This window comes from Dendrobates tinctorius, unplaced genomic scaffold (genome assembly GCF_039654945.1).
Source record: "Dendrobates tinctorius isolate UK_male_01 unplaced genomic scaffold, ASM3965494v1 ptg000066l, whole genome shotgun sequence".
Lineage (NCBI taxonomy): Eukaryota > Metazoa > Chordata > Amphibia > Anura > Dendrobatidae > Dendrobates > Dendrobates tinctorius.
This window is the reverse complement of record NW_027361734.1, coordinates 1-72,089: the sequence shown is the minus strand read 5'-3', so window position 1 is coordinate 72,089 and position 72,089 is coordinate 1. Positions and strand designations below refer to the sequence as shown.

General features: G+C 46.7%; 1 protein-coding gene across 1 annotated transcript; it reads left to right on the top strand.

Annotated features, from left to right (window-relative positions):
- Positions 1-34,375: 34,375 nt before the first annotated feature.
- On the top strand, positions 34,376-72,002 carry TMEM209 (transmembrane protein 209; the record flags this gene model as incomplete). The annotated part of the gene is made up of 5 exons (XM_073580974.1): positions 34,376-34,669; positions 38,043-38,184; positions 45,445-45,503; positions 54,702-54,833; positions 71,761-72,002. Coding segments are annotated over exons 1-5 (621 nt in total), but the record flags the coding sequence as incomplete, so codon positions are not given.
- Positions 72,003-72,089: the final 87 nt, after the last annotated feature.

Below are 72,089 nucleotides of genomic sequence, written 5' to 3'. Positions count from 1 at the left end.
CTGCCGACATCCATTCCCTCCCGGGAATCGCCAGGCACGTGCAGCCATTACACACAGCCTCTCCACATGCTGTTAGCCAGGAGACACATCTCCCAGCGGGACCTTTCACAACGGACCAACCAGGTCCCTGCATTCACCACCTGTGACCTACCCTGGCCACCTTATATGGTCCGTAGCCACGCCCACCGGATCACATGGCTATGACCTCATCACAGGTCCTTGAACCCCTCGCACACACTTTGCAACAGCGTTCTTAAACACACCCCCTGGGTGGGTTTGTAGGTAACTTGCACCGCCCGTCTCCCCAGCTACCTGGAGACTTCTCCCGGACACATTGACACAACACGTCAGCAGTATCACTGCTGATCAAACACACACATCAGTCTCCATGTCAAGGCCATCCACCTTGAGATACATAATGGTTATTCATGGCTCTGCCATTTATCCTCTCTCCTCGGAAATCCACACAGCACCCCCTAGCGGACACAGTGGTCACTACACCATATACCTCCCCCCTCTGTTCAAACCTGTGGGGTTGAACACACAGAATAACCCCAGGATCTCGAGACCGGGCACTCACTACACCTTGCCCCCCAGGTCGAGAGAACTGTCCCCGTCTGTCATACGGCCTCATTCCTACGTTAGACCTCCCCCGCCCCCAGCGGTCAAAATATCGGCCCTGATCTTTGGCCCTCCAATCACAGTCTGTCTGCATCATCAGACACTGTGTAGTCACCACAGTCCTCTCCCTGTCTGTTCTGTTCCCCGACCAGCTCCCTCGGTTGGTGCGGTCATAAGTCTTAGTCAAGCCTACTGTCTGACTTGAGTCTGACTCATTCAGCGTCTCACAGGAACTTTGGTCTCTCAACATCATCCTGCCAATCGAACTACCACTTGCTGACATTTTTCGGCCATCAGCCATGTCACTTCTTGGAGGAACCGTTCGGGTCCTTACATCTTGGGTTGAAGGTGGCCGCCACCTGGTGTTCCGTACCTCTTTACTGATTCGCCGACGGTCCCGCCTCAACTGCTCAATCTCTTGCAGGTACCACACTCGATACTCCACGAGCATCCAAAAGTCTCTCAGGCTCTCCATGGAGCCAACCACCATGATGGAATCCTACCCACTTCACTGGATACCTGGTCTTCATCAGCAGGAGGGATCCTCACCCTCACCACACCGGAGATATTGACAAGGTCTTGCATTACCTTCCCGAATGTTAGGCATCAGGTTCCTGCCACTGCACAGCAGGAATCCAGAGCCTTGCACCCAGCGGTCTCCCATTCTTCTTCAGCCGCAGTGGAGCCTGCTCAGCAGATTCGTCGGTCTCGGTGCTCTGCCCAGGCCAACTCCGTGGGTTTGCTTGCTGCTGCCACCTCTGGCACAGCTATGACAATGCGTGCTGCTCAGCAGCGAGATTCTCCAGGGACTAAGTCCTCATGTCAGGCCACTGAGCATGCCCGTGGAGTGATCTCCCATTGGAGATCGAGGGTCACGTGCTCAGGTCCTGCTCGTGTTCGGATTGGCCCATCCGAGAAGCCAGGAAGGTCCCGGACGCCCGTGGCTATAAAAGGTTCGCATGGCCGCTCGCCCATGCGCTAGGATAGACTATTTACAGACTATGAGGTGTGAGAGATGTATGCATGTATGAATGTATCTGGTGATTGACTCACTATGAAACCCCTACCATTGGTACGCATGTGTTGTGCAGCCTAGCCTGCTAGCACCCAGGCTTAGGTGTTGGTAGGTCAGGGTTTGAGTCAGACTTTGGTGCTCACAGTGATCCAGCACGCCTCAGTGCACGTGCTCCACACTCCACTGACAGCGTCTTTAGCGGCGCTCGTGGCAGCAACGCTGCGCGCTCAGTGGGCCTAGAGGGACTCTGACCCCGTGTCCTTGGGGTAGCATTCTGTGGCCGTACACTGTGCGCTCTTTTAGCCGAGCTCTGTGAGCACAAACAGGCTCCGGCGTTTATGTTCAGCGGTAGTGTGGCTCTGTGAAGCAACAGAGTCCACCCCTGTACACTCCGGGTGACGATAACCCGGGTGTGTTCTTATAGTATACCGCCATATAGCATCTGCCATTACTGAGCAGCAGGTTACCACCCCTGCACGGTGGACCCCGGGCTGCGAACGCAACTTATTACCATCTTTATTATTTGGTGCGTTCCGCCAACCCTAACACCGAGTCTTCCAACGATTCTCCCAATCAGAGCTTCGGGTACCGGAACCACATCTTTCCGCAAACCCAGCCGATCCATAGCCTCTTTCGCTAACTCTAGGCGTCGAACAGCTTTCATATTACTCTGCCTGACCAGCTGTTTGGCGTGGAGACATTGTAAATGCATCTCTTTCAGGACAGCTACCCGGTTTGCTGTATCTTCCCTGGCTGATATTATCACCAATTGCCGAGTCTCAGGTGCCCAGTGCACCTTACATGCCTTGACCGCCACTTTGAAAGCCTCATGTACACCTTCCTCCACACAGGCTTCTTGCATGTCTTCGGGTACCTCGAATACAGATTTGAAGGTCGTGGTCTTGCTCTCTTCCTGGACAGAAGACTCTGGCTTTACCACGGACACTTCCCTCACTACAGTTGACCCGACAGGGTCCTCAGTCCTTAGCTCACAAACTTCACCAGAATTTACCTCTTCATGACCCTTTGCCACGATTGGTACTGGCAGTTCCGTCTAGTTGTCACTCACGCTCACCCGCGGTAAGTCTTCGTCCAACTTCCTCTCCTGCCGAAGATCTCTAAGGCCTCTTTCACACATCAGTTTTTTGCCGTCAGGCGTGATCCGGCTTTTTTTTGTAAAACCGGATCCGGCGAAATGCAATGCCGGATCCAGTTTTGCCCCATTGACTTGCATTAGCGCCGGATCGCGCCGGATGGCATTGCGTTTCATCCGTTTTTTGCCGGATCCGGCTACTTGTCTCATTCCGGTGTCTGGAAAAAACGGCTACTGTAACGTTTTTTGTCTCCGGCGAAAAAGCCGGAAGCGCCGGATCCGACGCTTCCGGCTTTTTGCTACAATGAAAGTCTATGGGCGCCGGAATGCGCCGGATCCAGAAAAAGACGGATCCAGCCACCGGATCCGTTTTTTTAAGTCTGCGCATGCTCAGATCCAATTGGCCAACCCCCAGGAAACAGATATAACCTGCTAGACGGATCCAGCAGAGAAACGGATCCGTTTCTACAGTTCTCCAAAATTTATGCCGGATCCGTTTTTTCTAAAAATAGCCGGATCCTGCCTGACGACAAAAAACTGATGTGTGAAAGTAGCCTTACAGTTTCTTTGAGCTCTTCCATCTCTTCCCTAAGGGTCTTGTTCATGTCATGATCCAGAATGGGGTTTATCTTTGGCCCGTCCTGGTCAGACAGGGGTTAATCGATTCTGCCTCTCTCTGGCAGAGGGCAGCTATTTAATGCTCACTCGACCTAGGTCCGGTGTCAGTTATACTCCTGCCCTCGGCTGAGTTAGTTGACCTCGTGCGTACGTGTGCCTTGTGCCTGATAACTTGTTGCTTGTTTGGTTTTGATCCGGTTCTGTCCCTGTTACGAGTTCTGCCTGTCCCTCTTGTACTGCGCTATCTCTCTGTGTAAGACTCTCTGCCTGTGACCTGACTATTCTCTGCTCGTCCCTCTAGTACCGCACAGCCCTCTCCGTGTACGATCCTCGCTTGTCTGACCTGCGTTTTCCTCTCCTCTACAACAGTTGCCCTGCAGTAGGTACATTACATAATCTGCAGCAGTAGGACGCTAAGCCCCGCCCCCTGCAGTCACATGATCGTAGGTCCTGGGACTCCTTACTATTTTCTGTGCTGCAGATCCTGTCTGCTTGAACCATCACTACAGTGTTGGACCCCGTGCTCTCCCATAGTGTGGGTAAGTCACCCTGCCCTGCGTGGCAGTTTGCCGACGCTGACAGGGCCCTGACATTAGAGTCCTGACATTATAACTGAGCGTTACCATTTTTTTTTCTCCGCTCCCCTTCTCCTGTGTGTGTGATGGATCCTATGCACGCTCTTTCTGAGCAGGTAAAGCACCTGACTCAGATGCAGGGCCGTTTTTAGGGGGGGGACGGGGGGTGCGATCGCCCGGAGCGCCACCCAGTGGCGTAGCATGAGGGGGCGCGGCAGCAGCAGCAATTCCTAGATTTCCCTCATGTGTAGCGGTGGGGCCAGGGAGCGATCCAAGCAGCTCCACTGCCTGTAAGAGGGAATAGCAGGAGCGGAGCTGCAAGGACCCGTCCTGCTTCCTACCCGCCGCCCGCGCTTCCTGTCTCTGACTGACACAGAGAGGAGCGCGCCGCTGAATGATTTCATCATTCAGCGGCTGCTGCTGTGTCAGAGCGAGGAAGCGTGGGTGATGCTGCGGACAGGTAAGAGGAGAGAGGTGGTGTCTGTGTGTCTGTGTGTGTGTATATATATAATGTGTGTATGTATGTCTGTGTGCATGTGTGTGTATGTATGTCTCTGTGTGTGTGTGTATGTATGTATGTCTGTGTGTGTGTATGTATGCATGTGTGTTTGTCTGTGTGTGTGTGTAGGTTAGCCTGGCCCTGGAGGAGATGGGGAGAGAAGGCCATGATGACTGGGGTGATGGGAGAAGGCCATGAGGGGGTGATGGGAGAAGGCCATGAGGGGGTAATGAGAGAAGGCCATGATGGGGGTGATGGAGAGAAGGCATTGATGGGATCATGGGAGTGATGGGGAGAAGGCAATGATGGGAGTGATGGAGAGACGGCAGTGATGGGGTGATCGAGAAGGCAGTGATGGGGAGAAGGGAGTGATGGGGTGAAGGCAATGATGGGAGTGATGGGGTGATGGAGCAAGCAATGATGGGAGTGATGGGGAGAAGGCAATGATTGGGTGATGGAGCAGGCAATGATGGGAGTGATGGGGAAAAGGCAATGATGGGAGTGATGGGGAGAAGGCAGTGATGGGGTGATGGAGAGACGGCAGTGATGGGGTGATCGAGAAGGCAATGATGGGGAGAAGGGAGTGATGCGGTGAAGGCAATGATGGGAGTGATGAGGTGATGGAGCAAGCAAGGATGGGGGTGATGGAGCAGGCAATGATGGGAGTGATGGGGAGAAGGCAATGATGGGGTGATGGAGCAGGCAATGATGGGAGTGATGGGGAGAAGGCAATGATGGGGTGATGGAGCAGGCAATGATGGGAATGATGGGGAGAAGGCAATGATGGGAGTGATGGGGAGAAGGCAGTGATGGGGTGATGGAGCAGGCAATGATAGGAGTGATGGGGTGAAAGATTATCGGCCCTGGCTATTTTATCGATCGAGAGCGAGTTGGCAGAGGAAGCAGACTATTCTGCTGCAATAGACCTTTTTGCAGCAGCAAAGTCAAGGAAAGTGAGCCTTTGAACTTTGATGCCTTCGAGGATTGGATCGATGCAAAGGTAAGACACATTCATCTAAGTTTATCTAAAGCAGGGGTCCCCAACCACCGGTCCGCGGCCCAGCACCGGGCCGTTGCAGTGCCCTTGCCGGTCCGCGGACAGAAGGGGAGCCGGCGGCGGTGCAGCAGCTGATACTCACCCTGCATCCCGCGGCGGCTTCATCCAGCGCTGAGCGGTCACGTGTACCACTCATTTAAGGTCATGAATATGGATGCCACTCATCTCCCATAGGCGTGGCATCCATATTCATAGACCTTAATGAGCGGTAGCACGTGACCGCTCCGCACAGGAGCTGAAGCGCCGCGAAATGCAGGGAGGGAAGTTCAGCGACGGGAAGGAAGGTCAGCGATGTGAGGGTAAGTATGATGGGGAGCCGAGTGGAGCCATATATACAAGGGAGGGAGAGTGGGAGCGGAGCCATATATGCAAGTGAGGCCGGGAGAGTGGGAGCGGAGCCATATATACAAGCGAGGCCGGGACAGTGGGAGCGGAGCCATAAATACAAGGGAGGCCGGGAGAGTGGGAGCAGAGCCATATATACAGGGGAGGGAGAGTGGGAGCAGAGCCATATATACAAGGGAGGCCGGGAGAGTGGGAGTGGAGCCATATATACAAGGGAGGCCGGGAAAGTGGGAGCGGAGTCATATATACAAGGGAGGCCGGGAGAGTGGGAGCGGAGCCATATATACAGGGGAGGGAGAGTGGGAGCAGAGCCATATATACAAGGGAGGCCAGGAGAGTGGGAGCAGAGCCATATATACAGGGAAGGGAGAGTGGGAGCAGAGCCATATATACAAGGGAGGCCGGGAGAGTGGGAGCGGAGCCATAAATACAAGGGAGGCCGGGAGAGTGGGAGCGGAGCCATAAATACAAGGGAGGCCGGGAGAGTGGGAGTGGAGCCATACAGTATATACAAGGGAGGCCGGGAAAGTGGGAGCGGAGCCATATATACAGGGGAGGCCGGGAGAGTGGGAGCAGAGCCATATATACAAGGGAGGCTGGGAGAGTGGGAGCGGAGCCATGTATACAAGGGAGGGAGGGTGGGAGCGGAGCCATATATAAGGGAGAGTGGAAGCGGAGCCATATATATATACTGTATATATATATAAGGGAGGGATAATGGGAGCGGAGCCATATATACAGGGGAGCAGAGGCGTATCTAGGCTTTCTGGCACCCGGGGCAAGATTTGGTTCGGCGCCCCCCCCCCCCCCAAGTACATATGCGACTTGCACACTTAGTCATGTACCCACGAGCTGCTCTCCCTAATGCTCTCAATGTTCAGTAAAAAACTGAAAGCAGGAAGAGAAGCTCGTTGTCACAGGACCATAAGTATGAAAATCGCATATGAGTGAAGTGTCCATGTGATGGCACTGGAACCTGCAGAGCTGAATCCTGACATTGCAGCTTCTGAATTCTCACAACGAATGCACTGCACACTTTTAGGATTCTCCCTTGTCGATGTACAGTCATGTCAGCACAAGTATGTGATTTATATACTTCTGGCCACATTCCGACTAGACGTGTCCGGCCTCGCTCCGTTCATTTTCATGGAGTGAGGCCACACATGTCTAGTCAGCATGTGACCGCATGTATGTAAATTACCGGCATGAGAGAATCCTGACAGCGTTCAGTGAGCACTGTGAGAATTCAGAAGTCTGCAGTCACATAGAATGACTGCAGACTCAGCGCAAACCTGGACAACCCCTATAATGCTCCTAACAAATAAAAACATGAGAATTAGTCAGTGTCACAAATAACATTTACACCCAGGTACCTTATAGATGACGTCGTCTCTGCAGTCGTTCTCCTTTTCTTCTTCTTGTCCAGAACCCATGATGAGTTTTCTCATCCACAGCCATCTCTGTAGACTTCCATCTTCTCCGGTCTTCTGCAGCAAATCTCCACACGACGCCCTTAAAGATAGAAGTGTCATTATAATGCTCCTGAATAAAAATATCTGCAATATACTGTCTCCTCACACTATTCCCCTCCCTCCTCATACTGTCTCCTCATATATTTACCCCCTCACTCTCTATACTCTCTGCTCACACATATCCCCGACTCCCCATACTGTGTCCACATACATTCACCCGTTCGCACCCCTTACTGTCTGCACCCAACCCCCATACTGTTTCCTCATACTCTTCATTTTGTGTCCTCAAATCTCCCCACACACATTAAATACCATCCCCACTCCAAATCCCCCATCACTAATCCTCCACACACATTAAGTACCCCCCATCCCCACTCAATAACCCCTCATCCCTACTCCCAAATCCCCCCACACATTATGTACCCCCACTCCAAATCTCCCCACACATTATGTACCCCACTCCAAATCCCCCCACACATTAACCCCCATCCCCACTCATTAACCCCCATCCCCACTCATTAATCCCCCCACTCATTAACCCCCATCTCCACTCATTAACCCCCACAGTCATTAACCCCATCTCCACTCATTAACCCCCCAATCATTAACCCCCATCCCCACATTAACCCCCATCTCCACTCATTAACCACCCACATTAACCCCCATCACATTAATCCCATCTCCACTCATTAACCCCCATCCCCACATTAATCCCATCTCCACACATTAACCCCCATCCCCACATTAATCCCATCTCCACTCATTAACCCCCATCCCCACATTAATCCCATCTCCACACATTAACCCCCATCCCCACATTAATCTCATCTCCACTCATTAACCCCCACACATTAACCCCCATCTCCACTCATTAACCCCCCACTCATTAACCCCCATCCCCACATTAACCCCCATCTCCACTCATTAACCCCCACACATTAACCCCCATCTCCACTCATTAACCCCCATCCCCACATTAACCCCCTTCCCCACATTAAGCCCCATATCCACTCATTAACCCCCATCCCCACATTAAGCCCCATCTCCACCCATTAACCCCCCACTCATTAACCCCCATCTCCACTCATTAACCCCCATCCCCACATTAAGCCCCATCTCCACTCATGAACACCCCCATCTCCACCCATTAACTCCCCACTCATTAACCCCCATCTCCACTCATTAACCCCCATCCCCACATTAACCCCCTTCCCCACATTAAGCCCCATATCCACTCATTAACCCCCATCTCCCATCTTCGGTGGTTCTTCAGCTCCACAGAGGAGCACACTTACCACCAGCGTTCGCTCTGGGCGCCGGGGAGTGACGTCAGCAGCGTGATCACATGACCTGATCACTCTGCTGACGTCGCTCTGGCCCGGCGGTCAGAGCTTCAATTGTACTGGCGTCTGTATAGACGCCAGTACAATTGCTGCCTGGGAGTCGGCGCGGCCTCCTTCTCTGTGTCGGCTGTCAGCTTGACAGCCGACACAGAGAACCGCCGACACACAGGACGGGGGGCGGCAGAACGCAGCCGCAGGGGGAGAAACACTGCCGACCGCTGCATTAGGCGGCCGGGCGGCCCGACTGCGCCCCCCTGCTGCCTGCGCCCGGGGAAACTGCCCCGGCTGCCCCCCCCTGGATACGCCACTGCAGGGGAGGGAGAGTGGGAGTGGAGCCATGCATACAGGGGAGAAAGAGTGGGAGCGGAGCCATGTATACAGGATGGGACAGGGGAGCCATGCATACAGGATGGGAGGGTGGGAGCAGAGCCATGTATACAAGGATGGGACAGGGGAGCCATGCATACAACAGGGGGAGCCACACAGAGCTGGACAGGACGGGGGGAACCACACATACATTTTCTGATGATTAGAAAATAATCAGCATGTACAGAACTCCAGTACAATTTTTTCTAAGTGCTCAATGCTCCATTTCCTTGTAGGTTCCAATCATCATTAGCAGTGACGGCCATCAGTAGAAGTAGCCAGTGCTCCCACTGAAACAGAGAAACAAGCCAGGTGCTCCCACTCATTTAAAATCTATGGTGAGTTGAGTCACATTATAAATGTTATAATTAAATGATAAGTATGCACTGCTAAACTACAACCGTGTCCATAGCCCCGCCCCCCTTATGACCAAAGCCCCGCCCCTGTCACACCTCCATCCCCGCCCTGCCGGGCCATGGAAGAATGGTCTTGCTTCAAGCCGGTCCCTGGTGCAAAAAAGGTTGGGGACCACTGATCTAAAGTATTCAGCATGTTAATGTTCGGGGGGGGCGCTTTTTCGATGTTCGCCCTGTTGGCAAAATTCCCTAGAAACTGCCCTGCCCAGATGTCTCAGAAACTCCTGGGGGAACAACGAGTCCTGGCTCAGTCTCAGCAGCTGATCGCTGACACTGTGCAGGGGGATTTATCATCAGGGGCTCGGGATGTTACATTAGTTTCCCCTGAGTCTCCGGTTAAGTTACTGGATACCTTTTCTGGAGATAAAAAGGAATTCAAAGTTTTCAAGGAGGGCTGTAAGCTTTTTTTTCATTGAGACCACACTCTTCTGGGGATGAAAGTCAGAGAGTGGGGGTCATTATGTCTCTGTTAAGGGGAGCCCCCCAGGCTTGGGCTTTCTCCCATGCGACCACTGCCCCTGAGCGTATGACTGTGGATGCATTTTTTGAGGCCCTGGGGCATATTTATGATGAGCCTGATCGGGTGCGTATGGCTGAGGACATGGTGATGAGTGTGTGCCAGGGGAAGCACTCAGCCGAGTGGTTTTGCTCAGAGTTCAGACGCTGGGCTGCTGAGGTCTGCTGGGATGATGCCGCCCTCCGGGGTATGTTCCGTGGAGGCCTGTCTGAACATCTGAAATATACCTTGGCTCTCCACCCTGCGCCTGATTCCCTGGAGGAGGCTATGACACAGGCTGTCCGAATGGATCGCAGGCTACGGGCGAGGGGAGTGATGCAGATTGACATCCCGTTATTCTCCCAAGGAAGGGGAGCCAGTCCTACATTGGAAACCATGGAGATGGGAACCATCGACCTCAAGGAGAAAGAAAGGAGACAACGGCGCTTGGGAAAATGCTGTTTTCACTGTGGCGATTCTGGACATTGGAAAAAGGACTGCCCCTCCTGTCCCCTAACCAACAAGCGGCTGAACCCGGGTGATTGTCATGGAGGTCACCCAGGCTCTCAGGTACCTTTTTCTCCATTTTCAAAAATGTTGTTGCAAGTGGAACTTTGTTGTGGGAGTGTCTCCACATCCACTTCTGCCTTCATGGATTGCGGATCGTCATTGAACTTTATTGACTCTGACCTGGTGTCCAGGTGTAAGTTAGGGACAGTTAAGCTGGAGACTCCTATCCATGTTGTTGCCATTAACAAAACTCCACTGGCTAAGAATTACATCATATTTCTTACAGAGGAGTTTCTCCTTAAAGTGAGTTCCTTGCACCAGGAACATATTTCATGCTTTGTTATGGACAACCTGCCTGCGGGACTGGTGTTGGGGTTCCCCTGGTTACAATTACATAATCCTGTGATTAATTGGGAATCTCGGGACATTGTTAAATGGGGTCTCTATTGTTCTGAAAGATGTCTTGCTACTGTGCCTGTGTCGTCCGTTGGTCTGGAAGGTATTCCGGAGTACCTAAAGGACTATAAGGACGTTTTCTCCGAAAAAGAGGCTGAAGTTTTACCACCACACCGCCCATTTGATTGTGCCATTGACCTGGTTCCAGGTGCTAAATCGCCCAAGGCATGCTTGTATAACCTTTCGGGTCCCGAGCGGGCTGCTATGAAGGAATACATTTCCGACAGTCTCCGTAAGGGACACATTCGTCCTTCTGTCTCTCCCGTGGCGGCGGGGTTCTTTTTCGTAAAGAAAAAAGACGGTGGTTTGCGCCCCTGCCTCGATTTTTGAGAGTTAAATAAGATAACTGTGAGAAACACGTATCCCCTCCCACTTATTCCTGATTTGTACAACCAGTTGTCCTGAGCTAAGTGGTTTTCGAAATTAGATCTACGGGAAGCGTATAACCTTATCCGAGTCCGGGAAGGAGATGAGTGGAAAACTGCTTTTCTCACTACTGAAAGGTTGTTTGAGAATTTGGTCATGCCTTTCGGTCTGACCAATGCTCCTGTGGTCTTCTAAAATTTCATCAATCACGTGTTCTCTGATTTTATTGGACGTTTTATGGTTGTGTATTTGGATGACATACTGATCTACTCATCTGGTAAACAGACTCACATTGGTCATGTTCGGGCAGTTCTCCAAAGGCTTCGGGAGAACTGTTTCTTTGCTAAACTAGAGAAATGTTTATTTTTTGTTCAGGAACTGTCTTTTCTGGGATTCATTGTGTCTGCTGAGGGGTATCGCATAGATCCTAATAAGGTGCAGGCCATTGTCGATTGGGTTCATCCTTGTGATTTGAAGGCTCTGCAGCGTTTCCTAGGATTCGCCAATTATTATCGCAAATTTATAAGGGGGTTCTCAAAGGTGGTTAAACCACTCACAGACATGACTCAAAAGGGGGCCGATATCAAGAATTGGTCAGCCGCAGCGACAGCGGCGTTTCAGTTTTTTAAAAAAAGTTTCATGTCTGCTCCGGTTCTTATTCAACCGGACTCGTCTGAACCATTTATTGTTGAGTTCGACCCCTCAGAGGTGGGGGTGGGGGCGGTATTGTCCCAGGGACCCGCCACTTTGACTAATTTGAGACCCTGCGCCTTTTTCTCGAAGAAATTCTCCCCTGCGGAGAGAAACTATGATGTTGGGAATCGAGAACTTCTGGCCTTAAAGTTGGCCTTTGAAGAATGGAGGCACTTTTTGGAGGGGGCTGTCCATCCTATAACCGTAATTATGGACCACAAGAACCTGCTTACATTGAGGCAGCTAAAAGGTTGACTCCTAGACAGGCTAGATGGTCACTTTTTTTTCACGATTCCATTTCTCTATCACTTTTCGGCCAGGATCCAAAAATGTCAGAGCTGATGCCTTGTCACGCAGTCTAGATCCGGTGTCCCCTCCCGAACCTCCATCCTACATTCTTCAGCCCGGGGTGGTGGTGGCAGGTATTTCTAATGTGTTGGAACGGGAGTTTCAGGAAGCCCAGTCTCTTGCACCTCCGGCTAAGCCGGTGGATAAACTTTTCGTACCAGCTCAATTTCGTCTCAAGGTCCTCTGGGAGTTCCACGACTCAGTTCTGGGTGGACATCCAGGGATCTCAGCTACCCGGAAGGCCATTGCTAGAATATTCTGGTGGTCTTCTTTAGCCTCTGATGTTGGGGAATATGTGTCTGCTTGTGATGTTTGTGCCCATGCGAAAACCCCCCATAACCGGCCAGCTGGGGAATTGGTATGTAAATGTGGTGTCTGATAGGGGAGTACAATTTGTTTCCAGATTTTGGAGGGCATTTTGTAAGAGGTTGGGTATTGGTCTGTCCTTTTCATCCGCTTACCATCCAGAGACTAATGGGCAGACTGAGCGGACCAATCAGTCTCTGGAGCAAATTCTGCGTTGCTTGACCTCAGCCCGACAGGATGATTGGTGTACTGCGTTACCTTTGGCCGAGTTTGCGTTTAACACCCGCATTAACCAGTCTACGGGTACATCTCCCTTTTTCTGCAACTATAGGTTTCATCCACATTTTGGAGAGTTTTCCCGTTTGGACTCTGGGTGTCCTGGGGCGGATGAGACTATCCAGCCGTTGGGGGAGGTATGGCGGGAGGTCCAGAGTAACATTAGGAAGGCCCAGGATAAATATAAGTTTTTAGCAGACAAAAAACGGTCCGTGGGGCCGGTGTTCCAGGTTGGGGATAAGGTATGGTTATCGACCAAGAATATAAGGCTCAAGGTCCTCTCTGCGAAGCTTGGACCTAAATTTATTGGTCCCTATGAAATTACGGAAGCAGTGAACCCGATGGCTTTTCAGTTGCGTCTCCCGCCATCTCTACGGATCCCCAATGTTTTCCATAGGGCCCTTTTGAAACCTGTGGGGACCTGTGGGTAGGGATCAGTGTCTTCCCCGCCACCGATTTTGGTAGACGGGCAGTCTGAGTACAAGGTGGAACGAATTGTTGACTCTAGGTTGGTACGTCGTGCTCTTCAATATCTTGTACATTGGAAAGGCTACAGTCCTGAAGACCGGTCGTGGGTTCCTGCTTGATCGGTTCATGCGGATCGGTTGGTCCGGGCCTTTCACGCCAAGTATCCTGAGAGACCCGGGGGTCCAGTGGCCCCCCGTTGAGAGGAGGGTACTGTCATGATCCAGGATGGGGTTTGTCTTTGGCCCGTTCTGGTCAGACAGGGGTTAATTGTTTCTGCCTCTCTCTGGCAGAGGGCGGCTATTTAATGCTCACTCGACCTAGGTTCGGTGTCAGTTATACTCCTGCCCTCGGCTGAGTTAGTTGACCTCGTGCGTACATGTGCCTTGTGCCTGATAACTTGTTGCTTGTTTGGTTTTGATCCGGTTCTGTCCCTGTCATGAGTTCTGCCTGTCCCTCTTGCACTGCGCTATCTCTCTGTGTATGACCCTCTGCCTGTGACCTGACTATTCTCTGCTCGTCCCTCTGGTACCGCACAGCCCTCTCCGTGTACGACCCTCGCTTGTCTGACCTGCGTTTTCCTCTCCTCTACAACAGTTGCCCTGCAGTAGGTACATTACATTATCTGCAGCAGTAGGACGCTAAGCCCCGCCCCCTGCAGTCACATGATCGTAGGTCCTGGGACTCCTTACTATTTTCGGTGCTGCAGGTCCTGTCTGCTTGAACCATCACTACAGTGTTGGACCTCGTGCTCTCCCATAGTGTGGGTAAGTCACCCTGCCCTGCGTGGCAGTTTGCCAACGCTGACAGGGCCCTCACATTAGAGTCCTGACAGTTCACACTTTGCCAGGTGACCTCTGAGCTCCAAAACTTCTTTCTTGAGCTCCTCGACCCTGTGCTCGGCCGTTTGTCTCAAGACTCTTTCTCATTTAACATGTTCTTCTACCTCTTCTCTGAGGGCCTTATTCAGTCCTTGCCACGTTACCATGTGACCTTTGAGCTCAGAGACTTCTTTTTCTAGCTCCTCTAGTCTGTGCTCCCTGTCTCTCTCAAAGCCATAGTCACCCCCAGAGTCTGAGTCACCCCGACCTGCCGAGCAATCTCACCAGTTACCCATTAACCGTGCGAATACTCCAGCTGTCTTATCGACTAGGTCAACGTCAGTCCTGTCACGAGATATGAGGTCCGTCCGTTGGGCCGACGTACCCCTTTTCCTGGTTACTTCTACCTCTGACCTCCCAACGTCAGGAGCCGTCACAGTCTTAGTGTCGGTTAGCCCAACCGTAGGAACGTCTCCACCCTCCAGGGATATGTCATCAAACCTGACAAAGTCCCGGCCCCACTTCAAGGCATACACTAAGTAGGGTGGTATACTGCCCCCTTGGCACTCACTGCCTCTGATCCCCTCAAACATTACTCTGTCTACCGCACGGTTCACCGTGACCCCATATTTACAGCGAACCTGGACCATTTTCTCGGTCAGACAGAAAGTGAGAGTAGTTCCTACCAGAGTCACCTGACTCTTTGAGTCCAACCGTCCCGAGATTCCTTCCCGTTGCAGCATCACAGTACACACTTGCGGCCAGTCATCATCAGGAAAGAATATCCCACATTCTGGAGACAACATACAGGAACACTGCGATTCCTCTTTTGCCACACCGACCCCTTTCTGGACCACCACCCCAATTTGGGTCACCGCGCACCTCAGGGACTCCACCTCTTTTTGGGCTACCACCCCAATTTGGGACTCTACCCCCTTTTGGGCTACCACCCTGATTTGGGACTCCACCCCCTTTTGGGCTACCACCCCGATTTGGGCCACCGTCCCCTTTCGGGATTTCCCCATGTCCGATCTACCGGTCTTCTCAGACCACAGTTCACACCACACAGTTTATGTCTCTTATGATACCACACAAGTCCTTGTTGGCACCACCACAGCTCCTGCTGTCACCGATCTTCGACACCACCGGCTGCCGTTCACACACAGCTGCTGGTGTCACCTTCGTAACCCCGCCAAGTTACCGAAAACCGCTTGTCCCCTTCGCAACCCAGCCGAGTTACAGGAAGCCGCTTGTCACCTTCTTGACTCCCACTGAGCCACCACAGGCTGAGTGGAGAAAAGAAAAAAAAAACACACCGCACAAAACTCATGTGTCCTGTCTGTGTGCTATTCAGGACGTTCTGTCTCCGCCTGAGACCGTCCAACACACAGGGTGCACCGGGCGCGAATCAGGGAGCGACCCTACTCCCAGTGTCTCCCCACACACTGGCCTCACCAGGTCCAGGGGCTCGGCGGGTGCTCTTCAGGACATACGTCTCCGCCTGAGACTGCCCAACACTCGCGCCTCACCAGGTCCAAGGTCATACCACGTGCTCCCGGGATCTGATTCTTTCTCCTAGAATCTCCCAACACTGACCCTCCAGGACCTTTCCTCACTGAACCGTCCAGGTACGCAGTCTTAATCACTGACCCAGGTCAGTACCACATGAACACCTGTCCGTTACCTGTGTCGGCCACACAGGTCCTCGGGTACCTCTTCTCCGCAGAGGCACCCTAGCAATCACCAGTCTCTTTCTCCTGGGGAAGCGGCCGCACTGGGCTCACCGATCCGGACAGTGCCTTACTCACTAGGCCGCCCCATGGTTCCAGAACCACAGCCGGGCAGTGGCTTCCCCAAATGCAGGCCGTCACAGGCTCTGCTCACACACGTGGCCGGTCAGCATATTACACGGCTTTCTCGACCGTCAGCCCTGGTTCAGCGTTGCCCTTAGCAACCGAATTTTGCAGTCCTCTTCCGTTGCTCCCAGCAACAAGGCTACAATATTGCCCTTTGCAATCTCCACTAATTGTGAGGTAGTGCTGTCATTCACATAGGGGATCACTCGCTTAGCCGCCACAAACCACATCCGGCATGGGTTTTCCATAAAACCATTATAGTCCATGCGGTTTATTTATGCAGCATAAACCAAAGCAAGCAACATAAAGTTCATATCAGCATAGCGTCCTTGACAGAGCTTCTCTCTGTCCTCCCTGTGGTCACACAGGTTGGCATACACAGGCTCTTCAGCCTCATAGTTATCTCACCCACGTCCGGGTTTCCTCATGGCTGTTTCTCCATGCTGCAGACATCCATTCCCTCCCGGGAATCACCAGGCACGTGCAGCCATTACACACAGCCACTCCACATGCTGTTAGCCAGGAGACACATCTCCTAGCGGAACCTTTCACAATGGACCAACCAGGTCCCTGCATTCACCACCTGTGACCTACCCTGGCCACCTTATATGGTCCGTAGCCACGCCCACCGGGTCACATGGCTATGACCTCATCACAGGTCCTTGAACCCCTCGCACACACTTTGCAACAGCGTTCCTAAACACCCCCCCGTCTCCCCAGCTCCCTGGAGACTTCTCCCGGACACATTGACACAACACGTCAGTAGTATCACTGCTGATCAAACATACACTTCAGTCTCCATGTCAAGGCCACCCACCTTGAGATACATAATGGTCATTCATGACTCTCCCATTCATCCTCTCTCCTCGGACATCCACACAGCGCCCCCTAGCGGACACAGTGGTCACTACACCACACCCCTTTAAAGCTCTCCTCTACACAATATGATGCTTTCTTATACAGTCTAATACTCCCTCACTGTATATATACTGACCCCTTAGTATCCCCCAAACTGTTTGATAACTCCAACACTAATCTCCACACTGTATGATGGCCCCCTAAATAGCCTCCATATAGTATAACAGACCAGACAATCCTCAATATAGTATAATGCACTTCCCATAGGCTCCAAATATAGTATAATGCACTCCCAATAGACCTCCATATAGTATAATGCACACCCCATAGGCCTCCATATAGTATAATGCACTCCCCACAGGCCCCAAATATAGTATAATGCACTCCCCATAGTCCTCCATATAGTATATTGCACTCCCCATAGGCAGCCTGTATAGTATAATGCACCCCCATAGGCAGCCTGTATAGTATTATGCATCCCCATAGGCATCCTGTATAGTATAGTGCACCCCCATAGGCAGCCTAAATAATATAGTGCACCCCCATAGGCAGCCTGTATAGTATACTGCATCCCCATAGGCAGCCTGTATAGTATAGTGCACCCCCATAGGCAGCTTGTATAGTATAGTGCACCCCTATAGGAAGCCTGTATAATATAGTGCACCCCATAGGCAGCCTGTATAATATAGTGCACCCCCTTAGGCAGCCTGTATAGTATAGGGCACCCCCATAGGCAGCCTGTATAATATAGTGCACCCCCATAGGCAGCCTGTATAGTATAGTGCACCCCCATAGGCAGCCTGTATAATATAGTGCACCCCCACAGGCAGCCTGTACAGTATAGTGCACCCCCATAGGCAGCTTGTATAATATAGTGCACCCCCATAGGCAGCCTGTATAGTATAATGCACCCCTATAGGCAGCCTGTATAGTATAATGCAACCCTATAGGCAGCCAGTACAGTATAATGAACCCCCATTGGCAGCCTGTATAGTGCACCCCCATAGGAAGTCTGTATAATATAGTGCAACCCCATAGGCAGCCTGTATAGTATAATGCACCTCAATAAGCAGCCAGTACAGTGTAATGAACCCCCATAGGCAGCCTGTATAGTATAGTGCACCCCCATAGGCAGCCTGTATAATATAGTGCAACCACATCGGCAGCCTGTATAGTATAATGCACCCCCATAGGCAGCCTGTATAATATAATGCACCCCCATAGGCAGCCTGTATAGTATAATGCACCCCCATAGGCAGCCTGTATAGTATAATGCACCCCCATAGGCAGCCTGTATAATATAGTGCACCTCCATAGGCAGCCTGTTTAGTATAATGCAAACCCATAAGCAGCCTGTATAGTATAATGCACCCCCATAGGCAGTCTGTGTAATATAATACACCCCCATAGGCAGCCTGTATAGTATAATGCACCCCCATGGGCAGCCTGTATAATATAGTGCACCCCCAAAGGCAGCCTGTATAGTATAATGCAGCCCCATAAAAAAACAAATCCAATACTCACCTCTCTTCCTCCTGGCTCTTCCGCTGCTCTGAGCTCCCGCTCATCTCCTGACAGCGGGCACCTGGTAGTGACGTCATTGCGCCTGCTGTCAGTGTCTGAGTCAAAAGCTGAGAGGGGGATGATGGGAGAGGGAGCGTAACGCTCCTTCTCTCATCACTGCGATGACAGGCGAGGGGCGCACTCCTGGCACCGGGGCCCCCCCGCCTGCTCAGGGGCCCCATAGCGGCCAGGCGGCAGTGCAGGGAGATTGATTCTCCCTGCTCTGCTGCCGTAGCGTAGCTGCGGGTGTGCCCCCTCAGAGCGCAGGGCCGGGGGCCATGGCCCCCTCTGCCCCCCGGTAGCTACGCTACTGCGAGTGAAGCAGAATTATACTAGCTCTATTAAAAAGTTTTTAGTGGTGGAATTCTGCTTCACTCGACAGTGCTCATTACAACCACAGGTTCTTCTTCCACTCTCATGTGCGTAGCCCTAAATCGACTCTGCACAGTTGAAACCAAGCACAGGCGCTAAATGCAGCACCCTTGGTGCAGCCAAACATTTAAAGGGAACCTGTCAGCATGATTGTGCATTGTAACCTACACACAGAGTCAGGTCGGCGCCGTTATACTGATTAAAATGATACCTTGGTTGATGAAATTCGTCTTATGGTTGTTCTTTAATCTTTATTATCAGTTTGTAGTTAATGAGATACAAAACGTCTACAACAGGTATAGCAGTAATCAGATAGGGATGAAAAGTTGCAGTGGTTAAAGTGCAAGTACGTTTCGCGTTAGCTTCTGGACCACTACACCCCATCAGAAGAAGGTAACGCGAAACGTACGTCGGGACGCTCCCTGCTAACCAGGTCATGTATGCCCCTTGTATCTAGTTGATTTGCTTCCTCCTTCATGTCTAGCTGACTATTGTAATCCGCTAGTTACTTGCTTGCACTTTAACCACTGCACCTTTTCATCCCTATCTGATTACTGCTATAACTGGTAGCTTATTTTGCACCTTATTATATGGTTTTGTCTCTGCAAGTAATCTAAGTATATTTTTGCACAAGTATTGAACATTATTTAGCACTATCCACTTTAATGTTCTTTATTTATTGCCTTTGGATGTAGAGATAGCAAGCAATTTGAGAGAGAATATATATGTAGACAATCTGTTGTGAGGAGCCATATAGGTTTTTATATAGAGCCATAAGTTATATGGGAATTTAAATAGAGCTGCAAGTGAACTTTTTTCCTTATTTATGTATCTATGCTTCATGAATGTTATATTGAATGCTAAATTTGGCTGACATATAAGTCCAAAAGCACTGTTTGCAAAGAGAAATATATTGAATTATATTACATTAATTAACATTCAAGAAAGCTTTGCTTCGTACATAAGGTAGCCTTTTCTGAGGAACCCTATTTAGATATAAAAATGTTTTATATTTTTTTTTACATTTTTTTCATATGCTCTAGAAATGTATCCATTTTTTTAATATGCTTATGGCGTGGGTATATTAATTCCTGTGTTTTCAGGTCCATATAAGTGTGCATTTATCCACTGAATCCTTTTTAAAAATTGTGTGTCAACATCTGTTAAATAAAAAACCTTTGAATGTTTACTTGGCATATGCTTCAGTTCATTTGTAGGTAGTATGTTATTTTGGAAGCGCCTTTTATAACTAGGTAATTTCTATTTTTGGTCATATGTACAGGAGGAGTGCATGCGCAGTTTTAATGTAACCGCCGCTATCTGTCTGCACAAAGATGGCGGTGGTCTGATTTACTGCGCCTGCGCAAATTCTGCACAGGCTCAGTGAATCATTCGGCTAATTCCGGCGGCAGATGCACAACGTGTCTACAGGCAGAGGAAGCCGGACACATCAATGCTGTTTTCCCACGAACGAAAGTTCATTTTAAAAATTGTCTGTGTCTGACCGTGTATGGAGCATGCCACATCTCCTGGGCAGGGGAGGAAGCAAAAGACAATACTGACATTACAAGAGGGGATCATAGGGGATTCATTTTGTGAGGTAAAATATTTTACTGTTTTTAAACAATATTTTACCTCACAAATTGTATCTTCTGCGATCTCCTGCTGTAATGTCAGTATTGTATTTTGCTTCCTCCCCTGCCAAGGAGCTGTGGTATGTTATGTACACGGTCAGACACAGGGGTGAGAGAGACAGTGCACAGGGGGGAGACAGTTCAAACAGGACAGCACATGAGGGGAGAACACAGCACAGGAAGGAGAGAGACAGCAGGCAAGGGGGATAGCACATGGGATAGACAGGTCAAAGAAGAGAGCACAGATGGGAGAAGTCAGCATATGTGTAAAGAGGGAGTGGATAGGTGGGTGAGCACATGGGGGGAGAGATTCTCAACGCTGCAAAGCCTGCCCCGATCAGACATTACCGCCCTCCCGATAGGATCGGGCCTCTATCTAGTTCCAATATAATTCTCTATGACAGCCCATAAGTCTTCTTTTTTTTTAACTATGTGTTGACAATTAGTGCTTTCTTTCAGAAATTATGCATATTCACTATGGGCCGAAAGTTTTTTCCTTATTCCCCGCCCTCTTCTGTATAGTGGGTGTGCACTTTTTTCGCTGTCCGGAGCGGTCTGTCTGCACAGGACCTTAAGCGCGCCAGAGATCATGTGGAGTCCGCCCGGAAGTGACATCTAATCCTGCAGTGACGTGTGCGTGTCACTGCCGGCAAATGCGCTTCATCGACCGGAAGCTTGACACAGTGCTTCTGATTAAGTTGTTGGAAATGTTATTTAAGCATGATAGTGCTTTATCCTACAGTGTTATGCCACACTGTTTTGTGGGTTCTTTTTATACCGTACCAGCGCGCAATCGTGGCGATGTTGGTGGTATGTCATAGAATCATAGAATCGTAGAGTTGGAAGGGACCTCCTGGGCCATCTGGTCCAACCCCCTGCTCAAAGCAGGATTCGCTAAATCATCCCAGTCAGATGTCTGTCCAGCCTCTGTTTGAAGACTTCCATTGAAGGAGAACTCACCACTTCTCGTGGCAGCCTGTTCCACTCATTGATCACTCTAACTGTCAAAAAGTTTTTTCTAATATCTAATCTGTGTCTCCTCCCATTCAGTTTCTCCACTGAATGTCTCCACTGAAGAACTCTGGATGGGAAATGCGTTTGAAGCAGCGCACCCTTGTAAAGTATACACCTCCCTGGTTTTCACTATTTGGACCTACTCCGGTTGCCATACAACTGAATGGGTGAGAGGATTCCATTTTTATGTGTGATGCCTTTTGTGGGACCATTCATGCAATCTAGTTATTTGAAATTACCAGGACTTCATCTAGACGTATACCATGGATGACTGATTGATTGTAACTGGGTCCCCTGTGTATCTATGCACTTTGTTGCTAATTGTATACTTCCAGGACATTTGTCCTATTTGATGGCCAGTATTACTGATATTCTCTATGTGTATTCATAGCTCTTTTGTAAGGTTTTTGCACTATTTGTTCTTTAATGGGTTTTTTTGGTCATTTTTATAATAGTTACGTTAAAAGCTAAGTTTTAATACTACTTATTTTAGGTGGTTTATTCAATTCCTTACCCGTTGCTAATTTGCTGACGCCGATAGGGTTGACTCCTCCATTATATACTGGGACACCGGTAGTTGCCTCCTTCACCATATAGTAGGACGCCGTTAGGGTTGCTTCCTCGACCATATATTGGGACGTAGGTAGGGTTGCCTCCTCCACTATATATATTGGGATACCGCTAGGGTTGCCTCCTCCACCATATATTGGGTCGGCGGTAAGGTTGCCTCCTCCATTATATATAATAACGATACCAGGTAACATGTTAGTCAATGGAAAAAACAGCACTAAATAGTGCAAAAGAACCAAAAGACACACCACCTCCATATTAAATACCAAAGAAAGAGAATAGAGGAGTGTATAGATGTAAAAAAATATATATATATTATTCACAAGTAATAAAACATGACAGCAAAATACAAATCTACAATAGTAAAGTGCACAAGGATGGAATAAAAGGAGGAACCCCTGGTGTGAGTGGCCGGCTCAATCAATAAGTATATAGGCAGAGAGCTTGTTCCATGTAATATCCATACCAACTAGCCAAGTGAGAGTCACACCAAATCCCATTGGGCATTAGGGAGCAGCCCTTACCAGTATGTAACAGGCAAAAGACACCAGGTAGGATCCAAAAATATCCGGTGTCTTTTGCCTGCTACATACTGGTAAGCGCTGCTCCCTCATGCCCAATGGGTTTTTGGTGTGACTCTCACTTGGCATGGATATTACATGGAGCAAGCTCTCTGCCTATATACTTATTGATTGAGCCAGCCACTCACACCGAGGGTTCCTCCTTTTATTCCATCCTTGTGCACTTTACCATTGTAGTTTTGTATTTTGCTGTCATGTTTTACTACTTGTTGTGAATAAAATATATATATTTTTTACACGTATACACTCCTCTATTCTCCTTCTTTGGTCCATTATATATTAGGACGCCACTAGGGTTGCCTCCTCCCCTATATATTGGGACTCCCTAAGGTTGCTTCCTTCCCAATATATCGGGACACCAGTAGGGTTGCCAACTTGACTTTTTTTTTTTTTTCGGGACAGCCAATTAAAAAAAAACTTTTTTTTTTATGGACACATTGAAAAATAATTATGTCTGTAAATGGTACATATCTGCAATCCATAATTCTGACATGAAGACAGTAGATGCATTAACTATAAGGCTATGTGCCCACGTAGCGTTTTAAAACGCTCACTAAAAACCGGACTCCTTCCCAGAAATCGCGCGGTTTTTTCCGTGCGATTTCACCGCGATTTTCGCGTGCGATATTCAAGCACTTTCCAAGCGATTTGAAGCATCGCTTGGAAAGTGATTGACAGGTTGGTCACACTCGTCAAACATAGTGTTTGACAAGTGTGACCAGGTTTTTACTATTGAGGCCGCCTATGCGGCATCAATAGTAAAAGATAGAATGTTAAAATGCTAAAAAAATATAAAAAAAAAAAAAATCGGGGTATATTTACCTTCCGGCGTTCCGCGCTGCCATCCCGGGCCTCAGCTTTCCCAGTAATGCCTTGCGAGACCTGTGATGACGTAGTCTCGCGTTGCTTTAGCGATCTCGCAAGACCGCTAGAGTCACGCGAGACTACGTCATTACAGGGCCTTGCCGCAAGGCATTACTGGGAACGCTTAGACCGGGAATGCAGCGCGTGACGCCGGAAGGTAAATATACCCCGATTTTTAATTTTTTTTTCTTTTTTTTACAGGGGTATGGTACCCAGGGCCTGGAGGACAGTCTCCTCTCCTCCACACCGTGGGTACCAACCGCACATGAGACGCTTAACTTCCCGCATGGTGGGCATAGCCACATGCGGGAAGTAAGCGATTCTCATGCATTCCTATGGGTGCGCAATCGCGGCAATTGTTTGCGATTCCGCACAAAAGAATGAGCATGCTGCGATTTTTTCCGCGATGCGTTTCCGCCGCGGAAAAAAGCGCAGCATTAGCACAGCATGTGCGGAATGCCATAGGAATGCATGGGGGGCGTTCTGTACACGATTTTTAAATGTTTTCGCGCCGAAAATCACGGCAAAAATGCTTAAAAATCGCTATGTGGGCACACAGCCTAAATGTATGAGAATTAGTCAAAATTATCTGCTTAAGTTTCTCCATCTTAAAAAAAAAAAAAAAAATATATGGCTACCTTAAATTTCTTTTACAGACCGGGCAAAAAATTGCCATGTTTTCATCAGACTATCCTAGAATTTCTTGACAGTTGGCAACCTTCGTCGCCGAGAGGGCAATCACACGATGCAGCCTGTGGGCCACAATTTTCAGGCCCTTTGGCTGCCTCAGTCCACATGCCAGACAGGAACAGGTAGAGGGCCAGATGTGTCCTATGTGCTGCACTATGCCCAGACCCGGACCGTCCCTGGGTGAGTATAATCTAACTTGTTTTTCTTCTCTTTCAGGTTCCATCGGGGGCTTAGCTACAGCATTACAGAATGCTGTAGGTAAGCCCCTGATGGCGGTGGCCGCAGGTGATAGGCGAAAAATAGGGTGACAGATTCCCTTTACTAAAAATCAATTAAAAAAATGTTATCCTATATGACTTTTACAATTGACCAGGCTTTATGGGTCACGGAGAATGGTAAGTGGCTAGAGAATGACGACGTACACCGAGAAACACCACTGGGACCTAATAAATTGGTTACATTAGCGATTATCATGTTTTTATTTACTTTTTTGCTAAAGTTTACTGTATTTTTGGAACCATAAGAGGCACCCCAAATTTTGGTGAGGAAAATAGGTAAAAAAAAAAGATTTTTGATAAAATGTGGATCTTACAGTGTGTATTTACAGTAGCTTACATGGGGGACGGTGGATTGGGGTCACAGGAAACAGGCTTCGTGTTAGGAGTCAGATTTCTGCCCTCGCTATGCAGGAATCAAGATCCTCACATTCTGCAGTCCCCTGCTCTTATACAGGGAGTGTCAGGGGCAAGACCAAGGGGGTGAGCCATCACGACTGCTGGGACCAGACGGCCGGCTCAGGAGGACACTATAGGAGTGTCTGGCGACCAGAGACAAGCAGGAAACAAGACAAGAGGTAAGTGCAAGGTATCTTCAGGATCACATTCAGTGCAAAAGTGAAAACAAGCAAAAAGTGCAAGGTGCGCGTGTGGGCACGCCAAGGTCCATAGCATAGTATGTGCCAGGTGTCACACCTAGGTACAGGTAAAGGCACAATGGCATAGGACTCCGGACCGCTGGCGACGATCGACATGATCAAGGCATCAGGCTGCGAACATCAGCTCCGGACATCAGGCCTCAGTCATCCAGCTTACGATCTCTGGCAGCGATCGGCAGGTTCCGGGCATCCGGCAGGCAAACCAGGGTTCAGGCAAGGAGGCACGACAGATTTCCAGGCATGGTGCGTGTTAGGGAACACGCCAAGGTCCAAGGCTAGGTGCAAGACAAGGTGCGTGTGTAGGGGACACGCCAGGGTTCAAGGCTAGGTGCGTGTGTAGGGGACATGCCAGGGTTCACAAAACGAGACAGGGTGCGTGTGTAGAGACACGCCAAAGCACAAGGTACAAGACAGAGTGCGTGCATAGAGACACGCCAAGGAACAAGGTTCAAGACAGAGTGCGTGTGTAGAGACACGCCAAGGTACAAGACAGTGCGTGTGTAGAGACACGCCAAGGCACAAGGTTCAAGACAGAGTGCGTGTGTAGAGACACGCCAAGGTACAAGACAGTGCGTGTGTAGAGGCACGCCAAGGCACAAGGTTCAAGACAGAGTGCGTGTGTAGAGACACGCCAAGGTCAGGGTTCAAGGCAGGGTGCGTGCTAGGAGCCACGCCAAGGTTCAAGGCAGGGTGCGTGCTAGGAGCCACGCCAGGGTTCAAGGCAGGGTGCGTGCTAGGAGCCACGCCAGGGTTCAAGGCAGGGTGCGTGCTAGGAGCCACGCCAGGGTTCAAGGCAGGGTGCGTGCTAGGAGCCACGCCAGGGTTCAAGGCAGGGTGCGTGCTAGGAGCCACGCCAGGGTTCAAGGCAGGGTGCGTGCTAGGAGCCACGCCAGGGTTCAAGGCAGGGTGCGTGCTAGGAGCCACGCCAGGGTTCAAGGCAGGGTGCGTGCTAGGAGCCACGCCAGGGTTCAAGGCAGGGTGCGTGCTAGGAGCCACGCGGGACGCACACCTCACTGGCCAGGGCACACGGCTGTAACGCCAGCACGAGGCACGACCTTGGCACAGGAGGCGGGCAAAGGAACCTTCGTGCTAGGAGCCACGCCAGGTTCAGGGCAGGGTGCGTGCTAGGAGCCACGCCAGGGTTCAAGGCAGGGTGCGTGCTAGGAGCCACGCCAGGGTTCAAGGCAGGGTGCGTGCTAGGAGCCACGCAGGAGGCACCCCACACTGGCCAGTGCACACGGCTGTACACAAACACGAGGCACTTACCACGGCACAGGAGACGGCCAAGGGGAACCCACGCCGGGGTTCAAGGCAAGGACAAGGCAAGAGTAGGCAAGAAACAAGGTACGGAACACGGAGCGAAACATAGGCAGAAACAGAGCCAGGTCAGAGCGAGGACAGAGTCTAGCAGCGGAGCGTAGGCCGAAACCCAGAGCCGGGCCAAGGGAGAACCTTGGGACTAGACTTGGAAATGTGCAAGAGAGCACCAGAGGACAGAGAGTGGAAAACCAGGCTGAGACAAGAACATGAAAAGTACTACAAGGCTCAGAATAGCAAAGACCAGACATGGCAAAACAGGCAAGGCAGAGAAAGGACTACAAGTCAAAGAATAGCTAAGGCGAGACATAGCAAAACAGACTAAAGCAGAGAACAGCAGAAGGACTACAAGGCAAAGACAAACATGGCACAAGACAAGAGACGCACTACAGAGCAAAGTGCAAGGGCACAGAGTAGAGCCGTGCAGGGAAGCAACACAATAATCAGGCCCTGAGCAAAGGAAGGGGTGGTCTGATATAGGGCACAGCACCTCCTCTTCCGGGTCAGGACCAGGGGAGAACTTCCTGGTTCAGATGCTCCAGGATCACAGAGCGCAGTCACATGATCAGGGTTTCAGACATGACGAGATGATCACCGAACCAGAATGCAGGATCCTAGGAAGAACACATGATCAGGGATTCTAGACATGACGAGATGATTGCAGAACCAGACAGTGCAGGATCCTAGGAAAGGTCACATGATCAGAGCTTCAGACATGACGAGATGATTGCAGAACCAGACAGTGCAGGATCCTAGGAAAGGTCACATGATCAGAGCTTCAGACATGACGAGATGATTGCAGAACCAGACAGTGCAGGATCTTAGGAACCGTCACATGATCAAGGTTTCAGACATGACGAGATGATTGCAGAAGGCAAAGCAGAAACGCAGGCATCTTGCAGCTCAGCAGACATGAGGTGAGTGTGCACACTGCTCTAGGGAACAAGCAGGATAGCAGACACAAGGTGCGCGTGCACACCACTCCAGGGGTTCATGAGGCAAAACAGACATGGCGGACGTGACAGTCTGCTGCAGAGGAGATTGCAGAAGAGATTGCTTTGCAGCAACTCTCTCCGGAGGCTAAGTCCTTCGTTCCATCCTCTGAGCATGCTCGTGGGATGATCTCCCACTGGAGTTCGGGAGTCAGGTGCTCAGGTCCTGCTCCTGATTCCATTGGTCCAGCTCAGAGTTCTGGAGACTTCCGGAAGGTCCCGTTTGCTATAAAAAGCGCGCATGGCTGTTCCGCCATGCGCTAGTATAGTCATACTTGCTGCTGTGTGTATGTTGATGGATGCATGATCTGGTGAATGACTCATTTGCATTCCTTTGATAATACGAATGTGTGAGGGATTGAGTTCTAGCCAGCTTCTGCGCCAGAGCGCTTATGCTCCACAAACACACTTGCTAGCGTCCTACATTGCGCCAGCGTTATAGTGGTGTTTCTCCGCGGCACTGTTCTCGCTGCACTGCAGTTGCAGCATTATTGTGCATCCCAAGTTGCGACGCCATACGCACGGTTATCTACGGTAGGTCTGTTCGGATGTAGTGCCTCGTCTGGGACTACTCCCATGACCTTTTACCCCGTGTGTGTTGCTGAGTTCCTGTGTCACTAACAGGTTCAGCGTCATTATATTTTCCTTTTGTTTGTGCAGCTCTGTGAGTCCAACAGAGATTGCTTGGTGCACCTGGGTGACCTCCAACCCTGTGCACACTACCACCTTATTGCTCTGCCACCATCTAGCAGCGGTTTCTTCACCTACTGCACGGTGGAACCCGAGCGGCGAACGCACTTTATTTACATTTTTTATGTAGTGCGTTCTGCTGTTCCTAACATTATACTAGCGCCAGGGTCTGGCTAGTGATGGCAGAACAGCAGCAACTCCTGAGTGTGTGCGGCAGCTCGAGGGCCGGTTGGCCACTCTGGAGAGGTCTCTTGCAGCTGCGCAAACCACTGATGCTGCTGTAAAAGCACTTACTAATGCGGTAGCCCGTATGTCCATGTCCTCCCTTGCGCCGACAGTGACCCGCCTCCCATTGCCCGATACATTTTCCGGTAATGGCGCCTCCTGTAGGGGTTTCATCAGCCAGTGCTCAATTCAGCTGGAGCTGCTGGCTGAGCAATTCCCTACGGAACGGGCCAAGGTGGCATTTATTGTTTCCCTACTGTCGTGCAAGGCGTTGGAATGGGCTATGCCTTTATGGGAGCGTGGTAACCCCGAGATTCGGACTGCTGCTTACTTACTAGCAGCCATCAAAAAGGTCATTCTCGGTCCACGGGTCACGCACGACACATCTCTTCAGCTGCTTGCTTTGTCCCAGGGATCCCTCTCGGTTAGTCAGTATGCCGTTCGTTTTCGGACACTGGCTTCCGAGTTGGTGTGGTCCGATAAGGCACTTATCCCTGTGTTTTGGAGAGGTTTAGCGGAGCACGTTAAGGATGCTCTCTCTACCAGAGAGATCCCTACCAGTTTGGATGAGTTGATTTCCATCTCCACTCGTATTGACCTCCGTTCTTCGGAGCGTGGTATGGAGCGTGCTCACTCTAAATGGAGTTACTCTGGCTCCCAATTTTGATGAGCCTCTTGAGCTGCCCGAGCCAGAGGTTCCACCCCCAGAGCCCATGGAGGTGTCTTGCGCCATTTTTGAGACACGCCCGGCCCAACATGCCATTTGCGGTTGTCACTGCCTACACGCTGCTTCCCAGGGTGACAGCGTCCCACAATGGTTAGAGTCTGTGCCGGTTGGCGAGACTTTTGTTCCACCTCGCCTTAGGCCTAAGATTCTCGCCTGGGCACACGCGTCCAATGCGCATGCCCACCGTGGCTATATGCAGACCACAACATTTCTGGCTGGGTCGTATTGGTGGCCTCACAGGGCTCGGGATGTTAAAAAGTTTATTCAGGCATGCACCTCATGTGCTCGGGATAGCCTTCCCAGATGGAGTGCGGCGGCGTTCCCCTATAACTCCCGCTCCCATTGTCTCCCGGGTGTCCCTTCTGAAACCTGGCGACCTTGCCTCCTCTGATGCCTTCCGTGTGTCCCGGTTTACTGTTTCACCTACTAGGACATCAGACTCACCTTCGGGCGAGTCTGAGGCCTATGCCACTGTCGGGCAAAGGCTGGTGGGTCGGGAGGTTCAGGGAGGGGGGGTAATGTTAGGAGTCAGATTTCTGCCCTCGCTATGCAGGAATCAAGATCCTCACATTCTGCAGTCTCCTGCTCTTTGTCTGCTGCAGAGGAGATTGCAGAAGAGATTGCTTTGCAGCAACTCTCTCCGGAGGCTAAGTCCTTCTTTCCATCCTCTGAGCATGCTCGTGGGATGATCTCCCATTGGAGTTCAGAGTCAGGTGCTCAGGTCCTGCTCCTGATTCCATTGGTCCAGCTCAGAGTTCTGGAGACTTCCGGAAGGTCCCGTTTGCTATAAAAAGCGCGCATGGCTATTCCGCCATGCGCTAGTATAGTCATACTTGCTGCTGTGTGTATGTTGATGGATGCATGATCTGGTGAATGACTCATTTGAAACCCCATTCCTTTGATAATACGACTGTGTGAGGGATTGAGTTCTAGCCAGCTTCTGCGCGAGCATGCATATGCTCCACAAACACACTTGCTAGCGTCCTACATCGCGCCAGCGTTATAGCAGTGTTTCTCTGTGGCACTGTTCTCGCCGCAGCATTATTGTGAGTCCGCAGTTGCGACGCCATACGCACGGCTATCTACGGTAGGTCTGTTCGGATGTAGTGCCTCGTCTGGGGCTACTCCCGTGTGTGTTGCTGAGTTCCTGTGTCACTTACAGGTTCAGCGTCATTATATTTTCCTTTTGTTTGTGCAGCTCTGAGTCCAAGAGATTGCTTGGTGCACCTGGGTGACCTCCAACCCTGTGCACACTACCGCCTTATTGCTCTGCCACCATCTAGCAGCGGTTTCTACACCTACTGCACGGTGGACCCCGTGTGGCGAACGCACTTTATTTACATTTTTTATTTAGTGCGTTCCGCCGTTCCTAGCAGTTCGTGCTGCACGAAACCAACGGTGGTAGGTCGGTGCCCCAGCGCTGCAAGATTGCAGGTCCTGGGCTGGAAGAAGTGGTCAGGCTTCAGGAAGGTGGCAGATTGGGATCTTGGCTGAAGTTCTACAGCAGTGGTCCCCAACCTTTCTGACCTAGATAGCCATATTCAGCTCAGAGAGAGTCGTGAGCCACATTCAGCTCCCCCCCCCTCACAACAGTGGCAACCAGAGCCCCCATTACAGGTGTAATGATAGCCAAAGCTTTTCCACAGAATTCACCCTTAAGCAGCATACCAGGATCCAGCAGTCCCCAAAATACCCCCATTAAGTTTGCTCCCATCAACCACTCCAACACACTGTTGCATACAGCTTCAAGCACCTCATCTCACCTTATTTAAATTCTCTAAACCCTTAAGACCAGTAATGTGCATCCAGATCTGCTCTTCTGCGCAGGGTTACCCACAAAATTCACCATTTTGAGATTTGCTCTTCATACCTGTTTGTTAGACCTGGCGCTTATGCACCAAGCTGGCAGACAGCCGCGAGCCACAATTCATGGGACCGTGAGCCACATATGGCTTCTGAGCTACAGGTTGGGGACCCCTGTCCTACAGCCTCGCCCCACTTCTGCTGCTGGCTTCCTGCAGCAGGAACCCTGCCTCCCCTGACCCCGCTCCATAACTACGCCACCCCCCCCACGCCCGTATAAGCCATATTCGGACAATGAGACACCTCAATTTTCCTCCCAAATTTGGGGGTAAAAATTGCCTCTTCTAATCTGACAAATATGAAAAATGCTGCTGAGGATAGCAAATAAATTGTGAGTGAGATGTGAATGATTTAGTGCAGGTCTACTGGTGAGGTCTTTGCTGAAGATTTGTTTCCCCAACAAAATTGCAATGTGTTAACATCAGTGCTGTGGAGTCGGTAAGCCAAACCTCCGACTCCTCAATTTCCATGATACCGACTCCACGACTCAAACTGCACAGAACTGGTGAACATACCCAGAGCTTTAGAAATATAGAAATAAAAATTCAACCCATAGTTCTCAAACATTTATTTGTGTTTTTAATAAAACTAAGTCTAACAAAAAGGAGACAGATATAAATATATTTATACATACAGTACAAGTCAATAACAATAACTTTACAAACCAATACATAGAACTAAGCAACGTTAGAGATAAGTAACAAAAACAAAAAGCACACGAGTGACGGCATCCTCTTCTCCCTCAGCCCCACGAGCGACATCACCCACTTCCCGACACAGCCACACGGGATTTACAAATGTAAAGAAAATCCAGCTTCTTGGAAATTGCTACATTTATTGGAAAATAGATAAAAAATTAAAACATGCAAAATTGCAGAGAGAGCATAGAAATGCGTTTCAGGCGCACATGGCCTCGTGCGTTTGAAACGCGTTGCTATGCTGTCTCTGCAATCTATTTTTAAATAAATATTGCGATTTCCAAGAAGCTGGAGTTTTTTCATATTTTATCTACATTTGGTCCCAGGGATTCCATGCGCCTAAGCTGTTTTTTTTTCTATTTTATGTACAAGGGACTTACATCACCCCATTCACCATGCAGCCACTCTGTATGCATCATCTCCCCCTTCTCCACTCAGACCCTCATCACCCCCCCCCCCCCACCTTCTCCACAGACCCTCATCCTTTCACTGCACAGCCCCTAATCATCATCCCTCTACTTCGCACAGCCCCTCATCATCCTTCCTTCTCCCCACAGTCCCTCATCATCCCTCCCTTCTCCACACAGCCCCTCATCATCCACAATGCTGAAGTTGTTTTCTTATTTATCCAGTTTCTTATTTGGAGCTGAAGTTGGTTTGTCAGTTTCAATTTTTTCTTTTCTTTTTAAATAGGTTTAATAACAAAAAATAAGCATCAAACTAACATACAATGCAGCGAGGAGCACTGATGTGCATCCACTTAAAAACAGCTACGAAAATTATAAAACTGGCATCACAGTGGGCAAACAGACGATTTTCACAGATTTGAATAAGTAACTCTTTTTAAAGGGTTAAATGACTTTAGGCCACTGATCTCACCGTAAGAATACATAGACAGTTATGCCCTGAATCAAACCCAGGTCTCTCCAGCCTGGCCCAAATGGGTTCTGGGCATTAGAATTGGCAACAACGTGGGCAAACAGCCGATTTTCACAGATTTGAATAAGCAACTGATGTTTTAAGGGGTTAAATGACTTTGCGCAACTGATCTCACACAATGAATACACAGATAGTGATGCCCAGGATCATACCCACTATCTGTGTATTCTTAGGGTGGTTTCACATTAGCGTTTCAGGCCGCAGCGTCAGCCTGCGCACGGCCGCAGCTAAGCCCCACCCCACCTCCTCCGGCAGCTCCGCCTATGGGCGCATGACGCTGCATGCGACCCCTATCTTTAGCACTGGGGACGCAGGCCGTGCGCAGGTATGCGTTTGGCAGCGCATGCGTCCTTTTGATGGTGCGCCGACCAGCGCCAAATGCAACCTGTCGCAATTTGGTGTGCTCGGTGCACCATCAAAAGGACGCATGCGCCGCCAAACGCATACCTGCGCACGGCCTGCGTCCCCAGTGCTAAAGATAGGGGACGCATGTCGCGTCATGCGCCCGTAGGCAGAGCTACCGGAGGAGGCGCAGCAGGGGGCGGGGCTTAGCCGCAGCCGTGCACTGGCCGACGCTGCAGCCTGAAACGCTAATGTGAAACCACCCTTCGAGTGAGATCAGTGGCTCATCATTTAACCCCTTAAAAACATCAGTTGCTTATTCAAATCTGTGAAAATCTGCTGTTTGCCCAAGTTGTTGCCAATTCTGAAGCCCAGAACACATTTGGGCCAGGCTGGAGGGACCTGGTTTTGATGTGGGGCTCCCTGTTCCATATGTTTGCAGTGTGATATCAGTGGCCCAAAGTCATTTAACCCTTTCATTAACTCCCTTTGGTGCCCACTTTGAGGCCCATTTTTGTGCCAGTTTTATAGTTTTTGTCGCTGATTTTAAGTGTATTCACATCAGGGCACCTCGCTGCATTGTATGTTATTATTATGATGCTTATTTTTTTGTTGTTAAACCTATAAAAACAGAAAAGAAAAAAATTGTCAAATAAGAAACAAACTTCAGCACTGTTCATCATCCGCCCCCCACTCAAGTTACATCAACCCTTTCCAAAATGCATCCTCAGAGCACTCACTCCTGTGTCCTCATTCCCATTTGTATAAGAATCCATGGTGCAGCCCCTCCGTCCCCTCCTCACACGGTGCAGCCCCTCCGTCCCCTCCTCACACGGCTCCACGGTGCAGCCCCTCCGTCCCCTCCTCACACGGTGCAGCCCCTCCGTCCCCTCCTCACACGGCTCCACGGTGCAGCCCCTCCGTCCCCTCCTCACACGGCTCCACGGTGCAGCCCCTCCGTCCTCTCCTCACACGGCTCCACGGTGCAGCCCCTCCGTCCTCTCCTCACACGGCTCCACGGTGCAGCCCCTCCGTCCTCTCCTCACACGGCTCCACGGTGCAGCCCCTCCGTCCCCTCCTCACACGGCTCCACGGTGCAGCCCCTCCGTCCCCTCCTCACACGGTGCAGCCCCTCCGTCCCCTCCTCACACGGCTCCACGGTGCAGCCCCTCCGTCCCCTCCTCACACGGTGCAGCCCCTCCGTCCCCTCCTCACACGGCTCCACGGTGCAGCCCCTCCGTCCCCTCCTCACACGGTGCAGCCCCTCCGTCCCCTCCTCACACGGCTCCACGGTGCAGCCCCTCCGTCCTCTCCTCACACGGCTCCACGGTGCAGCCCCTCCGTCCCCTCCTCACACGGCTCCACGGTGCAGCCCCTCCGTCCCCTCCTCACACGGCTCCATGATGCGGTCCCTCCGTCCTCTCCAGCAGCCTCAGCTATTTAAGGCAGCTTATGTTCCTCCCTAGACTGACGGAGGCCCCGCCCCTTCCGGTGACATCATTTCTTCAAAAATCAACTCCAGTCTAGTCCCTGCCTTTCCACTGCCGGCAGTCACCGGTCGGCGGGAAGTTCTGTAACGTCCGCGGGTCTTGGCTGTACCGAGCAGTGGAGCAGGAGCATGAATGTTACCGGAGCTTTTCTCTATCGCTATTACCACTTATCTGTGTGAAGGAAACTTTTCTTTTAACGTCTTCCTCAGTCGTGGTGACGCGTGTAGCTGCTTATTAACCTCTCGTCATGGCTGACAGTAACAAGAACAGTCCCTTCTTGGATCCCATGCTGGGTAATCATACATGTGTGCTGTGCATCCTGTATCTGGACTGTCCAGGGGGTGGGCACATAAGGAGGCAGTAAAACAGGGCATATATATTTACATGTATGAAGGGAGAAGGGGGCGCGCAGGGCAGGTATGAGGGGAGAAGGGGGCGCGCAGGGCAGGTATGAGGGGAGAAGGGGGCACGCAGGGCAGGTATGAGGGGAGAAGGGGGCGCGCAGGGCAGGTATGAGGGGAGAAGGGGGCGCGCAGGGCAGGTATGAGGGGAGAAGGGGGCGCGCAGGGCAGGTATGAGGGGAGAAGGGGGCGCGCAGGGCAGGTATGAGGGGAGAAGGGGGCACGCAGGGCAGGTATGAGGGGAGAAGGGGGCGCGCAGGGCAGGTATGAGGGGAGAAGGGGGCGCGCAGGGCAGGTATGAGGGGAGAAGGGGGCGCGCAGGGCAGGTATGAGGGGAGAAGGGGGCGCGCAGGGCAGGTATGAGGGGAGAAGGGGGCACGCAGGGCAGGTATGGGGGGAGAAGGGGGCGCGCAGGGCAGGTATGGGGGGAGAAGGGGGCGTGCAGGGCAGGTATGAGGGGAGAAGGGGGCGCGCAGGCGAGGTATGGGGGGAGAAGGGGGTGCGCAGGGCAGGTATGGGGGGAGAAGGGGGCGCGCAGGCGAGGTATGAGGGGAGAAGGGGGCGCGCAGGCGAGGTATGAGGGGAGAAGGGGGCACGCAGGGCAGGTATGGGGGGAGAAGGGGGCGCGCAGGCCAGGTATGGGGGGAGAAGGGGGCGCGCAGGCGAGGTATGGGGGGAGAAGGGGGCGCGCAGGCGAGGTATGGGGGGAGAAGGGGGCGCGCAGGCGAGGTATGGGGGGAGAAGGGGGCGCGCAGGCGAGGTATGGGGGGAGAAGGGGGCGCGCAGGCGAGGTATGGGGGGAGAAGGGGGCGCGCAGGCGAGGTATGGGGGAAGAAGAGGGCGCGCAGGCGAGGTATGGGGGAGAAGGGGGCGCGCAGGTGAGGTATTGGGGGGAGAAGGGGGCGCGCAGGCGAGGTATTGGGGGGAGAAGGGGGCGCGCAGGCGAGGTATGGGGGGAGAAGGGGGCGCGCAGGGCAGGTATGGGGGGAGAAGGGGGCGCGCAGGCGAGGTATGGGGGGAGAAGGGGGCGCGCAGGCGAGGTATGGGGGGAGAAGGGGGCGCGCAGGGCAGGTATGGGGGGAGAAGGGGGCGCGCAGGGCAGGTATGAGGGGAGAAGGGGGCGCGCAGGGCAGGTATGAGGGGAGAAGGGGGCGCGCAGGGCAGGTATGGGGGCGAGAAGGGGGCGCGCAGGGCAGGTATGGGGGCGAGAAGGGGGCGCGCAGGCGAGGTATGGGGGGGAGAAGGGGGCGCGCAGGCGAGGTATGGGGGGGAGAAGGGGGCGCGCAAGCGAGGTATGGGGGGAGAAGGGGATGCGCAGGGCAGGTGTGAGGGGGGGGTGCGCAGTGCAGGGATGAGGTGAGGGGGGGTGCGCAGCGCAGGGATGAGGTGAGGGGGGGCGTGCAGCACAGGGATGAGGTGGGGGGGGCGCGCAGCGCAGGGATGAGGTGAGGGGGGGCGCGCAGCGCAGGGATGAGGGTAGAGGGGGCGCACAGCGCAGGTATGAGGGTAGGGGGGGCACACAGCGCAGGGATGAGGGGAAAGGGGGCGCACAGCGCAGGTATGAGGGTAGAGGGACTGCACAGCGAGAGGGGCGAGTGTGGGCCACTTGTATTTCATATGACCATACACATGTCAGGATCTGCCAAACCATTAAAGTGCAGTATTTTACATCTTATACAGTTGTGCTCAAAAGTTTACACACCTCAGCAGAATTTTTGCTTTCTTGGCGTTTTTTCTGAGAATATGAATGTTAACATCAAAACTTTTTCTCCACTCATGGTTAGTGGTTATTTATTGTCAAACTACTGTGTTTTCTCTTTTTAAATCATGACTATCCAAAACATCCAAATGACCCTGATCAAAAGTTCACATACCCTGGTGATTTTTGTCACAGAAGTTGACACAAATGGCTACTAAATGTAACATCCTCACCTGTAACCTGTTTGCTTGTAATCAGTGTGTGTGCATAAAAGCTGAGTGAGTTTATGGGATCCAGACAGACTCTTGCATCTTTCATACAATCCAGGAACGTCAGTAGCTGTGAGTCATGGGGAAAGCAAAAGAATTGTCAACGGATCTATGGGAAAAGGTAGCTGAACTGTATAAAACAGGAAAGGGATACAAAAAGCTATCCAATGAACTGATGATGCTAGTCAGCAGCTGTCAACCTGTGATTAACAAATGGAAAATCAGGGGCTATTTGAAAATAAAACCACGGTCATGTAGACCAACAAAAATTTTGTTCACAACTGCCAGGAAAATTGTTAGGGATGCAAAGAAAAATCCACAAATAACATCAGCTGAAATACTGAACGCTCTGAAAACGAGTGGTGTAGCTGTTACAAGATGCACAATAAGGAGGCACTTGAAGAAAAATGGGCTGCATGGTCGAGTCGCTAGAAGAAAGCCATTACTGTTCAAATGCCACAAAGTATCTTGCCTACAATACACACCAAACAGCACAGAGACAAGCCTCAAAACTTCTGGAACAAAGTAATTTGGAGTGATGAGACCAAAATGTAACTTTTTGGCCTCAACCATAAACATTACATTTGGTGAGAGGTCAACAAGTCCTATGATGAAAGGAACACCATTCCTACTGTAAAGCACAGAGGTGGATTGCTGATGTTTTGGGAATATGTGAGCTACAAAGGCACAGGAATCTTGGTCAAAGTTGAAGGAAAGATGAATGCAGCACGTTATCAGCAAGTACTGGAGGCAAATTTGCAATCAGCCCAGAAGCTGCGCATGGGACGTACTTGGACGGTCCAGTTCTCATTCTCATGACCTCAATATCATTGAGACACTCTGGGAAGATCTCAAGTTCATGCCAGACAGCCCAGGAATTTACAGGAACTGGAGGCTTTTTACCATGAAGTGTGGGCAGCTTTACCATCTGAGAAAATACAGCACCTCATACACAACTACCACAAAAGACTTCAAGCTGTCATTAATGTTAGAGGGGGCAATACACGGTATTAAGAAATGAGGTATGTGAACTTTTGATGAGGGTAATTTGGATGTTTTGGGTTGTCATTATGATTTAAAAAGAGAAAACACGGTAGTTTGACAATAAATGGCTTCACACAACCACTAACCATGAGTGGAGAAAAAGTTTTGGTGTCATCAGTCGTATTCTCTGACAAAGGCCAAGAAAGCAAAAATTTTTCCAGGGTATGTATACTTTTGCGCACAACTGTACCTAGGACACTTGATGTTCCGCAGTATCGGATTGTAATGACATTATTTACAAACTGTTTCTTAGGAGTGAAGACTGTGCAGCAAAATCCTTCTACATCTTTTATTGATTCTGCCATCAAGATGAGAAGAGAGGCGCATGCCCGCAATGTTGTCTTAGCCTGGGGGCTTTTGAATTTGTCTCTGGCAGGAATGATTTATACAGAAATGTGAGTAAAACTAGAAATGTACAACTATTTTTACCTTCCCAATAAACCCTGTGACCCCTTCACCCCACCCTCCGTTTTTTGGGGGTTTTTTTTCCTGTGGTTTTTGTCTTTTACGTGTTATGTCATGTTTAAAACTGCTTTATTTTTGGATACTTCCTATTCCCTAGCTTTGATAAAACTTTGATAGTCTTGTGCAGATTACATTCATTTTTAGTGTGTGTTCGCTCTGGTAACTCACTAAAAAAAAAGCATATGCATTTTTTTTTTTTTTTATTTTGCGTGCAGATTTTTCTCGTCTCATTCAAATCTATAAGAAAATTTGCAAATAAAATGCATAGTTACCACAAGAGAAATCAACCTATTGCAGATTTAAAGTATGCCACGCTGGTCAGTTTGCACTGCATAAAAAAAAAAGTACAGTGGAGCTCTAAGATATTGCATTTTTAAAGCACCAAATGCTCATTAAGGAAAATCACTTTTAGTCCAAGTTTCCAAGTGTATAAAAGCTAAAAAAAAATTGAAAAGATATTTGTCTGACGAATGAGTCCCCAAACCCCCTGGCACTTTCGTACGCTGTGTGTTTATATGTATGTATTTATAGTATTTGAGAAACAACATGCATGAATACCAGCACCTTCAAACAAATGAATTGTATAGCGGCTGCTGGAGGTCCGATACAAGCCTAGTGTATACCCTCAATTGAAAAATAGAAAGTGAATCTGAAATGAGTTTCACCGCACTTGCTAATAAAGCGAATAATGCACTTAGGGAAGAGTTCCCTTTGGAGCATACTATGTTTTACAAGTATCTGCAGCTGCGACACACATTCTCCAGACAGTGGAGAAGGTCACTGATAGTGATACAGAATGACAGTATGTTGAATATGCTTGGCCCCCAGAGGGGTACTAGGGGTCTTATATCGATAATTTACAGGGGATTGATGGGTACGTCTTTGGATAGACACCCATTGATGTCTAGATCCAAATGGACAAGGGATTTAGGCGACATATCGGATGAGCAGTGGGAGTCGGTTTTACAATATGTCCCTAGAATATCTATAAGTGAATTTGGGAGGGTGTCACAGTTATACACTACATAGGGTATTTAATATAGAATATCATGCCTATGTTTGATCAAAAATGGACTTGGGTCCAAAGAAAGGGGTGGGCAACTCAGTACTAAAGCACACAACAGAGACACGATTGAGTTCAGAAAACGGCCAATAAATAAGAACTACATTGTTCAATATGAAATACACACAGAGTAATATCTTGTGCAAAAAGTATAAATATTTTATTAAGCTATTAAATCTCTTAAAATATCAGTAATTACAAAATATGAGTCAGTACATGGTGAAAGACAACATGGCCGGAACACCCAGTAAGATTATTATAATCAGGAGAATATGGGCTAACAGGAAAGGATTATAGGAAGAATGGGTATCCCCAGGTCCCTGATTAGGCACATAGTCAAAAAACTATATATCTATATAGATACATGTAATGCCCTAACTGGGGAAAATACCTCTATGTGCCATCACACGGCTCAGTGGCTAACCTATATATCCCATCCCACAAAGTAATCCTGAGCTCCTAATATTCAGCCATCAATATAAATCATGAAGAAATTTATTTCTTACCCATAGTGGTGATACCGGGGGTCCCGCCAACGCCCCCGCGTTTCGCACACAAAGGGCTTCCTCGGTGGGCCGTATGGCTAATTGTAAGGCTGAGGGATCTTTTATAGCGATCCAAATGTCAGTGCCAGTTCAAATTAAGTGCGCGCGGCCATTTAGACGTGGGCGCATGTGCAGTGGGTCCTTCAGTCCCGTCGCGTTACTTCCGGTCATCCCGGAAGTCGGCGCACGGCAGAGCTCGCATGATTGTCATGGGAACCCGACGCTACGCCGCCACCGTGAGGATGCCTTACGCAACGTGACAGTCGCATCCACCGCGCAGGCGCAGAACAATGCCTGCCATTACTGTTCACAGTGCTGAGCATGTATCAAAAGCGCAACCATAATTATTTAAGGTACTAAATACAAGTAACAATGAACAGAAATGGGCAGCAATATACAATAGGTTATATGCAATTAATAAACAAAAGTTTATTATATGCAAAAATGTATAAAATATGCGCACAAAATTATAACAGCAACAAACAAGGATCAGTGAAGTCAGAAACGATGATCTTCTTTTTCCAACGAGATGGATACCAAACTTCAGCACTTAATGGCATAAGTATAATTTCAGACATCAAGGTAATAGATTCATATTTACTAAAAACTGATAAAAATAAAAAAGAGAACAATTAAAAACCACCCAAAACCAATTAAAATAGAGAAACCAAAGGACTGTAATATTAATTAGAGAAATGGTGAAAAAGTTAACTTTTCATTAAGGCTATGTGGGGTCATTGTATCAAGCAGAACAATCCATCGACATTCCAACTGCGCAAGTTTTTTCTTCATATCTCCACCCCTAATGCCACAGTGGACTTTATCTATCCCCTGTACTTTTAAGCCGGATGGATTTGAATCATGATATAGTTTAAAATGCTTCAGGATAGTTTTAAGGATGGATGGATCAGTAATTTCTCTAGAGGCCAGGTATATAGGACACCTGTGTGGATGAAAAAGGCTGGACTAAGGGCAGACTCTGGATGTCCGAGATGTATGATGGATGAAGCTGATATTCTTCATATGCTATGGTCTTGTCCAAGATTACAGGCATTTTGGATTGGGGTCCTGGATTTGGTGGAAAGAGTGACGGAAGCAAATATTACTCGAGATCCATTGACGTGTATTGTAGGACACGTAGAGGAGGTGGCGTCGGATGAATGGGGTAGGCTAGCAATAGCCAGATTGCTTTATGTTGCAAGGAAAACTATCACATTGCACTGGTTAGATGAAAATCCTCCTACTAGGAAGGAATTTGTAAATAGAGTTAATTTTGTAATCCTTATGGAGCGAAGCATATACATGAAAAGAGGCAAGATGAACCACTACGAGAATATCTGGGGGGGCTGGTTGGACTTTCCCGGATTGGCTTCCGCAGAACTCGTCAAAAACAGGTTATTAGGGTATAAAAAAGTGTACGCATGGATAAGGATTGTAGATGCGTGACGGGGGGGGGGGGAGGTTTTCTTGTTATGGGAAGGGGGAGAGGATGTGTTTGGTGTATTTGCATTTATTAAAAAATGGGAAAAGTATTATAATTTGTACTCTAATGTATACTTATGTATGTAATACTATCCTGTATGCTTTCTTGAATAAAAAGTATTTGATTTCTCTGATTCTTCTCTCTCTTGGGTATTGCAACACACCTTCACAGGTTATGTGCAAACGGTTGTTGAATACGAACCACTATTGCTGTGATTCAGTAGGGCTTGGTGCATATCCGTGTATAAACTTGCATCTTGTACTTTTTGTCATGTATGTTATATGTTAAATTCTTTTTCAATAAAATAGATTCAACATAAAAAGTATTTGATTTAAAAAAATAAATAAATAAAGCGAATAATGCAGCAAAAATGGAAGTAACAATGTTGAATGTCATACAAAGTAGTTTTAGCTAGTCCTGCAGGGTGGGGAAATCGCATATGGAAAGTCCTAACGTGTGGCAGGTTAATAGATCTTTGGTAAAGAGTGGTTCTATAATGTGTAATCCACGTTACCGTGCAAGATCCTGACGTCCTGAGGGAGACTCTTCTGAATAGTCCCGTGTGTGAATTGTATGATCCCAGGTGCTCCTGCCATTAGCGTTCCTGGTGATCAATTGTGGAAATTCGAGGGGATGGTGTGTGACGTTACTCACTAGAAAGTATGATGGCCTTAAGGAACCACAAAAAATAACCTATTTCGGAAAAGACGCTGTTTTCCCTTGTCAGGGTGGTTTATCTACATATTCCATTACCACTTTTTACCAGTGATCTATGAACCTGCCGCACGTATGTTAGGACGTTCCATCTATAATTTGCATACCCTGCAGGATTAGCTATCAATACATTACAGGTGCGACTATTTCAGATTCTTATTACATTCAGCATTCTTGGTCTCATCACCACTTGTGACCGCTTGGAATCAGCAGAAATGTAACCACAAATACATTGACACTTTAATATGCTTTAATAATCTGTGTGTCCGGAAATCCACTGTAACAGACGATATGTAAATATGTTTAGATACACCTCTGGCTAAAATTAAGGGACCACTGCACAGTTTTATAAAAATCAGCTTCTGTACATGTCTAACTTCAATTCCAATGTCAGTTGAATTCCAAGCAGAGTACACCTCATTCTACTTAATGTGCTTCTGATTAAGTGATCGCCTGAACCAAATCTTATTTAACGAAGGAAAGTATAAAAAACGCTGCTGTGGTGTTCACAAGCCTCTTGCAATAGGACAAGCTGGATGGCAAACAAGTGCTAGTAATATCCCAAAAGTAATAGGAATGAAAAAATAACTTTTAACCATGCCAAAGGAGTTGAAAAGAAAAGTCTTGAGTGAGGAAAAGAAGGGCTCAATTCTGGCTTTATTAGCAGAGGGATATAGTGAGCGTCATGTTGCCTCCATCCTTAAAATTTCTAAGACGGCAGCCCATTACAACAAGGTCAAGCAGCAGACACTGAGAACAACAAAGCTACAGACCGGCAGAGGGCGAAAACGACTCTCCACTGACCGGGATGACCATCATCTTATTTGAATGTCACTCAGCAACCGCAGGATAACATCAAGTGACCTACAAAAGGAATGGCAAATGGCAGCTGGGGTGAAGTGCACGGCAAGAATAGTTCGTAACAGGCTCCTAGAGGCAGGGCTCAAGTCATGTAAAGGTAGAAAAAAAAGCCTTTCATCAATGAGAAGCAAAGGAGAGCCAGGCTGAAGTTTGCCAAAGATCATAAGGATTGGACCATAGAGGACTGGAGTAAGGTAATCTTCTCTGATGAGTCTAATTTTCAGCTTTGCCCAACACCTGGTCGTCTAATGGTTAGACAGAGACCTGGACAAGCATACAAGCCACAGTGTCTTGCACCCACTGTGAAATTTGATGGAGGATCGGTGATGATCTGGGGATGCCTCAGCAAGGCTGGAATTGGGCAGGTTAATCTTTGCTAAGTACATATGAATCAAGCCGCATACAGTGTTCCCCAGCAGGACAATGCGCCATGCCACACAGCTAGGTCAATCAATGTGTGGATGAAGGGCCACCACATCAAATCCCTGTCATGGCCAGCCCAATCTCCAGTCCTGAACCCCATTGAAAACCTCTGAAATGTAATCAAGAGGAAGATGGATAGTCACAAGCCATCTAACAAAAAATAATTGCTTAAATTTTTGTACCAGGAGTGGCATAAGGTCACCCAAAAGCAGTGTGAAAGACTGGTGGCAAGCATGCCAAGACGCATGAAAGCTCTGATTATAAATCATGGTTATTCCACAAAATATTGATTTCTGAAATCTTCTGGTGTTAAAATGTTAGTATTGTGTCTGAATGATTATGAACTTGTTTTCTTACCATTATTTGAGGTCTGCAAGCACTGCATTTTTTTTTTTGTTATTTTGATCATTTCTCATTTTCTGAAAATAAATACAAAATTTAGTACTTGGAAATTCGAAGACATTTTGCCAGTAGTTTATTATTTATCAATAATAATAAATAGCACAATTGATTCCATGGTGCTGTACATGAGAAGGGGTTACATAAAAATTACAGATATCACAGTAAACAAACTAACAATCACAGACTGATACAGAGGGGAGAGAGGACCCTGCCCTTTGCGGGATTACATTCTAAAGGATGGTGGGAAAGGAGACAGTAGGTAGGGGGTTGCAGCAGCTCCAGCATTGGTTGAGATGATAGCTCCGGTATTGGTGAGGAGGCAGCGGCGGGGTCATTGCAGGCTGTAAGCTTTCCTGAAGAGGTGGGTTTTCATGTTCCGTCTGAAGGATTCGAGTGTGGTTGATAGTTGGACTCGTTGGGGTAAAGAATTCCAGAGGATGGGGGATATTCGGGAGAAGTCTTGGAGGTGGTTGATTGAGGAGCGAATAAGTGTGGAGGAGAGAAGGAGCTCTTGGGATGACCGGAGATTACGTGAGGGAAGGTATCGGGAGATTAGTTCAGAGACATATGGAGGAGACAGGTTATGGATGGCTTTGAAGGTCAGTATAAGTAATTTGAACTGGATACGCTGAGGGAATGGGAGCCAGGGAAGCGATTTGCAGAGGGGAGAAGTGGGGTAGTAGCGAGGAGAGAGATGAATTATTCGGGCAGCAGAGTTAAGGATGGACTGGAGAGATGTGAGGGTGTTAGCAGGAAGGCCACAGAAAAGGTTGTTGGAGTAGTCGAGGCGGGAGATGATGAGGGCATGCACAAGCATTTTAGCAGATTGAGGGTTGAGGAAAGGACGGATTCTGAAAATATTTTTGAGCTGGAGGCAACAGGAGGTGGAAAGAGCTTGGATGTATGGTTTGAAGGATAGGGCAGAGTCAAGGGTTACTCCAAGGCAGCGGACTTCCAGTACCGAGGAAAGCGTGATGTTAATTGTGATAGATATGTCAGGTAAGGAAGATCTGTGACGTGGAGGAAAGATGATGAGTTCAGATTTGTCCACATTGAGTTTGAGGAAGTGAGAGGAGAAGGAGGATATGGTTGACAGACACTCCAGGATTCTGGACAGCAGAGAGGTGATGTCTGTGCCAGAGAGGTAGGTCTGAGTGTCATCAGCTTAAAGGTGGTACTGGAATCCATGAGTTTTCCCAGGCCAATTGTATAGATTAAGAGTATGGGTTCTAGAACAGACCAGATTGTAGATTGTCAAAGAGCAAGTCAGATGAGAGGTGGGAGGAAAGTTCAGCGTGGACGTGCTGCTCCAGGAGTTTGGAAGCGAATGGGAGCAGCGATATTGGGCGATAGCTGGACATAGCGGTTGTGTCGAGGGCTGGCTTTTTAAGGATAGGTGTGATTGTGGCATGTTTGAAAGCAAAAGGGAAGGTACCAGAAGTTAGTAATAGGTACCTAGTTTATAGAATAAAAGAGCAGTTTACATTTTACTCAAAAATATACCTATAAAAAGAAAATTCAGACAAACTGAACATTTTGCAGTGGTCTCTTAATTTTTGCCAGAGCTGTATATAGACATACAGAGGTTTCAATAAATGGTTTTCAGCATGTTTTGATTTTTATTTTAACATTATTGTTTAACTGATGCACATTATATATGAAAATACACTATCTTAATTTGAAAATGTATTTCTTTCAGGACTGGGAAAATATTTAGTACATATTATCACATTTCATGCTGGCCCTTATGGTACATTGGTAAGTTGTGATTCACTCATTTTCTTGAACATTTGATATTACTTGTTTCCACCTATTCTCAGCCTAGTTAATCATTGATACGGACACATATTTTCAGTATTCTGTGTATCTGTTCCATAGCAGGAAAGCTGCTTATATATACATATATTGCCTGGGGATTTATTCGCTTTCTCACTCTTTGCCTTCAAATGGTGATGTCCCTTTCCAAATGCTGATAATCAAAGGGAATCTCTCACCAGATTTTTGCTACCTAATGTGAGAGCAGCATGATGTAGGAGCAGAAACGCTGGTTTCAGTGATGTTTCACTAACTGGGCTACATTGTGTTCTTTGTATACAATCTCCTACTGAATTTTAGTGTTAAAACTCGCAAGTATGAGGACCCTTGATGTGGGTTGCGAGCTTATGTATTTTGACCAAAATATCTACCAATATTTGATGTAATATATTTTGTCTTATACATTATTTCCAATCTTCGTGCAGGATGCAGAAAGGCCCTTTAGTGTTGGTTGGGTGTACTGGGGTGTCTGTCCTTGTGGGGTGCACTTATATCGTGCTGGACAGTCCGCCTGATCCAATAGTATGGGCGTCATCAATAGTCTGTAAGCCAGACGCTGTGCATCACACCTGTCTGTGTGACTGGTGTTCTATGCGAGCCTCATTTTTTTTGCATTTTAAATACTAGGCAGCCACCTCCTCCATAAATTGGTAGGTTTGTGGATGTTTATTTGTTCAGTATTTTGCACCTGTGCTGCCCATGTCTTCTGCATCCTGCTAGTGCATTGGTAATCTGATTTGGTGTTAGTATTAGTAAGCTGTTTTTTTTCCCCGTGATATTTACCTACTCTGAGAACAATATGATGTAGGGGCAGAATCCCTGGTTCTAGTGATGTTTTACGTACTGGCTACATTGTATAAAAACAATATCCTGCTGATAAATCAATGACTATCACTAGAGGAGTTGTAAATCTGATACTGTATAGTGTTCTAGTCAATCCGTGCCACTACCACTGATAGTCAGATTTATGCCTATGCACATTGTACACATATAGCTGCTAAACAGTAGTGTGGGTGAGGTTATAACGAGCTTGGCATTCAGAGAACTGTCGCTCCCTTTGATGTGGGCTCCGGTGCTGAGCCCACATCTTTCCCGGCAAATGTCTGCTGTATTGAGTACCCGTGGCTGTTAACCCATTAAATGCTGCCAATCTGATAGCAGCATTTAATGTGATGGCTGCAGAAGCACGTGACTAATCCCACCCATGATCACGGGTCACCGATGGGTCGGCATGAAAACCAGACTTCTATCGTTGTCATTGCCAGATTGCTATGAGCGCCGCCCGGTTTGTTGGTGCTCATAGCAAGTGAGCATTTCTTCTACACACAGGTGATCTGATCGTCGCCTGTGTATAGCAGAGTCGATCAGGTTATCGCAGCTTCTAGTCTCCCATGGAGAGACTGTTGAAGCAAGTGAAAAGTGAAAATTTTTTTGAAAATATTTAAAAAAAAAACATATATAAAATTTCAAATCACTCCCATTCGGTCTCGGAAAATGACGCAGTTTATTTAAATGGTAAAAATAAAAATCCAAAGTTTTGTTTAAAAAAAAAAATCTAATGGAGAGTGTATTTTCTCTTAGAGCTGCATCTGCAGCCAATGTGAACCCAGGCCCAGGGAGTATTGTTGGTATGGGTAGGTCCCTCTTTGGTGCGGGATCCGACCGCATGGCATCGCCCCCTTTTTTCTTTTATGGGGTAAAGGATCCAGCGCCAAAGGTTAAAGATACTGCAAATCGCAAAAGTGCCATTTGTAATAAAAACTCCCATCTGCCCATAAAACACAGTTATGTCAGTGTTGCACAGGAAAGATTGTTAGGCTATGTGCACACGGTGCAGATTCTGCTGCAGATCCGCAGCGTTTCTGGCCCTGCTGGTCCGCAGCAGTTTCTGCTGCGTTGTACAGTACCATTCTTTGCAATGGTAAAACCAAAAACGCTGTGCACATGCTGCGGGTTACAATCTGCAGCAGGTCAATTCTTTGTGCGGATTCCGCTGCGGTTTCACACCTTCACCATTGTGAGGTGTGAAACCGCAGGCTAATCCGCAGGTAAACGGCAGGTATTTTGACCTGCGGATTTTCCCAATTCCGCAGGGACAAATCTGCAGCGCCTAAAACTACGTGTGCACATAGCCTTAAAGAGGAGCATCATTTTCTGATGGAAGACATAACAGGAATGGTGTGTCAGGAGATTCAATCTTCCCTAGCTTCCGTCTTTCAATCAAATACTGGGGCCCCATTGGGAACAAGATAATGAAATAGCCAAATGCTGGATGGAGATTCGTGAAGTAACAAAGTAAACTAGATAACCATTTGAAGACTCTTCTCTGCTCAAGTTTCCGCTCAACTGAAAGATGGACAGCCTGTTAAAGTCTTGGGAGACATGGGTGGCCTCACTAAAAATGAATGTTGCATCCACCTGTATTTTAAGAGCTTTGTTCCATTGGTTACAACAAGTGCAAGATCATATCAGAAGTGCCACCCCTAGAGAAGACCTGCCGGCCTCACTGCCTCTTCAGATAAATTCCTAGCATATCCTTCTGCAGAATGTGTTTAAAATAATGGAAAGCGCTACCAAATACCGCAAGAAGAACCCCCTGGTTGAAAGTAGTAGTAGTTTTTTTTTTGTTTTTTTTTTGGGGGGGGGGGGGGTGGGTACAACATCACCTCCAGTCCTTGTCAGCCCTTCACCTAAAAGGATCCAACAATATTCAGGCAGACTTCTTAAGCAGAACAGATATAAATCTGAGACAATGAAGCCTGAATACAAAAATGATATCCAAGAAATGGGGTCATCCAAGCATGAATGCCACTATTACCAGACACTGGGCTGCTTCACGCGATTAAAGAGTTAAGATGGCAGGCTATTCTGTCCTAGACACCAATCACAGCAGTCACAATGGGTGGGGTGATGGCGACGTTACCTCGCCTGATTAACCCCTTTGGCACTGACTTTTTTTTTTTTTTTTGCTTCTGATTTTTCTTCTAAGTGTTTCTTCTAATTTTTTTAATTTTACTTTTTTTTTTCTTTTTTTTTTTTCTTCTCTACTTTTATAATAGTACCATTTACACAAACCCAGCACAATACAAGTGTAAAAGCACCACTTTGAAGAATAAAATAGAATGTCCCATTTTTCAAGAAAACTATTCACCAGGGGAGGCATCCGCTTTCCTTGTCTCCGACATATAGGTCTCAAAAATATAGAATATCATCAAAAAGTTAACGTATTTCAGTGTTTTTTTTTTTCAATACAAAAAATTAAACTATTATATAGTCATTACAAACAGTGATCTATTTCAAGTATTTGTTTCTGTTATTGTTGATGTTTATGGCTTACAGCCATTGAAAATCCAAAAGTCATTAGCTCAGTAAATTTGAATAACAAAAAAACACCTGAAAAGGCTTCCTAACCTATTAAAAATATCCCTAAGTCTGTTTCAGTAGTGTCACGATCCATTTTTGTATCTGTGGCAGATCTGGGCTCATATATAACCTTTTTTTTTTATTTTTTCTTTCAAGCCTCTGGCTTAATGTGAGTTTTTGCCGCCGGTGTTATTCCAACCTTAGTTGCTATGCTAATGGATTTTTGCCCCCGGTGGCCGCTGGGGTTACTACACGTTTAAATTAGCCAGCAGGTGAAACCACCCCCCCTCCTTCCTATAAAAGGTTATCATGTGCTTTGGATCACTGTTGGTGATACTAGTGATTCCCTAACCAACCTTGGAGGAGAGAGGAGCTATTTGGAGCAGTGCTATTGCAGCTCATCTGAGAGCCTTGGTGTTTCAGCTGGAAGCTGTGTCTTCGTGCCGTACTCTGCTGCCTCAGGAGAATTGGCAGCAGAGAAAGCTAAGTGTTTATTTTTCCCTGCCTGTTATTTTCCTTGGTGTTTATTGGTACAGCGGTGGGACCAGTGTCCGCACCATCCAGTTCCCTTGTGAGGGATAGGTGCAGGGCTAGTGAGGGACTGAGGTATTCTGATCGGCTACAGGTTGAAAGAACCTGTATAGGGAATGTTAGGAGTGTTCAGGGACACAGCCTCAGGAGAGTGCAGGAGGTGTCCACGTCCCCCGTTCCCTATTATAGGGCCCACCGTTGTAATTGTGTCCCCGGTGTCCCCTTGTTTGTCTTGTTTTAGTTACCGACCGATCGGCTGGTCGTGTCACACAGGGCAAGTCACTTCATGACAAGTAGGCTCCACAATCATGGAGAAGACTGCTGACTTGACAGATGTCCAGAAGACAGACATTGACGCACTCCACAAGACGGGTAAGCCACAAAAGGTCATTGCTAAAGAAGCTGGCTTTTCAGAGTGCTGTATCCAAGCATAATAATGGAAAGTTGAGTGGAGGGAAAATGTTTGGTAGAAAAAGGTGCAAAAGCAACTGGGATAACCACATCCTTGAAGGGATTCTTAAGAAAAGACCATTGAAAAATTTGGGGAGATTCACAAGGAGTGGGCTGCTGCTGGAGTCATTGGTTCAAGAGCCACCACACAGACGTATCCAGAACATGGGCTACAAGTGTCACATTCCTTGTTTCAAGCCACTCATGACCAATAGACAACGCCAGAAGGGTCTTACCTGGGCCAAGGAGAAAAACAACTGGACTGTTAGTGGACCAAGGTGGGGTTTTCAGATGAAATTAAATTTTGAAATCAAGGTCCCAGAGTCTGGAGGAAGAGCAGAGAAGCACACAATCTAAGCTGCTTGAGGTCTAGTGTGAGGTGTCCACAATCAGTGATGGTTTGGGGAGCCATGTCATCTGCTGGTGAAGGTCTACTGTGTTTTATCAAGACCAAAGTAGCGCAGCAGTCTACCAGGAAATTTTAGAGCGCTTCATGCTTCCCTCTGCCGAAAAGCTTTTTGGAGATAGAAATTTCGTTCTCCAGCAGGACTTGGCACCTGTCCACAATGCCCAAAGTACCAATACATGGTTTAAAAAAAACATTATCTCTGTGCTTGAGTGGCCAGCAAACTCGACTAACCTTAACCTAATAGAGAATCTATGGGGTATTGTCAAGAGGAGGATGAGACACCAGACCCAACAATGCGGACAAGCTGAAGGCTGCTATGAAAGCAACCTGGGCTTCCAAAACACCTCAGCAGTGCCACAGGCTGATCGCCTCCATGCCATGCCTCATTGATGCAGTAATTGATGCAAAAGGAGCCCCGACCAAATATTGAGTGCATTTACTGAACATACAATTCAGTAGGCCAATGTTACGGATTTTAAAATCATTTTTCATGCTGGTGTTATAAAGTATTCTAATTTACTGAGATAATGGCTTTTGGGTTTTCATTGTCTGTAAGCCATAATCATCAACATTAACAGAAATAACACTTGAAAAAGATCACTCTGTTTGTAATGTTTCTATATCATGAGTTTAACTTTTTGATGATATCCTAATTTTGTGAGAAATACCTGTAGATTCAGCCAGTGAGGGAGAACACACATTCCTCTTTCTTCTCCTCAGAGGGGACCCTCAGTAAGGTGCCCTAGGACCTAGACAACCCCTACTGTATTCGATCCCATATGGACCCAGCACCCCAAAAATTATCAACCTGTTATTCTAGATTTCATGGGCAGCTCAGGAAACCAGTTTGATGTTACAGGCCTCAATAAAATCTTTTTTTTTTTTTTCCCCAAAATTCTTTTTCGGTGAGAAAATACTAATTCTTATGGTGGCCCAGACAAATTTGTATGCCCATCAATTTTTCACCCAAAATCCCAAGTCATCATACGCCAGATGGATTCCTTTAAATGCAGCAGAAATTACCGTTTTGGGGCATTGTGCTGCATATGGGCATAGTCAGAAAACCAGAGCTTCGTCAATACTGGAGTACTGATATACTCTACAGCACACCAGTATTCTGTATGGCCATGACAAGGACACTATTTGAAGCGATGTAAAAAGTTTTGCGTTATAATGATAATGCACGGTGTCCTCCCAGAGAGGATCCTCACTTTGATTGTCTTTATAAATTTAGCCAGTAGTTGAACACATCAGCAGAAAATTTGCTGAGGTGTTCAACCCCCAAAAGGGACATCTGTATGTATGGATGAATCTCTTGATAATTTCAAAGAGAATTAGCAACACAAAAGACAGGTGGAAGGTGAAAAACATCTGTTAAGAAGAGATTCCAAACATTTTAAGAATAAAATGTTTTTATTGATATACAAATTTAAAAATGCTTAAAGACATGGAATAAGACCTCCAAATAAGGTAGGGGAAGCTACTGTATGCCAGGAAGTAGACAGTCTGATAATGGGGAGGTAGACATCGTAAAAATAGGACAAGAGGAAGGCTGGTGGGATGAGGCTGGGCATTTATGGCAAGTAAACAAATATATTATTGATGGCCCCAGAAGAAGCAATCGTGAAACGGCGCCCGTCGGGTGTGAGGGGAACCCTGCACACCATCCTGACTGTACAACCACCTCTGTGGAGGTAATATACAACTACTTCACTTCTTTATTACCTTCATAACCTGACTAGAGGTGTGCCCGATGCTATCGCATCGGGAAGGAAGTGTGTGTGTGTGTGTGTGTACGTACATGTGTCTGTGTGTCCCGCAGCTGCCTGCCCACCCACCTACGTGCAGTCACAGCCGGCAGGATAGAGGGTGGTTTGCGGCATATGCTGGATGTGTGTATATGTGAGTACGTGTGTGTGTGTGTGTGTGTGTGTGTGCGTGTTTACGTGAGTGTGAGTACGTGTGTGTACGTATGTATGTGTGTGTGTGTGTGTATGTACATGGTGGGCAGGCAGCGGCGGTGGGGGGTCCTGGCGGCGGCCAGCTGGCAGGAAAGACTGCAGCTTGCGGCCTGTGCACAGGCCGCAAGCCACGGTCTTTCCTGCCGGCTGTGACGGAGGTGGGTGGGCAGGCAGCGGCGGGTCCGGCAGGGGGGGGGGGGTCCCGGCGGTTTCCCGCTGGTGGTACTGTGGAAGGGCCTGGTACCACCAGCGGGTGCCATATTGAAATACCCATCACTTGGGTATTTCAATATGGCGGTCGGCGTACTTCCGGTCGGCACGGTGGATTGTGGGATTCGGGGACATCCAGACGGAAGTGGATGACTGACAATTTAAGGCAATCTACTATATAAAGCTCAAGTGTATGTATGGTATGTATTTATGTGTGTATATCCGGGATTGGTATCCGCGCCGTCGCAGCTACAGCCAGAAAATTTGGCACAGTCACACGTCTGGACCCCGAGAGTGTCCTAGGCTATGTTGTGAGGTGAAATTTTAACCCCGCGCGTTCTAATTCTCCAAACAATTTTGCCCCTATCTACATAATGGGGAAAAAGTGTGTATCAAGTACCGCCCCTCATGTTGTCATGGTTGCCATGGCGAAGCTGATGTCATCATAGGTTGCAAGCCCCGCCGCTCATTATGATGTCATAATGGTTGACTATGGGATGGAGGATGTGTGATGGGTATATGGGCACTGCACTATGGGATGGAGGATATGTATGACAGGTATATGGGCACGGGACTATGGGATGGAGGATATGTATGATGGGTATATGGGCACGGGACTATGGGATGGCGGATATGTATGATGGGTATATGGGCACGGGACTATGGGATGGAGGATATGTATGATGGGTATATGGGCATGGGACTATGGGATGGCGGATATGTATGATGGGTATATGGGCACGGGACTATGGGATGGAGGATATGATTGATGGGTATATGGGCATGGGACTATGGGATGGAGGATGTGTGATGGATATATGGGCACTGGACTATGGGATGGAGGATATGTATGATGGGTATATGGGCACGGGCCTATGGGATGGTGGATATGTATGATGGGTATATGGGGATGCGTATATGGGCACGGGCCTATGGGATCGTGGATATGTATGAAGGGTATATGGGGATGGGACTATGGGATGGAGGATAATTATAATTTGCTATAACTAACCACAGTTAGTTACTATGCCCGGGCAGCGCCGGGCTCTTCAGCTAGTATTTACTTGCCATAAATGCACAGCCTCATCCCACCACCCTCCCTCTTGTCCTATTTTTCCGGTGCCTACAGGCTACCACCCCATTATTAGACTGTCTATTTCCTGGCGTTCAGTAGCTTCCCCTTACTTATTTGGAGGTCTTATTCCCTGTGTTTTTAATTGTTTTTACATTTGTATATCAAAAGTATGTTCCTAAAATGTTTGGAATCTGTTCTTAACAGGTGGTTATTACCTTCCACCTGTTTTTTGTGTTGCTAATTAACTTGTGAAGTGACCAAAGACTACTTTTGTATGGACTTATGATTTTAATTTCAAAGGGAGGCTAAAATACCGATAATACGTGCCTGAGGGCCTGGTACAGAATTAAAAATGAGAAATCGCTGGTCAAATTTTAACCCTTACAACTTCCTAACAGAAAAAAAAATTGTTTTCAAAACTGTGCTGATGTAAAGTAGACATGTGGGAAATGTTACTTATTAAGTATTTTGTGTGACATATCTCTCTGATTTAACGGCATAAAAATTAAGTTTGAAAATTTTGAAGTTTCTAAAATTTTCACAATATTTTTGTCTTTTCATAAATAAACGAAAGTCATATCGAAGAAGTTTTAGCACTAACATGAAGTTCAATATGTCATGAAAAAAACAATCTCAGAATCAGTGGGTTCCGTTAAAGCGTTCCAGAGCTATAACCTCATAAAGTGACAGTGGTCAGAATTGTCAAAATTGGCCCTGTCATTAATTAGCAAATTGGCTCTGTCACTAAGAGGTTAATAAGTTATATTTTGGCACATTACTAGTTTCCATAATTTCCCCTTTGCTCACATCTTTTTGCTTTTATCTTTAGTGATGTACTCTTGATATACTAATTTGTATGTAACTGATTATCTGAATAATTGTCCTAATAGTATATTGATTGGTGACTGTAACAGCTCCCAACACTGCCCGATGGATGACTGGAAGCGAGTGGCTGAAGGGAGAATAGAACTCCATTTTCTCCCTATAGCCGCTGCTTCAGTTACACTTCCAGATATGATTAAAATGTTATTTGCATACAAACTAAAAAATGGCTTCTGTTTTTTAATGTGATACCTTGCAGGATTTTGTATAAATGGAATGTGGAATTTTTTTTTTTTACGAATAAATTTGTTTCTCAACAGAACTGGCATTTGCTTTATTGTTTAGTCTGAATGCGTTGGTTGATTTTTGGAGATATTTCAAATATACTATGACATCACCAAATCTTAGTCTAAGCCCTTCCCAACAAAAACTTCTTGGAGTACAACATTCATGTAAGTATTTACAGTGCATAAATTAACTCCACAGTGTGTATGAAGTTTTTAATTTCCTTATGCTTTTTTAATTTGTATTTTTTTAAATTTTTGTTTGTTTGTTTTTTGTTTGTAAAAATTGTGAAAATCTGAGATTGTGGGTTGTAATAATCATTTAGGCAGGTTAAAAATGCAACTATTTTTTTTATTTCTTACGTCCACGGTGTTAGATCAACTCCGGGTAGATGGTCACAGTGCAATGCCCCCAGTCCAGGAGATCCCAACCCGGAGCCAGTAGTTCCACTGCCCCTGTACCAGCAGTTAACCACTGTCTCCTACTCAACTCAAATTTTTAGTTGGCCCATAGCTTTTGGATCTCCTGCTGGTATAGTCTGCAGTCACAGCCTATGCTCTTCCAGATTATGGGTACCTGAATCGTAACACTTGTATCCAGCTCCAGCCGGCAACAACATATAGTACTGGGGTTCTTCAAACATCTTTGTAAGTTCAGTGATGGGCAGTGGAGCAGATCTTGATTTTACCAGCTGGAGCCATGGTCCCTTGGGCTGATCTTGTAGAGTTTCTCTGTAGATAAAGCGGAACACCACTTTTTATACTCTACAACTCTCATTCAGGGCATTCTCACACAAGACTGGGGGGAGGTAATCCCTAATTTTTAAATTGTTCAATTAACCTGCATTTTTGTTCTTCAAAGTGTGTAGACCAGGGAGCTGATCCATTGCCTAATAAGCAGGCATTCCACAAACTAACTTACCACAAGGGTCAACATACAGGCTCATATGTCCCTTGACCTACTAAACAATACGTCTGACATAATCAAGAATCAATGCTGTGGTGTGGCAACCGGGATAACATAACGTTTTATTGTGACCATTGGTAGAAAACAATGTGATCTAGAGATGTAGGGAGTCTGCAACATAGCAGCAAGGAGGCTCATAACATATGAAAGTTGATAACGAGAAAAATATAAATTCATACAAGAAAAGGGGCTCAATAGGTCCCAGTAGAGTAAGTTACTGATAAAAATAGATCTAGGTTTATGATGTAATTTTATATCGTAGTTAATACTTTTGACGATGGTAAGCTCAAACACATGTCGAGTGGGTGCATATCAAGGATATTATGGTCTACACCAGATCAAATATATATTTCCACTTAGAAGATTAGGCACCAAATACATCGGCTGATGACTGTGCTTGTTTCACTTCAAGTGATATCTCACTTTTAATATTATAGATCTCTTTTGGGTGGTGCTTACATATAGATTAATGGTATACTGCACGGACAAGAAGAAAAGAAATGGCACAGACAAGAAGAAAAGAAATGGCGCACTCACCTGGTCTGTCTTGTTGAATTCCTTTAGTCCATATTAGATGATATCAACATCTCAATAAAGTGCATAGTGCGGTGTGCAGGAGACAGGAGAGTGAGCAGGTGAACAAGTCTGACAGGACAAGGGCTTGTTCAACCACTCCCCAATTCTTATTAACCCCTTAATGACCACCAATACGTCTTTTTACTGACCTGAGATAATAGAGAATAGCATCCCCATACAGGTGACAATCCTGCAGCTGTAGGTTATAGCTGACAACTTGCTGCATCAGCAAAGATCAGTGTTGGCACCATCCATATCTGTTTAACCCCTTAGATGCTGCTGTCAATACTTAATGACATCATATAAATGGTTAACAGTGTGGGGGCTTCCTCTTTATCCCCATCAGAATCCTGGGATCATGATTGTGTGGTTCTGATGTTTGCCATGGCAATTCACGGCCAAATAGTCTGTTAGTTATAGCGGCCTGTTCAGAAGTTAGAAACATTTAGGTGGCATAAATACATTCTTTCATTCCTGTCATGTTACTTTGCATTAATTTCTGAAAATCACCTGAAGATACCTGGCAGCAATTTTCAATATGTCAGGGAGTGCGGTTTTAAAAATGGTATCCCCTTTGGGGGTTTCCAATATGTAGAGCCCCCAAAGTAAAAAACCTGGATAGTTCATTTAAAAAAATTTTTTTTGTAAATTTCCTTGAAAAAATGAAGTTATTGCTACATTATTGAACCTTCTAAGAGGCTAACAAAATAAAATACCACTTAACAAATGGTGCTGATGTAAAGCAGACATGAGGGAAATGTTATTTATTAATGTTTTATATGGTATGACTCTGGATTGAAGGGATAGTCATTCAAAGTTTGAAAATTGCAAATTTGTTAACAGTTTTGTAAAATTTAAGATTTTTTTTTATAAATTAGCACAAAACATAACCTAAATTTACCATTATCATAAATTATAATGTACCACGAAAAAACAATCTCAAAATCACAGATTTGTTGAAGCCCTCCAGAGTTATTACCACATAAAGTGATAAATGTAAAAAATGTGGCCCTGTCACGAAGGAGATAAAATGAAGTGTTTTAACAGCATGAAACGGCCATCATCTGTCAGGATTGTTCACCTGCTCACTCCCCTGTCTCCTGCACACCGCACAAGAACAACTGGGTGAGTGCATCATTTCTTTTCTTGTCTGTGAAGTGGGTGGCATGGTGGCTCAGTGATTAGCACTGCAGCGCTGGGGTTCTGGGTTAAAGTGTCACCAAGGACAACACCTGCAAGGATTTTGTATGTTCTCCCTGTGTTTGCTTGGGTTTCCTCCCCGTACTCCGGTTTACTCCCACACTCCAAAGACCTACTGATAGGGAATTTAGATTGTGTGCCCCATTGGGACTGTGCCAATAATGTCTGTAAAGTGCTGTTGAATGGCGCTATTTAAATAAATAAATAAATAAAATAAGTATATATTTCCTCTTAACCTTACCTGGGCATATTGCATGATCTATTTATTTCATGGCACTTTACATGTGAAGGGATATGCCCGCGAGGGCTCACCGTCTACAAGGGATGGGTGAGGATACGGTTGTTGTGTAGAATTGGTCATGCAGCGGTATAGTGGAACGAAGGTTGCTGCATGTTGTAGGCTTGCAAGAAGAGGTAGGTCTTCAGGTTCCTTTTTGAAGGTTTACACAGTAGATAAGAGTCTAATTTGTTGGGGTACAGAGTTCCAGAGTAGGGAGGATGCACAGGAGAAATCTTGTATGCGATTGTGTGAAAGGGAGATATAAGAGGGGAGTAGAGAAGGAGGTCTTGTGAGGATCGGAGGTTGAGTGTAAGCAAGTACCGAGAGACTACATTACAGAGATATGGCGGAGACAGGTTGTGGATGGCTTTGTCATGGTCATGGTTTTAAACTGGAGTCTCTGGGTAGTGGGGAGCAAGTAAATTGCAGAGAAGAGAGACCGGAGAATAGCGGTCAAATGGATTAGTCCAACAGCAGAGTTTAGGTTAGACTGGAGGGGTGCGAGAGTGATAGAAGAGAGACCACAGAGGAGGTGGCATTAATCAAGGCGGGAGCTAGTGAGGGCATGTCCGAGTGTTTTTTGCAGATTCTTGATTAAGGATTTTCGGAACTGGGAAATATATTTGAGTTGGATTCAGCAGGAGGTGGAAAGGGCTTGGATATGTGGTTTGAATGAAAAAGTAGAGTCAAGGATTACCCCCGAGTCAGCGAACTTGCGGGACTGGGGAGAGTGAGCAGCCATTGACTTTGATGGATACGTCTGTTGGGGTGGTTGAGTGAGATGGGGGAAAGATGATGAGCTCTGTTTTGTCAATGTTGAGTTTTAGAAATCGAACTGACGAGAATGAAATGGCAAATAGACATTGTGGGATTCTGCTTAGTAAGGATGTGATATTGGGTCCAGAGAGGTAAATCTGTGTGTCAGCATAGAGATATTGAAAGCCGCGGGACGGGACTCTGAGTTGTCCCTAGCTGAAGGTGTATATGGACAAGAGCAGGGGTCCTAAAACTGAACGTTAGGAGACACCGACAGATAGGGGGCGTGATGAGGAGGTGGTGTGTGAGTGTAAGACGCTGAATCTCCGGTCTCTTAATGATGAAGAGATCCAAGAAGGGGTCAAGTGTGTGATGCCAAGAGATGAGAATCTGTAGTAAGAGGGTAGGGTCCACTGTGTCAAAGGCAGAGGATGGGTCAAGGAGAGAGGAGGACAGAGGAGCGATGCTTTGCATTTAGTAGGTCATTGGTAACTTAAGAGAGAGCAATTTCGGTCGAATGATGCGGTCAGAAGCTGGATTGTAACTGGTCGAAGAGGGAGCAGGAGGAGAGGTGGGAGGACAGTTCAACATGGACTTGCTGTTCCAGTAGTTTTGAGGCATAGGGGAGAAGTGATATGGGACAGTAGCTAAACACAGGATGAGTCAAGGGAGGGCTTTTTGAGGATGGAAGGTTTGGGATGAGGTGGAACGTGATCCCGTCAAGTGCACAAGTGGTGAGATGTGATCTGGAGAGTAGAGAGAAAAGTTTATCTGATGCAATGGCAGGGAAGCTGGTTTTGGAGGAAGATATCTGAGTAGTTATGAGGAGGGGCAGTTGCGATTGTAGGGATAAGCTTTCTCTGGTTTTAATGAGGTTGTCCTTTACTAGGAAAACCCTTTCTTGATCAAAAATTTTGGCCCCTATGAAATAATAAAGCATATAGTCACTTCCCGTTCTTAAGCTGTTCCCGCGGTGTCGGAACTCATTCTCCCAGGACTCATGTGCGGCTGTTGTGACACCGGTGTCCAGTCAGCCCTGGCGTTACTCTCCACCTTTGGATAAATCAAACATGAATAGGAAGTCTGGGCTTGCAGCTGATCTCAGACTTCCTCTTCCTGCTCAATTAGTCAAAAAAGAAAAGCACTACTAAAGATATGCACACCACACCAGAATAGCAAAATATCAAAATACTTTATTGACACGCAATGACAAAAAAGTGATGTTAAAACACAATTAAAAACATATGGACACCCACTCAAGGTAATATACCAGACACATAACATCAAATAAGAGGGTGCTGTGGCTAAAAAATCCGGATCCCCAACCAAATAGTATATCCAGAATGATAGACCTCTAGGATGGTATCCAACTGTTGGGATACTTGGCTGTGAAACAGATTATAACCCCAATAGAACAGCAAATGGTGGCAAACAAACCAGAATAATAATACCCCTAACAGGGGACCTTTGGACTGCAATAAGTCCCACAATTCACAAGTCACAGCTGCAAAAGCCCCAATAAGACACAAACCAAGCAACCGCCATTGCCTGAAAACAGCCACATAATTACCCCAATTGCAGAGATGGTTACGTCCGGTCTGGAAAACCCAGAGTGGGAGCCAGGGGAAGTGGCCCCACGCGTATCGCCGTCAGCTGGACGGCTTTGTCGGGGGAAGGTGTTGCCAATGCCGACAAAGAAAATTTATATACCCAGTGAATCCTTGTTAATGCAGCTCACCGGTGTGTGCCCAGACGCGGCGCTGCAGACGGAAGTGTCATGGGAGGCGGAACAAGCAGACATCTCTGCAGGGGTATCAGACACAGTGCGTGAGCAGCGTGGAACGCACTGTGCGCGCGCTGGAATGCATACAAGGGTAATTGTAATATAGATCGCATGCGCGGCTCCCGGGAGACTGAAGAGTAGAGAGAGAGCAATACATGGTAAGCAAGGAAGTAAAAAGGGGAAGAAAAGAACCATCCAAAGATCGACAAAAGTGCCAATACAATTTGTTGAAATAGGAAGCGATGTTACAACAATAAACAAAGCTGAAACAGATTTGTAAGATAGAGGGAAAAGACACCGCGTGTGTATGTGTGTATGTGTGTATATATATATATATATATATATATATATATATATATATATATATATATATATATATATATATATATATATATATATATATATTATAATATATCGTCAGCCCTCATATTGATATTATGATTCTCTGAGTTCTTTATATATGTGTGTGTGTGTGTGTGTGTGTGTGTGTGTATATATATATGTATGTGTATATATATATATATATACACTCACTGGCCACTTTATTAGGTACACCATGCTAGTAACGGGTTGGACCCCCTTTTGCCTTCAGAACTGCCTCAATTCTTCGTGGCAGAGATTCAACAAGGTGCTGGAAGCATTCCTCAGAGATTTTGGACCATATTGACATGATGGCATCACACAGTTGGCGCAGATTTGTCGGCTGCACATCCCTGATGCGAATCTCCCGTTCCACCACATCCCAAAGATGCTCTATTGGATTGAGATCTGGTGACTGAGGAGGCCATTTGAGTACAGTGAACTCATTGTCATGTTCAAGAAACCAATCTGAGATGATTCGAGCTTTATGACATGGCGCATTATCCTGCTGAAAGTAGCCATCAGATGTTGGGTACATTGTGGTCATAAAGGGATGGACATGGTCAGCAACAATACTCAGGTAGGCTGTGGCGTTGCAACGATGCTCAATTGGTACCAAGGGGCCCAAAGAGTGGCAAGAAAAAATTCCCCACACCATGACACCACCACCACCAGCCTGAACCGTTGATACAAGGCTGGATGGATCCATGCTTTCATGTTGTTTACGCCAAATTCTGACCCTACCATCCGAATGTCGCAGCAGAAATCGAGACTCATCAGACCAGGCAACGTTTTTCCAATCTTCTACTGTCCAATTTCGATGAGCTTGTGCAAATTGTAGCCTCAGTTTCCTGTTCTTAGCTGAGAGGAGTGGTACCCAGTGTGGTCTTCTGCTGCTGTAGCCCATCTGCCTCAAAGTTCGACGCACTGTGCGTTCAGAGATGCTCTTCTGCCTACCTTGGTTGTAACGGGTGGCAATTTGAGTCACTGTTGCCTTTCTATCAGCTCGAACCAGTATGCCCATTCTCCTCTGACCTCTGTCATCAACAAGGCATTTCCGGCCACAGAACTGCCGCTCACTGGATTTTTTTTCTTTTTCGGACCATTCTCTGTAAACCCTAGAGATGGTTGTGCGTGAAAATCCCAGTAGATCAGCAGTTTCTGAAATACTCAGACCAGCCCTTCTGGCACCAACAATCATGCCACGTTCAAAGGCACTCAAATCACCTTTCTTCCCCATACTGATGCTCGGTTTGAACTGCAGGAGATTGTCTTGACCATGTCTACATGCCTAAATGCACTGAGTTGCCGCCATGTGATTGGCTGATTAGAAATTAAGTCTTAACACACAGTTGGACAGGTGTACCTAATAAAGTGGCCAGTGAGTGTGTGTATATATATATATATATATATATATATATATATACAGTTGTGGCCAAAAGTATTGACACCCCTGTCAGATAATACTCTATTTTCTTCCTGAAAATGATTGCAAACACAAATTCTTTGGTATTATCTTCATTTAATTTGTCTTAAATGAAAAAGCACAAAAAGAATTGTCCTAAAGACAAATTGGATATAAATCCACACCAAACATAAAAGAGGGTGGACAAAAGTATTGGCATGGTTCGAAAAATCATGTGATGCTTCTCTAATTTGTGTAATTAACAGCACCTGTAACTTACCTGTGGCACCTAACAGGTGTTGGCAATAACTAAATCACACTTGCAGCCAGTTGACATGGATTAGGTTGAGTTCACACGTGGCGTTTTTTTCACGTTTCCGCGGCGGTTTTAACCGCGCGATTTTGCCGCGAAAACGCGAAAAATAAGCATCCCATGCATTCCTATGGGATTCCGCAATGCTGTGCTAATGCTGCGGTTTTTACCGCGGCGGAATCGCTTTGCGGTAAAAACCGCAGCATGCTCATTAATTTGCGGAATCGCGGCGATCCCGCACCCATAGGAATGCATTGTTCCGCTTACTTCCCGCATGTGGCTGTGCACACCATGCGGAAAGTAAGCAGAACATTTGCGGATGGTACCCACGGTCCGGAGGAGAGGAGACTGTCCTCCGGGCTTTGGGTACCATATCCCTGTAAAAAATAGAATTTAAAAATAAAAAATATTGTTATTCTCACCCTCCGACGTCCCGCGCAGCCTTCCCGCTTCTCTCCACGCTCTCGTTCCCAGTAGTCCTTTGCGAAAATGCTCGCGATGGCGTCCGTTCTCGCGGGATCGCGAAGTCTCGCGGTCATTCGCGCGACGTCATCGCAAATTACCGCGAGACATCGCGATCCCGCGAAAACGGACGCCATCGCGGGCATTTTCACAAAGGATTACTGGGAACGGCTGCGCGGGACGTCGGAAGGTAAGAATAACACCATTTTTTATTTTTGTTTTACATTTTATCTTTTACTACTGATGCTGCATAGGCGGCCTCAGTAGTGAAAAGTTGGTCACACTTGTCAAACACTGTGTTTGACGAGTGTGACCAACCTGTCAATCAGTTCTCCAAGCGATGCTACAGATCGCTTGGAGAACGCTAGCATTTTGCAAGCTAATTACGCTTGCAAAATGCTAGTTTTTCCGCGGGAATTTAAAATGCGATTTTCCCGCGGACTGGAATTCCGGAATTCTCGCGGTAATTTCCGCGAGAGTTCCGGTACGTGTGCACTTAGCCTTAAAGTTGACTCAACCTCTGTCCTGTATCCTAGTGTGTACCCCATTGAGCATGGAGAAAAGAAAGAAGACCAAAGAACTGTCTGAGGACTTGAGAAACCAAATTGTGAGGAAGCATGAGCAATCTCAAGGCTACAAGTCCATCTCCAAAGACCTGAATGTTCCTGTGTCTACCGTGCGCAGTGTCATCAAGAAGTTTAAAGCCCATGGCACTGTGGCTAACCTCCCTAGATGTGGACGGAAAAGAAAAATTGACAAGAGATTTCAACGCAAGATTGTGTGGATGTTGGATAAAGAACCTCGACTAACATCCAAACAAGTTCAAGATGCCCTGCAGTCCGAGGGTACAACAGTGTCAACCCGTACTATCCGTCGGCATCTGAATGAAAAGGGACTGTATGGTAGGAGACCCAGGAAGACCCCACTTCTTACCCCGAGACATAAAAAAGCCAGGCTGGAGTTTGCCAAAACTTACCTGAAAAAGCCTAAAACGTTTTGGAAGAATGTTCTCCTGGTCAGATGAGACAAAAGTAGAGCTTTTTGGGCAAAGGCATCAACATAGAGTTTACAGGAGAAAAAAAGAGGCATTCAAAGAAAAGAACACGGTCCCTACAGTCAAACATGGCGAAGGTTCCCTGATGTTTTGGGGTTGCTTTGGTGTCTCTGGCACTGGACTGCTTGACCGTGTGCATGGCATTATGAAGTCAGAAGACTACCAACAAATTTTGCAGCATAATGTAGGGCCCAGTGTGAGAAAGCTGGGTCTCCCTCAGAGGTCATGGGTCTTCCAGCAGGACAATGACCCAAAACACACTTCAAAAAGCACTAGAAAATGGTTTGAGAGAAAGCACTGGAGACTTCTAAGGTGGCCAGCAATGAGTCCAGACCTGAATCCCATAGAACACCTGTGGAGAGATCTAAAAATGGCAGTTTGGAGAAGGCACCCTTCAAATATCAGGGACCTGGAGCAGTTTGCCAAAGAAGAATGGTGTAAAATTCCAGCAGAGCATTGTAAGAAACGCATTGATGGTTACCGGAAGCGGATGGTCGCAGTTATTTTGGCTAAAGGTTGTGCAACCAAGTATTAGGCTGAGGGTGCCAATACTTTTGTCTGGCCCATTTTTGGAGTTTTGTGTGAAATGATCAATATTTTTTGCTTTTTGCTTCATTCTCTTTTGTGTTTTTTCATTTAAGACAAATTAAATGAAGATAATACCAAAGAATTTGTGTTTGCATTCATTTTCAGGAAGAAACTGAGTATTATCTGACAGAATTGCAAGGGTGTCAATACTTTTGGCCAGAACTGTGTGTGTATGTGTGTATATATATATATATATATATATATATATATATATATATATATATATATATATATATATATATATAAGATCTCAATATAGAGAATCATAATATCAATATGATCAAATCAAGAATATATATGGAAGAAAGATTCCCTATATGCAAAACCAAACAGATTAGCCCCCAATCTCTCCAAAGGGAGGGACAGAGTATGTGCAAATAATGCGCTATGGGTAAGAGAATATCCAAATACACAAAGACAACTCAGCCACCCAGTTGAAGGGACCTCAAATGGACAAAAAAGCCACATTATTCAGAAAGGATGGTAGAAAATTGTAAACACACCACCCAAAATATAAAAATAATTATCTGACCTGTGGAATGAAAAAATACGTTATAATAAATAGAATCAAACAAAAATAATAAATAAAAAGTCCAATTTGGGCCAACATCGGGGATTAGAAGTGACGAAGCTGAATCCTTGTTAACCGTCCATAATATACGGGAACCCAGGTAGCAGGAATTGGGTCCACCGTCAAAAGCTTGCGGTTGAATAGCTAAATCCTTATCCCAAAAGTCCTATAATATCTGGAAATAAAATCCATCTTCAAAGCTTGGAATGATACAATTGGATCCTTATCCCAAAAATCCTGTGAACAGATCTTCATTAAGGCTTGTGGGTGCAATAGAGCCCAGATTAAAAATCCACCGGGACTCAGTTTGTAACAATAACTTTTTAAGACAACCGCCCCGATTAGAAACTGTAATTTTCTCCAATCCCACCACCCCTACATTAAGGGTCTTACCAGAGTGGTGGGTCAGGAAGTGGGCGGCCACTGGCGTCAAAACATTAGCCTTCACTACATCAGATGAAGCCAAAGTAATGGTGGAAAAATGCTTCTGGATGCGCCACAGTACCCTCTTATTTGATGTTACATTATATTCATTTATGTGTCTGGTATATTACCTTGAGTGGGTGTCCATATGTTTTTAATTGTGTTTTGCAGCTGTGACTTGTGAATTGTGGGAGTTATTGTAGTCCAAAGGTCCCCTGTTAGGGGTATTATTATTCTGGTTTGTATGCCACCATTTGCTGTTCTATTGGGGTTATAATCTGTTTCACAGCCAAGTATCCCAACAGTTGGATACCATCCTAGAGGTCTATCATTCTGGATATACTCTTCTGTTGGGGATCCGGATTTTTTAGCCACAGTACCCTCTTATTTGATGTTATGTGTCTGGTATATTACCTTGAGTGGGTGTCCATATGTTTTTAATTGTGTTTTAACATCACTTTTTTGTCATTGTGTCAATAAAGTATTTTGATATTTTTCTATTCTGGTGTGGTGTGCATATCTTCAGTAATGCTTTTCTTCTTTTTTGATTCATTGCCTCTACTACTGGTTTGCACCCCCAATTACTATGGATTATCAGGTTGGGTCTTTAACTTCCTTCTCAATTAGACAGAAGGCGTGGACCGTGACGCCAGCGCTGATAGGGCACTGGCGACACATGTCATAACAGCACGAGAAGCTCTGGAGACAGAGTGCTGACACCGTGGGAACGGCGCCAACAGTGGAGGAAAGTATAAGTTATATTTTATGGGGGCTAAGCGAGGGGAATGAGAAGTTGTTCTAGTAGTGGACAACTTCTTTAATCTTCTGCTTGAAGAATGAGGTTTTGGCTGTTGCAGCTGAAAAGAGGAAATCGGAAAACCAGGGGAAGAGTCTTGAGGAGATCATTTGCATATTCCCAGTGCCTTCTGGGATAAGTGAAGAGTCTCCGCGAGCTCAACGATCACTGGGTTTTGGCTGTTGCAGCTGAAAAGAGGAAATCGGAAAACTGCGCGCCGAATTTTGGCTCATCTTTCATCGTTTTTAAGAAATCTCAATATGGAAGAGGCCAGGAGCCACTTGGTGAGCTGCATTTCTTGCTACATGTTCACAGACTTACCAGTGGAAAAGCCAAACTTCACATGCCACAAATGCAAGCTTGTGTCCCTGTTGGAGGAAAAGTTGCAAAATCTCGAAGAGAGGTTAGCTACGTTGAAGATCATTAAGGAAGGGGAAGAGTTCTTAGACAGAGCAGAATTATCTCTTCATGTTACAGAAAGAGAAGAAATTTGAAGTGCACCTGAAGAAACAGAGGAATGGAGACATGTGACCCAGAGAAGCAGGAGGATCAGGAGGCAGTCAGCACCCATACTGCTCAGGAACCAGTACCAGGCTCTCACGCAGGAAAACGATAAAGAAATACATTAGGATAAGACTTTGCCCACAAACAGCAACCTTGTACGCCTTCAGAGTCCTCCTGGATGGAGAAAGAAAAATGTTGTGAAGAAGAAACGGAGAGTGGTGGTCATGGGGGATTCCCTGTTGAGAAGAACAGAGGCCGCTATCTATCTGCAGACCGGATATAACTTCAAGAGAAATGTGCTGTCTTCCAGGTGCAAAAATTAAAGATGTGTCTGACAGGATATCAGGACTCTTCAGACCTACAGATGACTACCCATTCCTGCTACTACATGTGGGGACAAATGACACCGCAAGAAACGACCTGGAAACCATCTGCAGAGACTTTGAAGACTTAGGCAAGAAAGTGAAAGAACTGGGAGCGCAGGTGGTCTTCTCTTCCATCCTCCCAGTGGATGGCCATGGAACAAGGAGGTGGAATAAGATTCTGCAGGTGAACAACTGGCTACGTCGATGGTGCCGTCAGCAACGATTTGGATTCATGGATCACGGAGTGAATTACCTTTACGATGGACTGCTTGCTAGAGATGGGGTGCACCTTACGAAGACTGTAAAACATGTATTTGGAAGTCGCCTTGCTACACTTGTAAGGAGAGCTTTAAACTAGAACAACGTGGGAAGGGAAGCAAAAGACCAGAAAAAGCCATACACCTGACAAATGCTATTGAGAACTCTGCTATTAGAAGTGGAAAGGAAGAACAAAGACAAAAGAATCTAATTAATAAAAATATTGGAGAAAGAGAAACCAATCACAAACTAAAATGTTTCTATACTAATGCACAAAGCATGGGCAACAAACAAGGAGAATTGGAACTACTAACACAGGAAAAGAAATATGATGTCATTGGAATCACTGAAACTTGGTGGGACAATACACATGATTGGAATACAAGACTAGAAGGATACAACTTATTGTAACAGACTTGATAAACGAGGAGGAGGTGTCGCATTGTATGTTAAAAACGCGTATATCTGCACAGAGATTGAAGCTTCAGAGACTGGGAGTTCTGTGGAAACTGTTTGGGTAAGAATACAAGGACAGAACAATGGAAAGGACACCATTGTAGGCATTTACTACAGGCCGCCTGTGCAAGCTGAAGATATGGATGAACTCTTTATGCATCAAATAGCCAAGTTCTCCAAAAAATATGACCTAGTTGTCATGGGAGATTTCAACTATCCAGACATTTGTTGGGAATCTCTCTCAGGCAAAACTAACAGGTCAAGGAAATTCTTATCCTCTCTTGCTGACAACTTTATCTTCCAAAAGGTAGGGGAGAAAACAAGGGGAACTGCTACCTTGGATCTAATCCTTATAAACAGGGAGGAAATGGTTGAGGAGGTAAAAGTGGCTGGGACCCTAGGAGGTAGCGACCATGCTATTTTAGAATTTTGGATAACTAGAGGAGGAAGACCTGTGAAGACACAGACGTCAAGGTTAGATTTCAGAAAGGCAGATTTTAAGGGATTCAGAAAGAGAATTGGAGGGATCCAATGGCTGGATATCCTTAAAGACAAAAATGTCCAGGAAGGATGGGAAATCTTGAAAAATGAAATTCTCAAAGCACATTTGTTAACAATTCCGAAAAGAGGGAAGAATAGGAAGCATTTAAGGAAACCAGGATGGATGAACACAGAACTTAAGCACATGCTAAAAAGGAAGAAAAAAATGTTTATAAAATGGAAAGAGGGAGGCATATCTAAAGAAGACTATAATGCTGTCTGCAGAACCTGCAGGGCACAAATCAGATTAGCTAAACTGAAAATGAATTGAGGCTTGCAAGAGATGTCAAAAGCAATAATAAAGGATTTTGGGGATATGTCAAAAGTAAACGAAAAGTCAAAGATGCTATAGGATTTTTACAGGATGAAAATGATGAAATGGTAAGACAGGATGTTGAGAAGGCCGAGCTTTTAAATTCCTATTTTGCATCTGTTTTCCCTCAGAAAGGAAACGTAACATCAACTGTTCTTCACTGTCCTATTAAGGGTATAGAAGAATCCAGGATATCTATAAACAGAAAGATAGTGAGGAAACACTTAGCTAACCTAAATGAATTCAAGTCTCCAGGTCCAGATGAATTACACCCCAGAAGGAGATAGCAGAAGAAATTTTTGAACCCCTCTCCATAATCTTTGAAAATTCTTGGAGAACAGGAGAAGTCCCAGAAGACTGGAGAAGAGCAAATGTTGTTCCTATCTTCAAAAAGGGGAAGAAGGTGGACCCAGGCAACTATAGGCCGGTGAGTCTGACTTCTTTACCAGGAAAGATCTTTGAACAAATTATTAAACAACATGTATGTCAGTACCTGGATAAGAATGAAGTGATTAAACAAGAGTCAGCATGGGTTTGTAACTAATAAGTCATGTCAGACTAACTTAATTTCTTTCTATGACGGAATCACTGATTGGGTGAATCAAGGAAATGCTGTAGATATAGTATATCTTGACTTCAGCAAAGCATTTGACAAAGTATCTCATACAATCCTTATTGAAAAAAATGACTAAGTATGGAATGGACAAGGCAACTGTTAGGTGGATTCATAACTGGCTTGGTGATCGGACCCAAAGAGTGGTCGTAAATGGCTGCACATCCAGTTGGAAGAATGTCTCAAGTGGGGTACCACAGGGCTCTGTCCTGGGCCCTGTATTGTTCAACATCTTTATCAATGATTTTAAATGAAGGAATTGCGGGTAAACTGATTAAATTTGCTGATGACACAAAGCTAGGAGGGATAGCTAATACTAGAGAAGAGAGAGAGAGGATTCAAAAAGATATAAATAAACTGGAGAAGTGGGCAGCAACTAACAGAATGGTTTTTAACAGGGAAAAATGCAAAGTACTACATCTGGGCAATAAAAATGAAAAAAGCATATACAGAATGGGAGGAATAGGGCTAAGCAACAGCACATGTGAAAAAGACTTGGGTATACTAATAGATCACAGACTGAATATGAGTCAACAGTGTGATGCAGCAGCAAAAAAGGCAAATGCAATTCTAGGATGTATTAACAGAAGCATACAGTCTAGATCACGTGAAGTCATTATTTCCCTCTACTCCTCTTTGGTCAGACCTCATCTGGAATATTGTGTCCAGTTTTGGGCACCACATTTTAAAAAAGACATCAACAAACTGGAGCAAGTTCAGAAAAGAGCGACCAGAATGGTGACCGGTCTGCAAACCCTGTCTTATGAGGAAAGGTTGCAGGATTTGGGAATGTTTAGTTTGCAAAAGAGAAGACTGAGAGGAGACTTAATTGCTGTCTACAAATATCTAAAGGGCTGTCACATTGTAGAAGGATCAACTTTATTCTCATTTGCACAAGGAAACACTAGAAGCAATGGGATGAAACTGAATGGGAGGAGACACAGATTAGATATTAGAAAAAACTTTTTGACAGTTAGAGTGATCAATGAGTGGAACAAGCTGCCACGAGAAGTGGTGAGTTCTCCTTCAATGGAAGTCTTCAAACAGAGGCTGGACAGACATCTGACTGGGATGATTTAGTGAATCCTGCTTTGAGCAGGGGGTTGGACCAGATGGCCCAGGAGGTCCCTTCCAACTCTACGATTCTATGATTCTAGTCTTCAGCTAAGAAGGAGTTTCTGGGGGATGGCAGAGAGAATTGAAAGTGAATAGTTGTTGTTTAGGATTATGAGAGATGAGATGTATGCTTGTTTTTGAGTGTGGACTTGAAGTTAGTGAAGGACTACGATAAAGTGCTCGTTGGAGTGGGATCCTTCTCATCTCCGCTCGGCAACCTGGAAACCAGACTTAGTTCTTTAGTCAGGCTGTTGTGTCAGGGTTGCCTGTTGATTCTGCAAGAATTGGTGTTTGCGGTGGGGCGACTGATTCGAGGGCTGCAGCTGCTGTGGTGTTATATAAAGTGGCATCTACAAGTCATCGCTTAAACTTCTCAATCTGTGTATATGCTGCCCACTGCATGCAGATGACCAGTTCAGAAACCATGACTTGTAGATAGGACTGCACATGCACCACCAACAGCGCCATTTTATTGGAGACCTGATGGTTTTTCAGAGACCACAAAAATGACTGCGTTGGCAGTACTCGAAAGCCTTAGAAATCAATGGGGATTCGAACTTTAGAGCTGGAAAATCTATCTCCTCTCTCGGTTTTTCATGACTAAAGTGGACATCCAGGGGAAGTCCGTGTTCGGAGTTCAGAAACTGGGTGTCTGGTACAAACCCCGAACTTTATAGTTCGGGTTCGCTCATTTCTAGTCTCATAGACTTTCCATCGCACACTGCAGTGCGGCATTTTGATTGAATTGTATTGTTCACAGGACCTAGATACCCACTTATCTTTTACACATTAGTAGTGCCTCTCATCTAAAACAAAAATGATAGGTAATCTCTAGCTTCCAAATGATGGACACTCTCCCTTTTCCCCCCTTCCTCGTTAATTGTACTATTCTTGTTTGCATAAGGTGATGACGGCACCTGTGTGCTGGGCAGCTAGCTGTGCATCAGGTCCCCCAGCTGTTATGTTTGTCAGTCATAAATGCTGAATGGCGTTCTTGATGACTGCCTGGTTGGTCAGCAGTGGCAGTTGTGCATGGCTTGCCTGTATAAAGGATTGGGAGCTTCAGCTCGGGAGGTATCATGTTGCTGTTGGGGGGGGTCTGTTTTTTGTTTTTTTCCATGTTTGTTTCTTTTGTTTCATAAGTGTAATGTTCCTTCTGAATTGAGAATATCCAAGTCCTTCCCGTCAGTGTATGAGAAGTGGAAAGAGAGGGGACGCAGCAGACTGAGTGTAGAGTAGTTATCTGAGCATACAATTCCACCTTTCAGCTCTAAGGTGGAACAAAACATTTATGAGAAATTCTTTTTACACTACGGACTTTACATGTGGCTTTAAATGTTTGTTTGTTGTGTGTCTCTTCTTCTGTTACACTACTGATATAATATTTCATTTGCAGATGTGCAGTGTACTCCACTAAAGGATATTGCTAAAAGTGTAATACCAGCATCCACTCCTTCACCAAGTATACAAGGCCAAAGTGTACTGAGCTACAGTCCATCACGTTCACCTAGCACCAGTCCCAAATTCTCCTCTAGCTTCATCAGTGGATACAGCCCCCCAATACAAGGTCTTCTACCAAGCAGTGGCAGTACTTTTGCTACAGCAGTACCCTACTCCACAAACAGTAGTTACACCAAGGTAATGTTTAATCTTAAATCCAGTTTATGATATTATTTTTAGTGAAAAGCTTAGTGTGTGTCACAAACAGTGGTACACCACATCATG